This window comes from Raphanus sativus, chromosome 5 (assembly GCF_000801105.2).
Source record: "Raphanus sativus cultivar WK10039 chromosome 5, ASM80110v3, whole genome shotgun sequence".
In the NCBI taxonomy this organism is placed as follows: domain Eukaryota; kingdom Viridiplantae; phylum Streptophyta; class Magnoliopsida; order Brassicales; family Brassicaceae; genus Raphanus; species Raphanus sativus.
This window is the reverse complement of record NC_079515.1, coordinates 14,557,255-14,629,343: the sequence shown is the minus strand read 5'-3', so window position 1 is coordinate 14,629,343 and position 72,089 is coordinate 14,557,255. Positions and strand designations below refer to the sequence as shown.

At 37.6% G+C, this 72,089-nt stretch overlaps 2 protein-coding genes, 1 non-coding gene and 1 pseudogene across 3 annotated transcripts; 2 read left to right on the top strand and 2 right to left on the bottom strand.

The window, feature by feature from the left end:
• Positions 1-4,938: 4,938 nt before the first annotated feature.
• LOC108860865 (putative clathrin assembly protein At1g25240) lies at positions 4,939-6,355 on the bottom strand. The gene has a single exon (XM_018634714.2). It carries the CDS (start codon positions 6,312-6,314, stop codon positions 5,184-5,186), a length of 1,131 nt encoding a protein of 376 aa, XP_018490216.1. The 5' UTR covers positions 6,315-6,355; the 3' UTR covers positions 4,939-5,183.
• A 19,294-nt stretch (positions 6,356-25,649) lies between these two features.
• LOC108858309 (uncharacterized) lies at positions 25,650-26,471 on the top strand. Its single transcript, XM_018632260.1, has one exon. It carries the CDS (start codon positions 25,650-25,652, stop codon positions 26,469-26,471), a length of 822 nt encoding a protein of 273 aa, XP_018487762.1.
• Positions 26,472-29,690: 3,219 nt separating this feature from the next.
• Positions 29,691-29,797, bottom strand: LOC130495428 (small nucleolar RNA R71). The gene has a single exon (XR_008934697.1). It is a non-coding gene; the product is annotated as a small nucleolar RNA R71 (small nucleolar RNA).
• A 40,733-nt stretch (positions 29,798-70,530) lies between these two features.
• Positions 70,531-72,089, top strand: part of LOC108858306 (WAT1-related protein At1g25270-like) — a 3,403-nt pseudogene continuing 1,844 nt past the window's right edge.

The window sequence follows — 72,089 nt, the reverse complement described above, 5'->3', positions numbered from 1 at the left end:
AAAGAGATAAAAAGAGGGTTCAGGGGGTTCTTCTCTATGGCAACAGAGATATCCTTCTCCCTTTACAAACTAGCAAATCCAAAAGTAAAAAGCTCTAGAGTTTGTTTCTCTGTGTAAAATAACGTATTCAAATAATATAAGAAAGGAAAAAGAAGATATATGGATGTCCCAGGTGGCTCGGAGAAAAATAGGGAGATTAGAGCAAATCCCGAGATAACTTGGTTTCCTTAAAAATCTCTGCCACATGAGCATGCACTCGGTCGCTCCACTCGATCAGGAACAGTCATCAGACTGCTCTTTGTGAAAATCACTAGATTTCACTCTTTTCTGCCTCTTTTGCTCCAACTGGTCTATCTCTCATCCAATGCAACTCCAGACCTGTAATGACTCGAAAATGACTAGAAAGACTCGATAAAGACTTGAAAAATAATTGTAAAACATATATACAAGATAGTCAAAAACACCATATATCAGCTAATCCCTCAAAACCTATTTGAACTCTAAACCTAACAAGTTGTTTACTCAGAAATAGCTAAGCAAAACATCATAAAAGTTAAATAGAATTGCATAGAATAGAATAGATAGAAAGAATAGATAATGGAGTTCCAATCATAAATCTATTTGGATCTTCTCTCCAATACTAAAAATCTTAGAAAATCCCTAGCCGTAAAATAAGAATACAAGAAAAGCTCTCTATTAGGTTCAAACTCGTCAGGGGTAGTTTGGTAATTAGTTGGAATCTTAGGCTTCAAGTCGGCTGTGACCAAATTGGGCTTATGCGCGTTTACCATCAATTGATGTCACAGGGTTTGCATTGGTCGATATGAATCTCCTTGTGTCAACCTCAAACGCTGGTCGATATGGTCATCTCGGATGAAATCTCTAAAATGCTCCAAAATCACCATCTTCTCTCCAATCACTCATGAATCTGTAAATATGCTATCTAGACTCCAAAACATAGTTGGCCTTTTAAAGGAGGAGGGGATGATGTGACCCAGATTAACAGCTATGTCCCAACGAGGAGCTTAAGGTATGAACCAGCTAAGCAATTGATCATAGCTTGGCTTTATGGGCCTTATCCATGAAGTTCTAGACCGAGAGAAACTAATGGGCTTGATGCAAAACGTGGAGGCCCTATGCTCAATAAGAAATCCGTGTTTAGATTTGTCCAAGAAGGACCCAACAAGAAAATACAAGTCATGGTCGAATAATATACCTATCTGGCGGCCATTCAGAAACCGTCAACCATGCAAAAGAACACGACCAGCCGAAGAGTTCACAAGTTCCCAAATTCGGTCAATAGTCTTGGTCTTTGGTCTTTAGTCTTTGGTCAAGTCCACCATATTTATGCTATTTGTATTTCCTAGAATAAGTTTAGACTTTTGGTCTAACCCACAGCCTATTATATAAAGGCTTGCTTTGTATTGTTTCAAATCATTCAACATTTTTAATCAAAAACCTTTCTTTTAATTCTTTTTGAATCCTTTGTTCTTAATCGTACATCGTAGCTTCTAAGTTGTTGAGGGATTCATATCTTCGGGCTTAGGAGTTCGGTAGTATCAAGGTACTTTCTGCACCTCTTGTGTCACCATTCGATCCACGTTCCTTGTTCGTTTGTGCTTTCTAGCATTCGGTGCAAGGTTTATCCAATCCACCAACCTTAGAGTGATCCTTCTAATTTAGGGCGTATCAAGAGATTTGAATCTCCTAACTTTGTCTAACTTCTTTTTCAAGTTCATACAAGATTTCCCGTCTCGAGATATAGTTTCGAGGACTTTTAGGGGTTGATTCCGTCGTGACCGGTTTTAACCCCAACAGTTGCTAGAAATATTCATCATAGGATTGTGCTTATTCTTGTGTTATAGAGAAGCTAACTAGAAACCTGATCTTAGGATAATTAGGCGCAAGCGATGGCTTGGTCTTTTGACCATAAAAAATATTGAGTAATACTTTGGTTTAGAAGCTATGGAATCATTAAAAGAATATGCTTATCCTTCTCACATTCGTTAGCGCCTTTTTATCATCTGAGGAGCTGGGATTAGACTACTTTATCTCCTTTTGAACCTACGTCTTGGAATCTACAGTCATGATATGTAGGTTTACTAAAGATTTGCCACGAGATATTTTTCTCAAAAAGCTAAAAGAAATGGGTTTAAAGCCTATAATGAATGAGGATGCTTGATTGAAACCCTACCTATCATGACTGGAAATCCCAAGACATAGGTTTAAAGGGAGATAGAGTACTCTAATCCCAGCTTCTAAGATGATAAAATTGCTAAAGAATGTGAGAAGGATAAGCATATTCTTTTAATGATTCCATAGCTTCTAAATCGAAGTATTACTCAATATTTTTTATGGTTAATAAACTCTTGGAGTGTGCTTGAGCCTGGCTTGGGCTTGGGAGAATGTGGCCCCAGGGCCATTACAAGATGTTCTTTTTGGTACCATTTAATCCCAACGTTTTTTTTTCAAAAAAAAACATGCATTTCGTTTTAAAACGAAAAGTAGTTTGTTTAACAAATTTAAAAATGTCACGCATTTTATCGTCTCTTCAAAATATCTAAAAGAAAAGACGATAAGAGAGAGTGAGCGAGTCTTGGGAAATAAGTTTGTTACTTAAGTTTTCGAGATCTTTGCCAAATCCCCACTAACGAGCGCATGTTGTGCATAGTTACAGGAAGTTTCTCCTCGTTTACCTCTTTAAATACAATTAGTCTATCTTCTCATTTCGATAAGTTTTCGCACATTAAAACCAGCAAATCTCCCAACGTAAGTTCTTGAGAGTGTTTCGAAGAGTTTATAGTTCGTTAGGACATTCACGAGTGAAACATGGATCGTCTGCCATAGTTGTATTCTAGGACTCGATATTGGTACCGTCTCGTCTCATTAGGGAGCGAATATTTATAGTTAAGGAAAAAGATTGTATCTCGATTCCATGTTTGTTCTGGTTTCATTTTTCTATTCGTCCTTTGAATCGTCTATTTTCTTAACAATGCTTTTATTCATATCATTTATTTCAATTCGGTTTTTCTGCTTTACAAGTAAAAACGGTTTGTGATTGGAACTAGTTCCAGCTTTCTCTAGATAAACAAACAAACTTGACTGTGATGAGACACTGCATCGTTTGGTTATTTCAAGAACTGAACAACACTGTTTTGGTACAAATTGATCGTTCAGGTTGAACTGAAAGAAGACCTCCAAAACAGTTCACACATGAGATGGAACCGTTTCTAAAGAAGCTGGGTATGCCTCTTCGACTTAACAAAGGTTTGTAATCTTCCCCCTCTCCCTATATCTCTTATACACGAAATTTGATAGAAATCTTGATCCATAGAAAGTCGATATCTTTTGCTGATTGATTATGTAGGTACGGTAGAGTTACTATCCGACTTTGAAGTTTGTGAAGAGGGAAAGCCTCTTTCACCGGAACCTTCCCGCATTTTGGTGATTGTGAATTTGTATTTTAAAAACCATTTCCTTTTGTTCGTTTTCATAAAATTTGCTCATACGTGTTTGCATATTTTGATTACAGCTTTTGTTGGGAATCAAGTGTATGAACCTTATTTTAGTCCAATAACACAACTAATATTTATAAAAAATAATAAAAATTAAAATTAAAAACCACAATGCAAAAACAAGCAAATAAATAAGAATTTCAGAGAGTCGAGATGGTTAATCTATTTCTTTAAATCTTTAAATGCTTTGTAGTGTGACGGTTTACTAGTGTTTAGATTTTCAAGATACAAATGCAGCATTGTCTCTGTTTACCATCACAAAAAAAAAACAGAATCTATTGAACTTAATTTTGTGTTGTACATTCAAACTTAAAAATAAAAATAAATTGAAACATAACTATTCAATAGAATTGTGTTGTTGCTCGTATCAATGTGTTCGTATCTCTCACTCACAACAAGTTAGCACAAGTGCTCCTTTTATAACTTCAAAAGGATAAACACGTTATGGAGACACTAGCGTACACAATGTTTAATAGAAATAGAGGAAAATTGATTCCCTTGAATTCGATTCGAGTACGTTAGTTAGAGACTTAGAGATTATAGTCATAATGTGGCTTTGACTCAATCAAACCAACAATATACTATAATTGGATTTATATTTTATATTTAATCAAATATCAAAATATTTTATGAATAAGATATAAAATAAATAAATTAACATAAAGTTGAATTAACCTATTAAGTCTAAATTCAAATCCAAATATCCAAAGTGAAATATTTGTTACATTTTATATTTAACTATATATATAGCTTTGTAAGTTTTTCATGTTACTCATTTTAGACTTCTATTTCTCATTCAAAACAATTCCGATTTTAACAACGAATACACTAATTCATAGTGTTCGCGGTGATGATTACATCGTACCAAATTCCAGTTTTTTCAACAAATGTCTCAATCGAAAAACTTATCGGAATATGGTCCACACCACTTCATTAAAAACGAGTTCCAACATCAAGTTGGCTGCTTTCAAATTCAACTTAGTCTGCAGATGGGGAGCCCTGATGACTTTGACCTTTACCGAGAAAGTTTGGATCGCTCAGACGTTGAAACCCTCTTAAAACAAAAACAAGATTTTATTAACTTTTTATGCTTGCTTTCTGTGGTTTTGGGTTTGCACTTCGGGTGTTTTATGTCAAAGTTTTGTTTCTTTAGTGTTTGTAGAATATCAAATTGTCTCCCTGTTCTTACTAAACCATCTTAATCCTAATCATTACAAAAATGTCAATTTTGTTATTGCTTGGTCATTACAATTTTTTCTTCTTGATCCATTCTACTGTATTTAAAGCAAGTCTACTATAACTTTTTTTTTTGTCAAAAGTCTACTATAACTTAAAACACATTATTTAAACGTGTACTATGAGTTTATGACTACAACAGAGCATACTTGCTTAAGTCTGCTATGTCTTTCACGTTCCGACAAAATAATTTTAGATGTTGGGAATTTATTATGACTTTGGTACACTACATTAAAATGATCGGCTTTAAGACTGTCACAAACGATCAAGTCTGCATAAGCTCCATCTTAAGAACCTTTTTGTTGCTAAACTCTTTTTTGGAAATATTGAAGTAATATCTAACATTTATTATCATCCGCATATTCAACAAGACGGAAGAAAAGTAGAGAAGAGAAACAAGTAAAAGAAAAGAAGAACCTGATCAAGTTGCAATTAGAAGGTAATCAGATCAGGTAACGTGTGAGTCAAGCAAACTGGCTCATCGATAGCTATAAGAGGCAACAGACTGGGATCCACGTTATAGTTTCTAGGTTGATCAGTTTCTTTAATATCCTTACATATGAAACAATATTCGTCTTCAAAAACCTCCCATTGATCGGTTATGATAGTCTGAAACTTTGGTCTTTCAGCTAATATGATATTCTTTTCTTCCACTACTTCCCCCTCATGATCCTCCTCTTTCTCTTTCACTCCTTTTATGGCTTTCTCCATTGCTTCAATGTTTTCTTGCGGGATCCTGATAAACTTTGGGACTTCATGCGCGTTTGAGACCCCAAACTCTTTGCAGAACTCAAAGTAGAGAGCTAGGTCTTCTCCTTGAGATGTAGCCTTCTTTAAAATCTTGAGAGCCATCATAGCTTCCGCTTTTCCAGCAGCTGGACTTATTTTAATGAGAAGCTTCGCTATACCGCTGCAGATCCTACCATAAATGTCGAAGATCTCAATCACTACACAGTCCATGGCTTCAAGGATAAGCGTCTTCTTCATGTTGTCAGCCATTGGACGTATCTGTAGAAGCGTATGGAGAAGAGACTGAAGCTTCTCGATGCTTTCGAGCTCTTGGTTAACAGAATCTACCTGAGGTTTTCTATTCCGAGAACGGATTTGGTCGGATAAAAAGAAAGAGTACTGGTCAAGAAACGAGAAGTAAGCTCGTATCAAAGCGTTGAAGCCCCAAGTCTTGCTGGGACGTGAATGGCCGTCGGAGAAGTCCGAGAGGTCGAAAGGGAGACGACGAATCTCGTGAAGGGAGGGGACTTTGCAGCAAAGGACACCGTGGACGAGCATTAGGGCTTTCAAGGCAACTATCCAGCTTCTTGTCCGGTTGACACGTGAGGAAAGCGAGTGGACAAGAGGCTTGAGGTTTGCTGGAGAGGAGCGGATCCATTTGTAGACGCGGTGAGCATTGTGGTAATCGACAGAGGAGTCGTCGTGAGAGGTTGCGTGGATGATGGCGGAGTCAAGGTCAGGGTTACGGAAGGAGGTTGTCCGGGAGAAGCTGATGGAGAACAAGCTTTTCCGGTCTTTGAGAGCACCGGAAGCTCGTTTCCATAGCTTCATCATCACCTTCCTCCTCCTCCTTCTCCTCCTCCTCCTTTTTTCTCTTTCTCTTACACTATCAAACGTTAGCTTTGTCTCTATTTTAGATTTTATTTATTTTGCCACCCTTGCTTTTGACTGTTGTAGCGGGTTTTTCGTTTATTTTTTAATTGTAAACAAGTATAGAAATATAAGCAGGCACGTGTAATCCGCTTACACGTTTTTGCTTAGTATCTTGCACGTCGGCATTAGGACACGGTTATAATCGTTTTTTTTTTGTTTTTTTGTTATAATCTATTACTAGATTTTGATACGCTTGAGAATGAGGAAAGGATTCCCTCTGCCTAGTTGGCCTTTCAGACTTGAAGATTGGAAGTTTTTGGCTCTATATTGGATGTATTTTTTGGTTACTTTGGGATCATTGGGTCTCGTTGTAAAGGGGTATAGAGTGGGTTTTTTAGGCTGATATTAGGAGTTAACAGGCGTTGGTTGTTGCCTGTACTTGCTGGTTGTATCAAATGTTTAAAAGTGCATCAATCTAATAGATAGATGACAAAAAAAAATTACTAGATTTTGATCCACCTTTTTAAAGGACGGGTATATTTTTTTTGACAAATTTATTTTTATAATAAATATGTTTCAACATAAAATGTATATCAAGTGTCTTAATAACTTTTGTTAGAAGTTTTTTTTAGTTTTATGTTCGTTTTCATCTATACAAAATGTTATTATTGTGAAATAATAATTTTTTATTGGAAACTACATTAAAAAATTAAACTTAAAATTATTTTCAGTAAAATTAATTTGTACATTTACTTCTAAAATTATACAAAAGTCTAAATTAATTGTAATATTAATTATATTAATAATGGCTATTTTGATATATTTGTGTTTTTTTTTAAATACTTAAGCTTTTTATCTTTCTTTATCGTGTTTCATTTTAAATGATTATTTATGTTTATAAAATTAAACTTTATTTTTAATGAATTAAGTTGGTATAACTCTGATAAAATAATTTTATTATGTGGTTAATTTTGTAAACAAAAATTATATATTTTTAATAAAGATTTATAATTTTCAATAAAAAATCAATTTTTTAATGAATGCTTAAATTATATTAAAAAAATAAAAAACATAATAATCAAGTATTTAATTTTTTCACTACACAAAATATTAAGAATGGTTGAAAAGAAATGATTTGATTAGAGAATAAGTAATTTTAAAGTTTTATATTTGTGTTTCAAAAAAATATTCTATTCTAACAAATTATTTTCAAACGGTGTTCATATCCAACCAAGACCTAATAATTGAACCAACAGAAAATTTGGACTTTAATGAGATTTGTATTATGTCATTTGAAGAAAATGAAACAATGGTAAGATGAAATTTTATTATTAATATGAAAATATTATTTTCTTTTTTGGTTATTATGATAAGTTTGTATTTTTATTTATGTTTAGATCTAAAAATTAAATTTAAGATGTTAAAATAAAACTGAACACTAAAAATTGGCATATCATTATTATGTAAAAATGTAATAATAATATATTATTTAATTTACATGTATATATTCATATAACATATTTAAACAATATTATAGATGAAAAAAAGAGGTTGAACTTTGAGCTTTAAAAAAAGAGTTTGGAGTGAAGTAAATGAACTATTTTCAGTTGTCTCATTCATACCTACCCCCGAGCGCCTGTGACTTCATATATATTATTTTTATTTACCCCAAACATATGCGACAATTAAAAATTGGTCAAAACGTCATAACCAATTCGATAACTGAGTGCAAGCATTACAACACTTATGGACATCTCATGCATTAAAGCTGATTCACTCCATCATCTTACTATTTGGTTATAGCAACATAATTTTTTTTCATTGACCGGAAATGACAACCCATATGGACTGTCTATAATCTGTTTGACATCGATTTCTCCAAAGTGTTAAACATTTTCCTTTCCTTTATATTCTTTCTTCCTCCACTTTCCATTGCAAATTAACAGAGAAAGTTTGAGTGGAAAAAAAAAGCAAAACAAAACAGAGTGACCAAGAAAGTTATTTTTCAGTTATGATGTCATCGGAGATATCGGTAAACAATTACAGTTCCGGCGAAAGCAATGATCAAAACTCTATCGACGAAGACCACTCAAACTCTGATCCCGCGTCTATTTCAGAAACGTGAGCCTCCAATATTTTGCTGCGGAGCCACTCCGGATGGTGACTCAACACGCCAAGTTCAAGGAATTGTGTTTAGAGAATGGAAATCCTGAGGCTCACTATATCGAGGGCTTCATCAAATACTTCCTCGACAAAGAAAAACACACAGTTCTTCGGCATCTACACAAATCCGCCTCTGCGAACTATCCAAACGGTATGTATCTTTACGGTTTGTTAATGCGTTCACGAGGTCACTATCAGACCGGTAAAAAGTATTTGGATAAACTCCAATGGAAATTAGATATATCAACCTCTGATCATTGTTGGGAAAATATCAAGAACGCACTAATAGACATCCCGCGCCTTATAAAGAATTGTTACCATGTTAATATGGTCAACCTTAAGCCACGATGCCATCCCGATAACATGGCTGAAGTATGCGAGTATTGTTACTACTACAAAAGGCTTAACCGATTTTTCCACTTTGCAACTAATAAAGTGTAACAAAAAGGGTTGATGGTCTGTGTAATAAAATTATATCTGCTGTATGAAGGAAAAGTTGTATTTGCAATGTTTGTTTGTTTATTTCGTCGTCCAAATCAAGTATGTGTAACCAAGTTATATGTTTGTTGTTCAAGTTTATCAATGGTAATGTGAAGCCTCTGTTTTTTTCTTAATTTCTATTTGGAGCCAACTAATATTTTTTTCAAATATTTCAATAATAAGTATTTCAATATAATAAGAAAATGCAGTTAGAAATCGTTTTTTGTAACATTATTTTATATTTAGTTGCACAAAATATTTAGTAATTTTTTGATATGTTTTGGATGACTAATAATTTTCAGAAAATAATGATGACTAATACATTACACTTGTTATTTAATAATTTTTTATGAATGAGGAGAAAAAATATTTAAATTCTTTTGAAAAATTTAAATATTTTGTTGTCATAATAAAAATTTAAAGCACAGAAGTAAACTTAAAAAAAAAAAAGAAAAAATTTAATCTGACTTAAAGCCCAACATACTATTGTTTATTGCATGACCCTAATGTACATACATAATATATTCGGTCCAAGCCCAACATACTATTGCATTATTAACCGACAATCACTCACGAAATATTCTCCTTCTGTTTCAGACAACATTTCGGTCTGAAAAAAAAAGCTCAAAAATGGTGTTTGACAAACTCTCAAACCTTCGATGATTCTGTCTCTTAACTTTTTTTGGTAAAAATCACTACCTTAATTATTCATCATTCACTCCTATTACACGAATCACTCTTATTTCTGAAATTAATTTTATGGGTTGTTGATTTGTTTAGGGGCTGATGTCAAGAGGCGTCGATGTTATATGTCCGAAGAAATGAAATCCAATTCTAGACATGCAAAGATAGATCCGGGTTAAATATACCGAATTGATGGCATTTGAGTAAGAAAACGTTAAATATTGCTCGCTTTGATAATTTCCACAGATCTGTGAAGGTAAGACAATTTAAGTCATGTAATCTTTATATATATACAAAGCAGTACTAACCCCGTTTTATTGTTCGATATATTTTGTATGTTGGATTCGATGAATATTTTCATATACAGTTGAGATGGGAACGTATCTCGATTTCACGAAGAGAACTGCTACATTTATTGAACGTTCTGCTGATCAAATCAATTTTGTCTACAACAATTCAAAGGTATATAATCAAAGCTCTGATTAAGTTTTACAAAAATAATTTAATCACTCATATTAAAATTAAATAACGTTTTATTACAACAGTAAGACTATGTTTTCAGTAAATAAATATTTCGTGATGTTGTAGATTATTATTGTAAGATATGATAAAAAAAATTGGTATGTTTTTACAAATACATAGATATAATACAGTTAGGTTCAAAATACATATATACATTCGAATTATATTTTTTAATTCTAATTACAACTGTTTATGAAATATATATCTTTTTATTTTAAGCTTTGTTGTGATATGGAGTTTTTTTACACTTTACAGGAAGTTTCTGAGAACAGACGTAGGTTGTCTATCTACAAAGGCATTGTGATGTCTAGACAAAATGCTGGAATACACCCTACCATTCGTGTTTGCCTTGTAAGTGTCTGAGCTTTACATTTTCAACTCAATGGCTTTTCAATGAATCCGGCCTTATGTAAATTTATGTTTGATATCTTTAACTATCTGTAACTAACACAGTTATGTATATTGCTAACTTCAGGAATTTCGAAATGATAGGATCCAAGACGTGGAGTACATCTGAAGTCTGTAAATAATAGTATAGAGATGAGTGAATTAACAACCAAATACTCCAATACTGATACATGATAGATATAATAGATATCTTAGACACATTATTAGACAGTAAGAAATCATCTTCGATAGACTTTACATATATTCATTTTTATATTGTTATTACAGTATATAGAAGCCAGAGAAAACAACTTTGGAGCCGAGTACCAAACCGTGATAAAATGAGACAGTAACTCTTATATATCAGATAATATATTACTACTCAAAAGTTATCCTGCGTTAAGAATGTAACGGAACTGTTAGTACTGCGTTAGGAATATAACTGATTCTGGTTAGGTAGTGAAATGGGAAATGCATGATGTTTGACAATTACTATTAATTGATAATTTCGTTAACTCTGCTAGAAGTCTAAAATATATATTGTAATCTGTTTTGGTTTATTCAAAATGAACTTTTCCTAAAGTTGTTATTGTTTGAGCATAATCACACGCGCGTATGGTGTGAAATAAAACAAAATTTCTGAAAATAAACAAAGCATGGTACTGAATTTATAACAGAATCAGAGATTTTGAAAAATCTCTTTGAATACCACATTTCTTGTCTGTTTCTGAGGCTTACCATTCTCGTCTAGAATCAAAATCTTCAAACCTTTTTCGGAGAAAACATAGGGCGTGGCAAATAAATACCAACATGTGACAGAGACTGTCCCTGACTTTTATTAATCGTGATAGTAAAGACCACATAAATAGGAAGCTGCCTTCTCCTCATCCTAAATGGTAACTTATTTTCTGATGGAGCAATGGATAGACCAGGAATTATAACAACTTCCCCAACTCTCTTTCCTGTAATAATTCTTGCTTTCACACATAATTCATACATATCTATAATCTGCAATCTAGTTCCATTCATCAGTCCTCCAACATTATCAATGTTCCTCAGCAACATGACATGGCATCCAATTTTCAACCTAAGAGGATGATTTGGTAGGCCTGATACCTTTATACTGTTTAGAAAATCTGGTGTGAGAGCCTGATCACTAACGGAACGTGTATCAGATGGGTCGATGCTGTCAGAGCTCAAATATGTTCTCTCTTCACCTGCGATTTTTTTAAAAAAATGTTAATCGTTTATAAATAGGAATAATAAGATATGCTATAAAATATTACTAACCCTCTAGCTTATCCAACATATACTGGTTTATATTGTTCACATCCTCATTTGTTGGGCAAAGAATAGCTCTCTTTTGAAAAAAATTAGGATCCTTCTGCTGCTGTAGAGCTGTTGTATCTCCATATATTTCATGGCTGATTGATTCTATGGGATTGTTGGCATCCATAATAAGAAATTCATCCGGGATAGTGATTAGTGCATCACCATCATTAGGCTCACCAGAAACTCCATCTCCAACTCGAAAATACACTTCGAAAATGATTCTAAGTTTCTTCAACTCTTCCAGAGTCATATTAGTCGACAGCAACCTCATGTTCTTTGTTAATCTGAGCACTATGCAATGTTTCCACAAATAGGAGTAATTTAGAGAATTCAACACAATCTCAGCCCTCGAGCCACCATTTATAACAAGCACAACTTGCCTAAAATCTCCACCTAATACAACAACTTTCCCAACAAATGGCTTCTTTTCTTTAATCCTCATAATGTCTGCTAAGCTCCTATCGAGTGACTCAAAACAGTGCTTGCTCATCATCGGTGCTTCATCCCAAATAATCATAGGGTCTTCTTTAACCAAATTAGCAGCATCAGTCCCTGGTGGCAAATTACAAAAAGAGTACTCATCTGGATTGATTGGTATACCGAATCTAGAATGTGCAGTCCTTCCTCTTTGTAAAAGAAGGGAAACAATACCACTTGAGGCAACATTCAACGCAATCTCACTTCTAGATCTAATAGCAGCAGATAATAATCTCCACAAAAATGTCTTCCCGGTACTACTAAATCCATAAACAAAGAAAAGTCTGCCTCTTTTCTCTATAACAGCATCAATAATCTCCTTGTAAATCTTCCTTTGCTCATCTGTCATTTTCAAAACGTCCCTATCATGCTCTTCTCTTAAATTCTCACGGTTGTAACTCAGCTCATCAGTAATCAAAACATTTTGTAAATCAGCAGCATCGCGGAAGGGCTTTGGCATCTTATCCCAATTTGATAGAGAAGTTCTATTACTCTTCAAATTTTTTTCAATCTCCAATAGGGCTCCTTCTTTTTTGTCAACATCGGTTAAACTTAGTTCTGTAGATAAACGATGTATGTTAAATTTTGAGTTATGTAAATCATCAAGGCATGTAATATCCAATAAAACATAAAGCAGAAGATATATCTATTACCTGGTCTGTTCAACCGTATTCTCTGCATATACTGAATGTCGTCTGAAAGGAACTCCCATGTATTTTCCCAAACTTTTTCTGGCATTGATAAAGTCATGGACATGAGCATAACAACAAATACATGTCGTAGACAGGCTGCAGAACTCGTGTAGCTTGACCTGATTATGTCATCGATGTATTCCTGGTCATCTTCTAATAGGCCACGAGCAAAACAACATTCTTTGAACGAAGGATAAAGCACATCATTGAAAGTCCTTATATCTTCAAAAATGGTTGGTCCACGGACAATATTCAGTAGAACACGTAGATAATACGCTTCCTCAAACTTCTTGGGTGCATAATTAATCCTTCCAAGGCAGAAACCTCTTTTTCTTTCTTGTAATTTTCTTTCCTTTTTGTTCCAAATAAACATTGTAGGAATTTCATATAAAGTTAGCTTTCTAGCAACCTCACTAACCTTGTTCAACTCAAACCATGCCATGATATAGGTATTCTGAATCAGCATCTGACTTGTTACTTCCTCAAATGTGTCATCGTCCTTAAAAACTATAGTCTGCTTTCCTGGCAAATGAAACTGTGTTTTCTCAACAGGCACTGACCTTTAATGAATAGGAAACTTAAGAGTTCTCTATGCAGATTCACAGGAAGATTCATATCTGAAAAAAAACACACAAAAAACAATATAGTCTTAGTCTTGACAAAATGTTAATAATAAAATCACACGAATTTTAAAATCAGATATATAAAAAATATATACCTGCCATCAAAAAATCTTTAATTTCATTTTTTTCTTGGTTTTCATCTTTGTTCAACTCAATTTGCTCAGATGATCCTCCTTCTTTTGGCGGTTCAACAGTAACAGTAATCCGATCATGTCCCTTGTTGATATACTTGAATAAGTATTTGATAGGTCCCGACTGATTACACCACTCCACATTAATATGAGCCCTGAACATAAGAGAAAGAGTTCTGTTATATGGTATAACATATCTATTGTCGCACTTGAAACCTTTCTTCTCATCAAAATGACCATCGGAAAGCCCTCTTTATTAACAGTAGTGTTAGTTGCAAAAGCCTTTGGAAATAGCTTAGTACATCTTCCATTCTCCATACATGGTGATTTCGAGTTGACAACACCACAAGGGCCATGAATCATCATGTCCTTAACCACTTCATAGGCTCAGGGTCTTCTGTTCTGTCTGGAATCTCGACTGAAATGATCTGGTCAATATGGTTGGTTGTGGTAATTTTAGAACCTGGGAGCATGAATAACAATATATGAGCGTGCGGCAACACACATTTCTGGAACTCAACAGTATACATCGCTGCACAAAGTAAAAAAGGCAGTCAAATATATATTTGATCAAAAGGTAATTAGTTGGATAGATCATTCGGCATTTACAATAAAAACTTACATGCCACTGTTTTGCCCAACAGCTCGTTATCTACCAAAACGGTCATAAGTGATTCCAACTTCATCTTGAAAACTCTTGAAACTATTTCGGGCGTATCCTCTGCATTCAAATTTCGCTTCTCTAGATATCTCGTAATCTCCGGCCATTTAGGATTGCACGTAAACGTGATGAACAACGAAGGGAAACCATAATGTTTACAAATAGCCATGGTGTCTAGATAGTTATTCTTCATGTATCTCGGTGAACCAGTGAAAGATGCAGGCAAAATAAATCGTGAACCTTGATCATTCATATTAACTTTTCCGTCGTTCTCAGACTGTTTAATCGAGTCGTAACTGTCATACCTCAAACATTTCTGATTCAGCTTCAAGAAACAGATACGGTTAGTCTCGATAGTTGTGAATGCATCAACCAAAAATTGCTGAAATAATCTCCTTGAGTTCAGAAGTGTTTGGCACTCTCCATCTCTTTCAAATAGACGGAAATCAAACCATTGCCTCATACTTATATCTTTTCTCTTCAGTTTGTCAGCAGCAGGAGAATCTTTTTTTATTCCAAGTCTGAATCCATCTTCACCATAGGGAAAAATAAGGGGATACTGAAGTGCAAGATAGGAAGGATGTATCTCACTTATTCTTTTTAACCAGAAGGTTTTTTTTTTCCTGTAAAACAATGTCACGCCTATCCATCTCCAAATTAAAATCCAGGAATTAAAGCCGCCACCTCAGACGCGATTGGAGTATCATAAGTCCTTATATCTTTCTCGATTACTCACAATCCTCATATGGAAATTTTTGTTAGGTTCCATGCTTAATCTTTCCCGTGCCTGCCGAAACTGCTTAACATAAGGATTTACATCGTCAAGCACTTTTATAATATCATCAATAATCTGCTTTCTCAACTCCTGCTTCTTAGTTTTATCTGCTTCTGTCTTGTATTTGCTGAATAAAAGGAAAAAAATTATGATAAACACCACGCCATTGGCACAAAAGTTTTAGCTGTTATAATATTGCTATATTTAATACCTCATAACAGCGTCTCTATCATCAACCTCGGAGTCACCAAAATCTGGTTTCATACTGCCCATTAAATGGTAATTTTCCCCTTGCAGTGTAAAAGTTTTCGGACCAACACCATTAGGAATAGAGCGATCAACTTTTCCACCAAAAGAAGTGAAATAGAAGAGCATGTTCAATGATCTCAAGTTGTTCTCGTAGTAACGACTTTTAGCAACCTTCCCATAAAGCAGTTTTTTGATGATTAAAGGGCTCTCCCTTAACATGGGCAGTGTGACTTGTCCACAACAGATCGAAAAAGCTGGATCCTTCTTTGTTCTAGTATTTCGGTCTAAACGTTCACCGTACCACATTTTGGCCTTACAGAACTTGCATTGAAAAGTAGGATTACCCTCGTCAACATATGCTGTAAAACATTGAGTGGAAATATTTAAATTCCAAATCTATAGGTTTTAGTCTTAAAAAATGTACAAAACTGGTAAAGTGAATAAGTTACCAATCTTTTTCAGAGATGTCGGAACCATTTTATTTTTTTTGCTCTCTGCAGAAAATAATTGCCGCACTTTAATCTTGTTAATCACACTTCAAATGTCAAACTTGGGTGAATCCACATCTCTAAATATATATGGTGAATGAGATGAAAGAACAGAATATATATCACTTTCTTCACTGCTTAAATCATATTCCTGAGCATATTGACCTTCTAATGCGTCTGTCACAGTATTTGGTTGTTAATTCACCACCACTTTATAAAACATCTCACATCATGTTCATTTGATAAAAATTTAAAATGGTTTACCTGAGTTCAAAATGTCTGCAATATTCGGCACTGAATATTGTACTGTATCTTTACCGATACTGCCAACTAAAACATAAAAGAAGCAACAAATTTAAGTATCTATATTGGATAAAACAGCCACAACCATAAATTTTTTTTGAAATTGTTTACTACACTTACTACCATCAAGTTTCTTTCTTTTAGGTGACGGAACATACTTCTGCTTTGTATGTTTATCTGTAACAATTAAAGTAGATGTGTCAAAATATAATTGTCAAAAAACAAAAATTATGTAATCACTTATATACTAAATACTATAGTTCTCTTACTTTTACAGCTTGACCTACTGCTAGAAGATACAAATGGAGATAGCGAGACATGGTCAAAACTTGGAGGAGATATATATGACACAGGCGAATGCGGGCTTTTAAACGTTCCATTAGGTATATTTGTTACATCCTTAAGATCCTGCCAAAAATAGATTTCAGAGGTATAGACTGATTGCTCGGTGGTGTTCGAATTATTGAGTTAAGGGTGGAAGGCATATCTTGAGTCTCGTTTGGTGTAATTCCTACGCTCGGTAACTGATTATTAGCTGCATCGATATTAATTGAACAAAATAAGTGGCACGGATTCCTTGGTTGAGAACTCAGATCACGTGGAAAATTCTGTGTGTCGTCTTTCTTAGAAGGTTCATAGAAACTGAAATGGTTTCTCTGATGAAGCTGAAAAAAGTCGCAAAGAAACTTATTTAGATATGAATAAGATTGTTCTTGTTTTACTTGTTTAGATCATAACATTGTAGAAAAGACATATAATACCAATTTATTAAAAAATTATCGTAAAAATCTAAACTAACAGATCGGCCAATATATTTTACTTGATATAATATTATTTATATTTTTAAATGATATATATTGTTAAAATACATGGTCCCGTGTTTATATATCAGATGTATATATAGCGCCATAATATCTCAAACACATTGTATTGAGTTTTTAGAATATTAATATTAAGAATGGTAATTGATTGGATCAATATGAGGGAATAATATGGTAACAAGCCCATTTCCACGGCCTGCGTGTGTGTTCGGTAAGCAACTATATTTTTCTGTAAATCATATTTTCTGATATTTGAATTGCGATAATATTTGGATTCATATATTCTTTCTACTGATTTTTCTTAACCTTATCAAGTAATAAAGCTTTTTATTATTAGATTAGAAAAAAATAACTGAATGATAATCGAAAGAAAACATCAAGAAACAAAAAAAAAAATCATTTGTGTTTGTTAACACTTATTATAAAAGTCTGATAATAAAATAAACTCTTTAGCATCACGACATCTCCACTTCGTCCTTATTGATGATTTACTTATTCTTCTTTAATTTCAGATCTTCATTGCTCATCTTTTCAACTTTGACACTTTTCATAGGACGCTTCTTTGATGTGGAGGTGGTGTCTTTGAGGTCTCCCAGCTCATCTTGTGATTGCTTTGAAGGAGTTATCACCAATCCAGAGCTCTCATCAGTGTAAGTTAATAGAGATCCCTATATAATAGACCAGATCAGCATTAAAAAAAACAAAGAAAACACTGCACAATTACAATCCGATTTAAGTTACCTCAGAAACAGAATGTGCTGATGCACCCATATCCGAAATAGCTTCTGACTGGGAATCAACCATCAAAGTGTTGTACACTGACCACACCTTTAGAACCTTGTAGATTTTAACTCCATTACTGATGTTTTCTTTTACGACAGCAACACCAAACTTGAATGTTTTACCAACAATATCGAGTACATTGAGGCAACATCTCAGGATCCTCGAGCTAAAATAAACAATATATATAGTTGATATTTGTTAGGATTTTCATATCAAAAAATAAACACACACAATCCAGTCAAGAAGCACCAATTTGGTTTCAGCTGTATCATCTTTAACCTTCAGATGCAGCTTAAACCTACAATAAAATTTCCTTCAGCCTTTTTATAAAAAAGATTACCAAAAAAGGTTTATATGAATTAGATTAATATAAAATTACTTTGGTTCAGCATTAATGACATTTTTGTTGCACTTTTCACACCAGAATAATGGTTTGGTAATGACCGATGATGAAGTGTTGCTTGGTGGATTGATAACTTTATATTTCATGTGCTGACACAATTCACAGCCAAAATAATACCAAGCATAGTCGGTATCAACAGCATTAATTGTAGCTACAACCTTGTATTTTCCAATCTTGGAACAAACCAGAAACATCAATTAAAAAACTAATATAAATAAAGAAAAATGCATCGTTATAATTATTATGTATATTAGACAAATGTAAACCTGTGTTGTTTTCAAAAGCTCAGATTCAGTTATATCCTCGCTATGATTCTAAGTGTCCAATTTGTTTTGACTGTTAGAAACGGCAAGCTGCTTTCCATCTTCAGAAAATTCAACCATATTCACTGAATCACTTTGAAGTTTGAACCTAATATAAGACATTACAATTATAAGCATTGATTATTAAAATAACAACATTATTAAAATATATAAAAAGTAATGAAATATACACTTCTTTTAGCTCATCAGATTCCTTGATGTTGGGATCAAAAACCAATTGGGCTGAAACAAAAGCATTAGACTTTTGTATATTACCTAAATAATAAAAAAATGATTAACACAATTCTCAAGTCCATATATATATATATATTATGTAAAGATATCATAGTTAGTATTATACCCTAAATGCCCCGATTTTTGCAAATCTGATCAAACACACTACCACACCAAATTGTGCCTGCTCTCTATGAGTATCCATAACTTCAGCAAACTTCCCTCACAAGGAACATGCTACTCGTTGGTCACTATAATAAAAATACATATCAAATATAAAATTAATATTAGAGATCGAAATAAATAGATAATTCATGATAGTTTAAAAGATGATTAATAAAAATATACTTGATGTCTCTTAAGCTGAAATCAATTTGTTTTTCTCTCCTTTCCACCACAATTGAGAGTTTGAAGCTCTGAGACATCTATGGCCTGTCCAAGAATGTCTTCAAAAATAAAATCTAAATTAGAATAACTATCAATGAAACTGAAAAAAACAGAATATACAGAAGAAATTATTTACCTATCAAAAAATCTGAAACCATTTTACCAGAGAGAACATAATCGAATGATGCTAATGCAAGGAACATGTCATCGTTTTCGAAGTCGGAAGACTTGATGACTTTTTGGTTGATGAAAGTAATCTTGTGCATATTGTCTGTTGGTCGGAATTTTTTTCCAGCTGGACTAACTTGGAAGTTCTCAACAGTCATCCAGTTACCTTCCGTGCATTCCTTACCCAAAGACTTAATGTAGTTATTCTTGCACGTTGCTTGTATTTTCAATCCCTGCAAGAGAATATAGATCGTATTGAGTTTTAATCCGAAGTATGATAGAGCACGGATCCAAAATGACGCTTTACTAACAGAAACAGTATAAATAAGAATGATCATATACCTTTTTGTCTACAAAGATGATTTCCAGACTTTCACCAAACCCGCTAAATGATGGTTTCCATGTGTGCAGGAATTTAACATGGATCAACCAAGTCCACTTCCACGGCCTGACCTCATATAGGTAAACACATTTATTTTTGTATGACATTTTAACTATCTAGGTAAACACATTTATTTTTGTATGACATTTTAACTATCACTCGCAATGCTGGAAAGAATGTGATTGATAATAGAGGCAGAATATAGTATATATAATATCGGTGGAAGTATAAAATAGCATATTCTTTATTTGAAATAGAATCGGTTATTTATTGTTTAGCGAGTATCAAGTTAGTTTAATATTTGAAATCAACAGAATTTAGAATCTTCATATTCGATATCTGGCTAGAAAAAGGTTTCAACTATATATTTGTTTTTCTGTTGTAGTTGATAATGAAAGTTAGGTTGACTGAAGATCTTAGTATGTTCATATCTACAGATTTTATATTTTTCTAAATCTCGCTTAAAATAAATGAAACTATATACAGTTTTTCTGTGGGCTTATTCTCAACAAACTAATATATTATCTCCTTTTTTTAAAAAAGCCAGTTAGATTATAGAAGATTTTGTATGCCAGGAAAGTATCATATTATTTTTTCCAAGTTTGACATTCGAATTTTTTAAAATAATTGTAGAAATTAGACCTATCATAACTGACGAAACAAACTTACAAATTTTCAAATGTAGTTTTGATTATATTCTTTTTAGATTTAAAAATATAAATCTACCATACTTGGGAATATTAACAGATCTAAAAAATTCGAGTATTGTTTATTTGTCAATCACATATGGATAATGGTTTGGATAGTTTCATTTTATAAAAGTAATCAAATATTTGGAATTATACTGATGCTGTTTAACATGTGTTATTCTACAGTTACGATGCATAGCCATATTTCTGCAAAATCGGATAAACAAACATGCCTAAGTGACACAAAAATATATGTTTACATTAGAGAAGAGAATATTCAGGTATATATATAGAATTATAACTTGATTAGGTATGGAACTGATTCTGGATAGTTAGGGAATTTGGTTTTGCATGTTATTCGCCTGATGAAATTATTTGTGTTCATATTATTATAACATTTTATCTTTAGAAGTCATAGTCGATTATATAAAATTAAAAAAACAGCAATTTTATTAAAACTCATAGAATTTTGAAAAACACAACTGAATAAAGATGAAGGAAAAAAAAACCAAGTACGAAAACGCATTTATGAAGATTATAAAGGAAAAAAATAAAACAACGCATTTCTGATAACAGTCTTCAGCCACTTGTACCCTCTGCACTCTCACCATTTGTGCATTGCTTATTTCTTGAAGCAGTAGAATTCTGGTGGAGATACTTGGTTCTTTTCCAAATAACATCACTAAGAGTCCAAACTTTGCTTGCTTTGAAATTGTTGGGTACAGACGAATTTATATTATCATCCAATGAAATGCCAAATCCATAAGTTTTACCAACTATATCCACTAACTGAGATGGTAAATCATCGCCAAATCCTACCTGTATATATTAGTGTGAGTCAGGAAATATTACCATCTCTACAAATAATTAAAAAAAGTAATATATCTGTAAAACAAATATATACCTCCATCAATCCAGCATTCACGATTTTTGCAACTAGGGTCTTGACAATAGCTGTTACGACCGAGTCTAGAAGGGTAAATCTGGCAATATTCTGCAAATTATAAAGAAATACAAATTAACTTACACATTTTTATAAATTTCAAATAAAATATGACATCATAAATTATATGTTTACAAATATTACCTTGTGTCGACGTTGGTAATTTTGTGTTGGCAATATTCACAATACCATTTAGGAACATCCACTTCTTCAAAAACAACACTTCGTTTGAAAAATTTATTGTGGCAGACCATACAAGCACGAAAATACCAACCAGATATGGTGTCAATAGCATAAATAGAGAAAATCACTCTGCACACCCTAAAATAAAACAAAACAGAATATAAATCTTTATAGATAAGCTTAATGGGTATCTCTTGTGTGCAACAGTTTATTGGTTTTTATATCAGAATTCAATATTAATCATACCTTATCACAACGTTTCATTTCTTGGATGGTTAAGAATGGATCCGCGACCATCTATGGCGCGTTTCCTGGATGAAAATTTTATCTTCGTAAAGTTGTTTCAAACCAACTGAATTATCAACACCAGGAAACCTAAATGTATGAAAAATGGATAAATCAGAGATGTTATTAAAAAAAATAAAAGCACACATAAAAACCGATGATCTCACTTTTGTTTAAGCGATCGTGTTTCTGGGATATCTGGGTTTACAAACAACAGGGAAGAATTGTATGCATTGGTTAAATAAATCTCTCCTGAAACACATATAAAACAGATACAAAAATTTAATCTAATATATAACAAATGAATACTAAACGATAAAAACATTAGACGATGGTAACAAACCCTGGTATTTGCAGATTCTAGCAAATCTAATTAAACAAAACATCTCCAATTTTCAGTCGTTTGCCATCTTGTGAAAAATCTGCAGCCAACTTCCCCGTAATCAAGCAATGAAGACGGTTGTCACTGAGAATATCATCAAACATTTTTAGTTACAATTAAAAAAAACAAAAGAATAACACAACTAAATATTGTTAAATTTAAACTCACTTGATGTCCCGTAAAGTAAATTCCAATTTGGCAACTTCTTTTCTTAGGCATGTCGAGATACCCGAACCGCCAAAATCAAATTTACATCTGAAATGCATAAAACGAAATGAATTATAGTGTTACTTAAAGTTTTTAAACTAAAATAATATACAACAACAAAGAAAGAATGGCAATTTACCAATAAGATAACATGGATCACGTGAACCATTAACAATGTTGGCAAAATCTTAGAGATCAAGGAACATGTTGCGGCAGGCGAGATTACAATCAGTTATTGAAGTCTGACTCACGAAATCCATTTGTAAAGATCGTTGGTGTGACGGGAAAGACCAGTCGCTGATCGTAATATAAAGTTAGTTATCACTTTCCATTCACCAGCAACACATTGCCTCTCGAAACGTTTCAATAAATTCTGGCTACAAGCGGCATGAATCTTGACACCCTAATAAATCTAAAAAACAACACTTCAGTTCATTTTCAAAATAAATATTTGAAACGATAGGAACACTAATTATCTTACATTATCGTCTGTCAAAACCATCTAAAGAGAGGCATCATACTGGTGACTGAAAGATATCCATGTATGCAGCACTTTCACTCTGACACTCCAGGAAGTTTTGAAAGGTTTAACTTCACGAGAGCTGCTGATTTTTAGTTGGATATCCATAAGAATGGATATATTAGAATGTAGCTGCGATTGTATAACTGAAATATATGTTAAGAATAATATATTTTATAAAATAAAATCTAATTCGATGTGCAAATAATTATCTATGTATGTTACTGATGAATTAAATAAACTAAATATATGTACCTAGGAATATTCCTAGGGATAACCATCATCAGTATATTTCTGTTATGTTGTATCAAAATCATATGGTTTTCGTTATGATAGGTTTGTTGTTGGATTTAGGCCATTATTTTAAAAAAAATATATAATTTAACCCAGTACGATTTTGTTTCTAAATAATTATTTTCACATACCAGATTATAAAAAAAATGATTTTCGTTATTGATAGGAAATAATTGCGATATCTGCACTGCTAATATTTTGTTAATAACATTTGTATGCAGGGTCCAATTCATGATGGAGGGGACTGTTTTAGCCAATTGTTTTGAATAGTGTCAGTGGAATGAAACCTTATATATATGAATAGTTATTATATAGATAGTCTATTATCAAGATATGTAAAAGATTAAATTTAATTATGGGCAGGTGAAGAAAGAAGTTAAAAAAGGCTCGGATGTGTTATGTATATAGCATCTGCACTTTGTAATCTGGGTCGACCGTGGATATTGTTGGTACAATCTCGGTTTGAACAACAATTAAGCAAGGATCTGATTTATGTGTGTTCGTGATAAATTACGCAAAATATGGGTACCGTTTTTTCTTTTATTTTTTTAAGAAAAATACACTTTAATAAAAAGCTTAGATTAAAACATAATGCAGTGGCATTCCCTTTTAACTACTTTCAAAAACCAAGGGTACCTCAAAAAGGGGTCTTGTGTTTTAATAGTATAGACTAGGATAACATTCGCGCTTGCGGGGAGTGGGGGTGAGTTTTGAAAAGTTGAATAAAATAAACTGGTTTTGACAAATATAATGGTCGTTGTGCTATATATGTATACATATAGCATTTTAGATTGTTTATATAATCATATATAAATTGACGTAATTTATTTTTTAATTTAATGTATTGGCCGATTTTGTTGGATATGTTGAAGTCATAAAAAAGTATTTTTTATTTTTTTTAACAAAGTGATTGATGAAAAAGATTTATAAATATCAATAATATATTTGAAAATATGATGTCTTGCATATTTCCATTGTTTTATCTTCATATTCGCATGCATTTTGATCATTTAGAATATGATTTAGGCATGCTTAGGCTGCATTTTGCACGCATGAGTCCTTATCAGGTATTGAAGTACCACATGGAGCATTTGGGATGCATTGGGAACTCAAAAGAGGCAAAAGGAGTGATTTAGAGACGACCAAGGCCACATCGACCTCAGTGCAGCGACCCTGGCCACCCGCTGTGAATCACCACATGGAGCGACCTCGGCGCAGCGAGGGGACCAGCTCGCTCGTCTCATCCGCAGCGGTCACCCGGAGCGACCCCTCCTGGTCGCTCCGAACCCGTTTCATCTCGAAGTTAAACATTTCTCAGGGGCATTTTAGTCATTTGTATGCACGTTTTTCTGTTCTAAAACCTAAGTTTAAGTATAGTGTAAGCCACCAGAGGCTGATCTATCTTTTGTTACTTGGTAAACATCAAAACTATTGAAGATCAATCTCTTTTTGGATCATTGATCCTTGTTCTTATTTTATTTCTTATTGATTCCTGTTATTTCTTCTCTGTTTATGATCAATCTGAAACACAATATGGGTTTAAGAATGATCATGAACCTTAGTGAGTAATCCACCATTGAATTCATGGGTTAGAAAGATTTAGGGTGATTAAGTTAGTTATAGGATGTTTTAGTATAAATCAAACCTTATTCCTTGCCTAGGAGAGTATTCATAATGCATCTATTGAGTTGGCCTCTCAAAAGTTTATCTTTAGACATCTCCCACCCACAAGGTGTTCGATGATATGTCTGAGTCAATTCTCCTAAGCTCTTAACACACTTTACCAAAGACATTTATTGTTAAGGGTGTTAAGATAGCCAATAGACTTGTTGTTAATGATTGCTTTTATATTATTCAGCCAAAGACATTTGATATCTGAAATATGTTAGCAAATGAGCATTCATCTAGACATAGAGTTTGTTTAGGATTGTGTCTAAGCTTAAGGTTGATTAGTTTGATTGATTGTTGCCATCCTTAGTTCGAAGCTTGATCACCCAAGGTCTAAATTCCTATACCCATGAGTTCTCCTTTCTCATAAAAGAAAGTTCTTTGATTTACTGTTTATATTGTTTAATTATTGCACTCCTAGTTCTAGAAATCATAAATTCATCGATTGCACTTAGATTAAGGAAGTACTTGCATTCTTGGTGCTTTGAATCCCTTGGAATTGGTTCGACATTTCACTCATATTACAACATTTGTTTTAGGAGCTTTGAAACTCTTAGCATCAAATTGGCGCCGTTGCCGGGGATTTGAAAAATTGATCCCTTTAGTTTGCAATGGGATCCCTTTAGTTTCAAACTAGAGGACCCATGATGCTTCACACTGCCTTGTGCTCTTGGACCTATGGTTTTTGAGAGATGTCTCTGCGATTTGGGAGCTAGTGTCAGCTTGATGCCTTTGTCAGTTGCAAAGAAGCTTGGTTTCACTCAGTATAAGAAATGTAGACTCTCATTGGTGTTGGCTGATCGTTCAGTGAAGTACCATGTTGGCATCTTGGAAGACCTTCCTCTTATGGTCGGAAACTGTGAAATCCCTACAGATTTTGTGGTACTTGAGATGGGTGAAGAAGCTCAAGATCCCTTAATCCTTGGGAGACCTTTCTTAGCTACAGCTGGAGCTATTGTGAATGTGAAAGAAGGCAAGATTGATCTCCACTTGGGTAAAAGGCACATTCTCCACTTTGACATCAAGGAGGTTATGAAGAAACCAACTGTGCAAGGGCAAATCTTCTACATTGAACAGATGGATGCTCTGGCTGATGAACTCCTTGAAGAGCTATCTCTAGAAGATCCTCTACAGCATGCTTTGACAGTGGAGAAGGAGGCTGAAGTGATTGAGAACCTGGAGAGTACTGCCTATGGGATGATGCTGGATTCACACAAGGGGTTTGAGAGTAAGGATCAGTACGAAGAGCTGCCACAAGTGGTCCATCAAGTAGCTTCAGTGACTCAACAAGAGAACACCCAGCAAGATGACTGGAGCGAGCTTAAGGCACCTAAAGTGGAGCTCAAACCAATCCCCCATGGTGTAAGGTATGCATTCCTTGGCCCTAATGAGACCTATCCTGTCATTGTGAGTAGTGAACTTACTGAACCTGAGCTTGCTGAACTTTTGAAAACACTTAAAAGGTTTAGAAAAGCAATAGGTCACTCGCTTGATGATTGAGCAATGTATGCATTAGTTTGCATCATTTGCACTTTTAGGAGAGTCTAGAGCATATAGGTTGCATTCATTTGCATTGGGAGCAATGATTTAAAATGCCTTGTAGAGAGCACTGTCTAGCCTCGTTTAGTTCATGCGCTTCTCTTGAAAACCTTGTAAGCTTCGTGCCTTGAAAACTCTCCCTGAAACTCAATCTCTTAAGCCAACTACAACCTTGAATGAACTGAATGAACTTAATTTCTTGCTCATGGTTCCTTGTGTGCTAAGTCATGGATATACACACTAGAGTTGTCACGCCTTTTATGCCGATCTTTTTGACAATCTCTAGTGGCAGTCCACTCCCTAAAACCCCCTCCTCCTTTTAAGCCTTCATTGATTGTTGAGTGAGGTCTTTTTCGAAAAGTCTTACATGTGCATAATCTTGAGAGTATTGGGAACGACAATGCTCAGTCTTCATTCTTGCTAGATTGGATACACCATTATCTAGCTATAGGTGGGGGGGGGGGTGAGTGTTGTGAAGTTTGACTTGGGAATTTGAAAATTGAAAGAAAATGATTGAACTCTTGTGCTTAATTGTCTCATTGGGAATTGTATAAAACCTCTAGCTCGAGTTGTGAAAGTCTTGGCCCCCCAAAAATAAAAAAAAATAATAAAACAACAAAGTAAAAAAAAAAAAGAAATAAAGAAATGGGGCTAGCAAAGTGTGAATGAGCTAAGAGGTTGCGTTTTAAAAGTTTAAATATTTCCCTTGATTGAAGAGTTTGTGGATATGTTCTTGAGATTTTTGGGTGAGAGATGTGAGTGGGGTGTACCTTTGGGAATAATTGTGTCACTTGTATGTTTGAAAAAGGGTAGAGCAATGAAGATTGAGCATTGTATGCATTAGTTGATCCATTTCTTAGATATATTATGTGCAATGTCAAGGCTACTTGTTTTGAGAATGAACCACCTTGAAGATAATGAGTTTTGAGCCCCTTGATCACTAGAACAAAAAGCCTTCCCTTACCCAAATGACTTAGACCAATTGACCATTTGCATAGAGCTCTCTTGTTGTATTGCTTAATGAATGTGAGAGTTGGCTGAACTGAATGTGTGAATGAATAATGTTGAGTTAAGATAGGCCTAGGGAAGCTAGAGGATAATAAAAGAGAGTGTGCTTGTGCTTAATTCTTATGTTGAAGCGAGTGCTTGTGTGTTTCTCTTGGCTATGAGCTCCCACTTTCAAACCTCTTCCCCTATGAGTCCTAGAAAGTTCACTTGAGGACAAGTAAAGGAAAAGTTTGGGGGAGTTGATGTCTTGCATATTTCCATTGTTTTATCTTCATATTCGCATGCATTTTGATCATTTAGAATAGGATTTAGGCATGCTTAGGCTGCATTTTGCACGCATGAGTCCTTATCAGGTATTGGAGTACCACCTGGAGCATTTGGGATGCATTGGGAACTCAAAAGAGGCAAAAGGAGTGATTTAGAGACGACCAAGGCCACAGCGACCTCAGTGTAGCGACCCTGGCCACCCGCTGTGAATCACCACATGGAGCGACCTGGGCGCAGCGAGGGGACCAGCTTGCTCGTCTCATCCGCAGCGGTCACTCGGAGCGACCCCTCCTAGTCGCTCCGAACCCGTTTCATCTCGAAGTTAAACATTTCTCAGGGGCATTTTAGTCATTTGTATGCACGTTTTTCTGTTCTAAAACCTAAGTTTAAGTATTGTGTAAGCCACCAGAGGCTAATCTATCTTTTGTTACTTGGTAAACATCAAAACTATTGAAGATCAATCTCTTTTTGGATCATTGATCATTGTTCTTATTTTATTTCTTATTGATTCCTGTTATTTTTTCTCTGTTTATGATCAATCTGAACCTCAATATGGGTTTAAGAATGATCATGAACCTTAGTGAGTAATCCACCATTGAATTCATGGGTTACGAAAATTTAGGGTGATTAAGTTAGTTCTAGGATGTTTTAGTATAAATCAAACCTTATTCCTTGCCTAGGAGAGTATTCATAATGCACCTATTGAGTTGGCCTCTCAAAAGTTGATCTTTAGACATCTCCCACCCACAAGGTGTTCGATGATATGTCTGAGTCAATTCTCCTAAGCTCTTAACACACTTTACCATAGACATTTGTTGTTAAGGGTGTTAAGATAGCCAATAGACTTGTTGTTAATGATTGCTTTTATATTATTCAGCCAAAGACATTTGATGTCTGAAATATGTTAGCAAATGAGCATTCATCTAGACATAGAGTTTGTTTAGGATTGTCTCTAAGCTTAAGGTTGATTAGTTTGATTGATTGTTGCCATCCTTAGTTCGAAGCTTGATCACCCAAGGTCTAAATTTCTATACCCATGAGTTCTCCTTTCTCATAAAAGAAAGTTCTTTAATTTACTGTTTTTATTGTTTAATTATTGCACTCCTAGTTCTAGAAATCATAAATTCATCGATTGCACTTAGATTAAGGAAGTACTTGCATTCTTGGTGCTTTAAATCCCTTGGAATTGGTTCGACATTTCACTCATATTACAACATTTGTTTTAGGAGCTTTGAAACTCCTAGCATCAAATTGGCGCCGTTGCCAAATTCCGAGTTGATTTAAACATTGTGATTTAGTCACTTGCTTGAGACTAAGTCATTTTTCTTTTTCTGTTTACTGATTCTACATTTTCATCCCTCTTTTAATTCCAGGTGTATGAACTTGAGGAGCAAGGGCACATCAGACCTAGTTCCACTTGTACCTGACATCAGAGCACTTGAAAGGGGTATATCCAGACAGAGAAGAGCTCAGCAGGACATTGATATGGATCCACCTGCAAACGGTCAAGGGGTTAACCCTCAGCACCCTCCGCGACCTGCTCGACCGATTGGTACCTATGACCGTCCCAACATCAATGGTCATAGGCTTGGCATCAGAGCCCCAGCTGTGGAGGCTAACAACTTTGAGGTCAAACCAGGACTCCTCAACGTGATCGAGAACAACAAGTATCATGGCTTGGCTGTAGAATACCCATTTGATCACTTGGACAAGTTTGACAGCTACTGTGGTTTGTCAAAGACCAATGGTGTGTCCGAAGATTCTTTCAAACTCAAGCTATTCCCTTTCTCTCTGGGAGATAAGGCACGTCAGTGGGAGAATTCTCTACCTAGCGACTCCATCACCACCTGGGATGACTGCAAGAGAGCATTCTTGGAGAAGTTCTTCTCTACTTCAAGAACTGCTAAGCTAAGAAACGAGATATCCAGTTTCCAGCAGAAGAACTTGGAAGGCTTCAGTGAAGCTTGGGAGAGATTCAAGGGCTACCAAGCTCAGTGTCCACACCATGGTTTCTCCAAAGAGAGCTTGCTGAGCACCTTCTACAGGGGTGCACTTCCTAAGTACAGATCCAGATTGGACACTGCAAGTAATGGGTTCTTCTTGGGGAGAACTGAAGCAGATGCAGAGGAGCTGGTTGACAACATGGTGAAGAGTGACGCAGTCTACAGTGGAGACCATGACAGACGAGATAGAACTGATGATAAGCAGACGAGGAAAGAGTTAAAGGCTTTGCAGGATAAGATCGACATTCTGATTGCTGATAAGGCTACACAAGAGCAGCTGAACTTCGTTGGTAACCCAGCCCAAGAAGCACCTCCTGGTGCTAATGAAGTTGATGGTTTGGAAGGTCAAGAAGAACTGTGTTTCATCAACAACAATGGTAGTTGGTACAAGAAGGAGCCAAATTTTCAGTACAACAACTACCAACAGCGATCTTACCCAAACAACCAGCAGAATGGTTACCAGCCTAGGAACAACCAGCAAGGCAACTCTCAGCCTCAGCAGAATCCTCGTCCTGGTTTTCCCAACAAAGGAAACCAATCTTCTCAGCAGCAAGCTCATCCTTCTAGTTCTGCTCCTCAGGCCAGCAGCACATATATTCTACTGAAACAATTCTTGGAGTCTCAAACTAGAAGTGAAAAGCATGTTGGCTATGAGCTCAAGAATCTCCACAACAAGATTGATGGTAGCTACAATGACTCAACAACAAGTTCAAGGACTTGGAGAACCAGTTTGCTTCCTTGACTACTCACCAAAACCGCCAGCAGGGTTCTCTACCTGGAAAACCTGAGCAGAACCCCAAAGAAACAATGAAGGTTGTTACTCTTAGGAGTGGCAAACAGTTGCCTCCTCCAACTCTCACCAAGGATGCTGAGAAACAAGGTGAGGGGGTAGCCATCAACATTGATGATGAGGTTGTGATTGTGAATGAGAAGATCAATGGTGAAATCTTAGAGAAGATTGTGGAAGCCAAAGGCAAAGGAAAGGTGGGAGAAGAGAAGCAAACAGTGAAAGATGGACAAGCTGCGGCTCCAGCAACTGAGAATCCTTTTGTTCCCCCTCCTTATGAGCCCAAACTTCCATTCCCTGGAAGGTTCAAGAAGCAGCTGCTGGAGAAGTACAAAGCCTTGTTTGAGAAGCAGATGAGTGAAGTTCAGATCACAATGGCCATCATTGATGCTTTCATGTTGGTTCCTCAATACAGCAAGTTCCTCAAAGATGCTGTAGCTGCAAAGAAGAAAGAGATGCAGGGTATGATGATTCTCACTCATGAGTACAATGCCATCATCCAGAGGCTTGATGTTCCAAAGAAACTAGAGGACCCAGGATGCTTCACACTGCCTTGTGCTCTTGGACCTATGGTTTTTGAGAGATGTCTCTGCGATTTGGGAGCTAGTGTCAGTTTGATGCCTTTGTCAGTTGCAAAGAAGCTTGGTTGCACTCAGTATAAGAAGTGTAGACTCTCATTGGTGTTGGCTGATCGTTCAGTGAAGTACCCTATTGGCATCTTGGAAGACCTTCCTCTTATGGTCGGAAACTGTGAAATCCCTACAGATTTTGTGGTACTTGAGATGGGTGAAGAAGCTCAAGATCCCTTAATCCTTGGGAGACATTTCTTAGCTACAGCTGGAGTTATTGTGAATGTGAAAGAAGGCAAGATTGATCTCCACTTGGGTAAAAGGCACATTCTCCACTTTGACATCAAGGAGGTTATGAAGAAGCCAACTGTGCAAGGGCAAATCTTCTACATTGAACAGATGGATGCTCTGGCTGATGAACTCCTTGAAGAGCTATCTCTAAAAGATCCTCTACAGCATGCTTTGACAGTGGAGAAGGAGGCTGAAGTGATTGAGAACCTGGAGAGTACTGCCTATGGGATGATGCTGGATTCACACAAGGGGTTTGAGAGTAAGGATCAGTACGAAGAGCTGCCACAAGTGGTCCATCAAGTAGCTTCAGTGACTCAACAAGAGAACACCCAGCAAGATGACTGGAGCGAGCTTAAGGCACCTAAGGTGGAGCTCAAACCACTCCCCCATGGTGTAAGGTATGCATTCCTTGGCCCTAATGAGACCTATCCTGTCATTGTGAGTAGTGAACTTACTGAATCTGAGCTTGCTGAACTTTTGAAAACACTTAAAAGGTTTAGAAAAGCAATAGGTTACTCACTTGATGATATTAAAGGGATTTCACCCACTTTGTGCATGCACATGATACATCTTGAGGATGAATCAATGACTTCTATCGAGCATCAAAGAAGGTTAAATCCTAACCTGAAGGATGTTGTAAAGAAGGAGATTCTTAAACTCTTAGATGCTGGTGTGATTTACCCTATTTTAGATTCTAAATGGGTATCTCCTGTGCATGTGGTTCCAAAGAAGGGTGGGATCACTGTGGTGAAAAATGATAAGGATGAATTAATACCCACAAGAACCATCACAGGACATAGAATGTGCATTGATACCGAAATCTGAACTCTGCATCTAGAAAAGATCACTTTCCATTGCCATTTATTGATCAGATGCTTGAGAGGCTTGCAAATCATTCATTCTATTGTTTTCTTGACGGGTATTCAGGGTTCTTCCAAATACCCATACATCCCAATGATCAAGAGAAAACGACATTCACATGCCCCTATGGTACCTTTGCTTATCGAAGGATGCCATTTGGGTTGTGCAGTGCTCCAGCCACCTTTCAAAGGTTCATGATGTCGATTTTCTCTGATCTTATTGAGGATGTTGTGGAGGTGTTTATGGATGACTTCTCTGTCTACGGATCTTTGTTTTCTGCTTGTTTGTCTAATTTGTGCAGGGTCCTACAGAGATGTGAAGACACCAACCTTGTGCTCAACTGGGAGAAGTGTCACTTCATGGTTAAGGAAGGGATTGTTCTTGGATACAAGATATCAGAGAAGGGAATTGAGGTAGACAAAGCAAAGATTGATGTGATGGTCAGTTTGGCTCCCCCGAAGACAGTGAAAGACATCAGGAGCTTCTTGGGGCATGCTGGTTTCTATAGAAGGTTCATTTAGGACTTCTCCAAGATCGCCAGACCACTCACTAGACTCTTATGCAAGGAAGAGATCTTTCTCTTTGGTAAGGAATGTCTAGAAGCTTTCAAGAAGTTGAAGAATGAGCTTGTAAATGCTCCCATTGTCCAGCCACCAGATTGGAGTCTACCCTTTGAGATCATGTGTGATGCTAGTGACTATGCTGTGGGAGCTGTCTTGGGCCAGAAGAAAGATGGCAAGACTCATGTAATCTACTATGCGAGCCAAACCTTGAATGATGCTCAGATGAAGTATGCCACAACTGAGAAGGAGATGATAGCCATTGTATTTGCATTTGAGAAGTTCAGAAGCTACTTGGTGGGGTCTAAAGTAATTGTCTACACAGATCATGCAGCTTTGAGACACCTTTTGGCCAAGAAAGATGCAAAACCCAGGCTTTTGAGATGGATCCTTTTGCTCCAAGAGTTTGATTTGGAGATTAGAGATAAGCCAGGAGTTGAGAATGGTGTAGCTGATCACTTGTCTAGACTAAAAATAGAATGTGGCGTTCCTATCGATGAGGGACTTCCAGAAGAGCAGATCATGGCTATTGGAGCAGTGATGGCAGCTTGTGAGACTGGTTGAAAGCTTGAAGAGGTTAAAGCTACTGAAGAGAAGGAACCTTGGTATGCTGATTTGGTGAACTACTTAGCCACAGGAAAAGAACCTTTGAATCTTGTGGGCTATGCCAAGAAGAAGTTCTTCAAAGATGTGAAGAGATACTATTGGGACGAGCCTTACCTCTACATTCTCTGCAAAGATCAGCTCTACAGAAGAGTGGTTGCCAATGAAGAAGTTGAAGGGATCCTTACACACTGTCATGGATCGTCTTATGGAGGTCACTTTGCCACCTTCAAGACTGTTGCAAAAGTGCTACAAGCAGGATTCTGGTGGCCACACATGTTCAAGGATACACAAAATTTTGTTTTGAGGTGTGATTCATGCCAAAGAAGAGGAAACATTACCAAGAGGAATGAGATGCCTCAGAATCCTATCCTTAAAGTTGAAGTGTTTGACGTGTGGGGTATTGACTTTATGGGACCATTCCCATCATCTCATGGCAACAAATACATCCTTGTGGCTGTTGATTATGTTTCAAAATGGGTGGAAGCCATAGCAAGTCCCACCAATGATGCTAAGGTGGTAACCAAGATGTTCAAGAGTGTCATCTTTCCAAGGTTTGGAGTCCCAAGGGTTGTGATCAGTGATGGAGGCTCTCACTTCATCAACAAACTGATTGAAGGACTTCTCAAGAAGAAGGGTGTGAAGCATAAGGTAGCAACTCCTTACCATCCTCAGACAAGTGGTCAGGTTGAGGTTTCTAACAGAGAGATCAAGTCCATTTTGGAGAAGATTGTGGGGATTACAAGGAATGATTGGTCTACTAAACTTGATGATGCACTTTGGACTTATAGGACAGCTTACAAGACACCTTTGGGAACCACACCTTTCAACCTTGTGTATGGGAAGTCTTGTCATCTGCCAGTGGAGCTTGAGTACAAGGCACTATGGGCAGTGAAGTTGCTGAACTTTGACATCAAGAGTGCCAAGGAGAAGAGACTTTTTCAGCTCCATGAACTTGATGAGATAAGGATGGATGCTTTTGAGAATTCAAGGATCTACAAGGAAAAGACCAAGGCTTTCCATGATAAGAGCATTCTGAAAAGAGAGTTCAAGGAAGGAGACCAAGTTCTTCTTTACAACTCTAGGCTGAAGTTGTTTCCTTGAAAGCTCAAGTCAAGGTGGTCCGGTCCATTCAAGGTCAAGGAGATCAGACCTTATTGGGCTATTGTTTTGTGGGGTACTGATGGAAGAGACTTCACAGTCAACGGGCAAAGAGTTAAGCTCTACATGGCTACATCACCAAAGGAAGTTGGAGTCTCAACTCCACTTTCTGATCCCACCCCAGCCTAACCCCGAAGGAGTTAAAGTCAAGCTAGAGACTTAAAACAAGCTCACTTGGGAGGAAGTCTCATGCCTATCATTGCACATATTGCATTTCTATTCCTATTTTCAATAATTTTTATCATGTTTTCATCTAAAAAAAAAAAAAAAAAATCGTGAACAGTGTTGCAGGTGCAGAGCGACCCAGGAGCAGCGGGTAGCACAGGCCGCTCCCATCCGGAGCGACCGGACCACAGCGGCTCGAGTAGCTCGCTCGTTTTTTTTGTCGCACCCGGAGCGGCCCTCCTCAGCGGGTCTACCCAGTCGCTCCGCATCCCGGTTGAGGTAAGTGTTCTAATTTTAATCCCGGTTCACTCTAATTGAACCGATCCTACCCACCCTAACCGAACCAACCCGACCCTAGACCTACCCAACTCTCCCCCACGACATCTTCTTCCTCACTCTCATCCCTCCCCCAACTCACAAACTCTCTCAACCTCTCACCACTCCAAACCCCATATCTCACTCAAATCTTCACCAAATCACCTCATTCTTTCACTCAAATCCAAGCTTTCGCCCCTGTAGTCTACTTCCCTACACCTATTCACCTTTTCCATCCATCCAAAGCAAGGTATTGTGTTCTTGCAACCAATTTCGTAAGTCCATGAACCCTAGATTTTCAAAATCAAATTTTTGGCTTTTTCTTGCTTGATTATGGTGAAATAGACTAGGGAAAGCTTATATATTAAGTTGGGTTGTTGATTCCATGGTGAAACTGAGTTGAAATTGAACTTTTGCAAATTAAGGTTCATGGATTTGGGGATTTTCGAATTTGTGATTCTTGCTTCATTCAACTTACTCCTCTCCAAGTTTGTCTTGTGTTCAGGTACAATGACTAAGACAACCAAGACATCAAGGGAGATTAAGGAGCAAGCCGCTCGAGGGAAAGCACCCACATCTGGCTCCGGAATACAGTTGACACAGAGGTAAGCAGCGGCAGCTGAAAAGAAAAAGTTGGCAGAGGAGAAGAGAGCGGGAAAGAGTGTGGCAGTTCCTGAGATTGCAGAAAGCGATTCTGAAAGTGCAGACGAGCCTGCTCCACCAAAGAAGGCCAAAAAGTCTCAGGGAAAAGAAGATGCGGTCGAAAGGGACATGGAAAAGAAGCCAACTGTTGAGCAACTCTATCACCATCTGAAGAATGAGATAACTTGGCTGCCAACGAGGTTTGCAGATGTTCAGTTGCTGAGACAGCTGGGTCTTGAAGCTGATATCGAGGCAATGATGGCTCACTTGAAGATGCCCAAGCTTCACACCATGGCTTATCCTCTCTACAAAGATGTCTCATGCCAGTTCCTCTCCTCCCTCTTCATCACTGTTCACAAAACTAAGCACGCAAAGGAAGGATGGGGAAAAATCGCCTTCACAGTGCACGGGAGAAGTTACACCATGAGCTTCAAGGAAATAGAGCGAGTGATGGGTTTTCCAGATTTGCAGTACTCTTTTCCTGAAAAGACCAACGACCTCCCCCAGAAGCTTTGGAAACTGATCAGTGGAAAAGAACGCGCTACTGGAAAAGACAAGAACTCTCATATCAGGCATCTCTCAGTGCGTTATCTACACAGGCTACTGGTCCATATCTTCTACCCATGAAAGGAAGTTGGCACCATCACTGATGAAGACATGTACCTCTTCTTCCCAGCCATTAAGCCCTATGCCACACACACGCAGCTCCCTTTCTCCATGGAGCTCTACTCAGAGGTTAGATGGGTCAGGTTCTTTGTGGGACGTCTTCGGTGATGTTAGGAGTTTTGAGCTCCTAAGTGAAATGATAGTATAGTGGTAGTAAGTTGTCGAACCAATTCTGAGGTTCAAATGCAGAGAGAATGCAAGTATTTGCCTAATCTAAGTGCAGCCAGTGATTTGATGATTTCTAAACTAATGATTTAAGCTAAAGCAAAGCAATAAAATGATACTTTTAAACTATTGGAAATGAGAACTCATGGGTATAGGGATTTCAGACATTGGGTGATCAAGTTTCGAACTAAGGATGACAAATGAATTAATCAAACTATTAACCTTAAGCCTAGACACAATTCTAAGCAAGCTCTATGTCTAGATGAATGCTCATTTGCTAACATGCCTCAAACATCAAATGTCTTTGGTTGAATAACATGCAAGCAATCATTACTAACAAGTCTATTAGCTATCTTAGCATCTTTAACAACAAATCTCTTTGGCAAAGTACACTAAAAGCCTAGGAGAGTTGACTCAGGCATTTCATCAAACACCTGTCGGGTGAGAAATGCCTAGAGATCACCCTTTGAGTGGCCTACTCAAATGATGCATTAAGATCACTCTACTATGCAAGGAACAAGTATGATCTAAACCTAAAACATCCTAGAACTAGCCTAATCACCCTTAATCACCCTAACCCATGAATCCAAAAGGTGATTACTCACTAATCTCCATGATTCCTCTTAAACCCATGGTGGATTTCAGATGAATCATATAGAGAACTAGAAAAGAAAATCACAAGAACACAAGAACAATCAAATCAAAAGAGAACTTTCTTGAGAGAGTTTTGTGTATTCAATAGAAAAAAGATAGATTGCCAAATGGTGGCTACATAGTACTTAAATATTAGGTTTTCCAAGTGCAAAAACGTGCACAACAATTGCAAAAAGGTCCTTGAAAAATAATAAAATCGTGCAGCAAATAACGTGGAGCGACCCCAGAGAATCGCTCCAGCACGTCGCTCTGGCTTCGGGAGCGACCTCGGGTGGTCGCTCCGAGGGGTCGCTCTGACCTTGTTTCTTCGTGTCTCCGAGTGATGAGAACGCGAGCGACTTGGAGTTATCGCTCTGGGAAGGTCGCTCTGAGAGGTGGGGCACAGCGACTCCGTAGGATCGCTCCGGTAAGGTCGCTACAGTGCTTTGCTCGTCCAATGATCACCTTTTTCACCTCTTTTGAGCTCCAAACACATCCAAATGTCTCCAATAACTTCACTTGGCACTCCAGTACCTAATAGAGACTTATGCATGCAAAATGCAACCTAAACATGTCTAAATCCTATTCTATATGATGAAAATGCATATGAATGAATAGCTAAAACAATGCAAATATGCAAGATATCAACTCCCCCACACTAGTCCTTTACTTGTCCACAAGTAAACTTTCAAGAACCAAGGAGAAGAGGTGTGAAAATGGGGACTCACAATCAAAAGAAACTCTTCTTAGTTCTCAACCTAACAACCTTGCATAATCATACCAAATAGCAAGAGCAAAGATTTTATCCATCTCTAACTTCTCTAGGCCTATCTCAGCTCCTTCGATCTCTACACTCATTAATCATGCATCTACAAACCACAAATCCACATCTCTCTAACATTTATGAAGCAAACTCAATAGACATCTCACAAATGGTCAACTGGTCCAAGTCATTTGGTTTGGTAAGACAAAGGCTTTAATGCAAGTGAAATCAGAGGTTCAAAATGATCTTTTAAGGTGGTTTACTCTCGAAACAAAGTAGCTTTGACATTACACATAATATATCTAAGAAAGGGATCAACTCATGCATACAATGCTCAATCTCCATTGTTCTACCCTTTCCCAAACACACAAGATATTCAATTATTCCTCAATGTCAAACCCAACTCATATCTCTCACCAAAAGATCCCAAGAACATTTTTTTTCACATCAGACTCTTTCTTTTTGAAATCAATAAGGGATTTTCACAATTTTAAAGCAAATCTGAGCTCCTAACAACTTTGCTAGCCCCCTTTTTATTCTCTTTTAAATATTTTTTTTTTTTATATATATTTTTTTTTATATATTTGGGGGCCACGACTTTTCACAATAAGAGCTAGATACTTCTTCACTTATCCCAAAAAAACTAATCATTTAAGCACAAAGAGTCAAACCTTTCATATTCCCAAATCACACAACACTCACCCCCTTCCTATAGCTAGACAATAGAGTGACTAATCTAGCAAGAATGGAGACTAAGCATTGTCGTTCCCAATACTCTCAACATTATGCACATGTAAAGCTTTCCAAAGAGGCCTCACTCAACAAATAATGATGGTTTAAAAATGAGGTATGAGTTTTGGGAGTGGAGTAGCACTTGAGTTTGTCAAAAAGATTGGTAAAACAGATGGGACAACTCAAGTGTGTATATCCATGACTTAGTACACAAGGGACCATATGCAAGAGACATTAAAACAGGAGCTTGCTTCAAAGAGAGAGTATCAACAGTCAAATGAGTTTCAAGAGGAGCATTCAAGGCGCGAAGTTTACAAGCTTTCCAAAGGGTGCTCAAGCTACTTGTCATGATTACAAAGGTCAACTAATTCAGTACTTAGCATGAGCTCTTTACAAGGTTGAAATCCCCCTAATGCATGAATGCAAACTATATGCTTCTAGACTCAATCCTAAAAATGCAAATGATGCAACTAAATGATTCTTTTTGTGTTTTTCAAATTTTTTTATTTTTTTGGATTTTTCTATGCAAATAAGAATGTAATATGCAATGCATGAGACTCAAAATCATGAAAACAAACATGATCAAATACTTGGTACCTCCCCCACACTTAAATCACACAGTCTCTGTGTGAGTGAGGTACCCAACGGAAATGTAAAATGCAAAGAAAAACTGGGAGAAAGGAGGTTTCCAGTTACCTGAGACGGGAGCGAGGTGGAAGGGTCGCTGCGGCAGGTCGCTCCTAGCTGGAGCGACCTCATGACATCGCTGCGGAGACCTCGCTCCACGGTCAGTTTCGCTCCGGAGGACACGAGCGACTTCTAGGGGTCGCTGTGGGCAAGTCGCTCCCAGCTGGAGCGACTTCTCTTCCTCGCTCCATGACCTCGCCCTGATGTCCGATTTTCTGCTCTACACCTGCACACAACTTCATTTTCCCATTGTTTTATGCAGTATGATGAAATGTAAATACTAATGCAATATATACAAGGATACTCATGGGACTTCCTCCCAAGTGAGCTTGTTTTAAGTCTCTAGCTTGACTTTGCCTCCTTTGGATCAGGCTGGACTAGGTGCAGAAAGTGGAGTTGACACCCCATCTTCCTCAGGTGGTAGCTCATCAAAGTGATCATCAGCAGGAGGAGGATTCATCTCTTCAATGGTGAAGGCTTGTCCAAATACAGTGGGGTTCCTCATCTTCTCCTTGATGTCAAAGTGGAGGATGTTCTCCTTGCCCAAATGGAGGTCAATCTTCCCTTCCTTCACATTCACAATAGCTCCTGCTGTAGCTAAGAATGGTCTTCCAAGAATCAATGGGTCTTGAGCCTCCTCACCCATTTCAAGCACCACAAAATCTGTAGGTATCTCATACCTTCCAATCTTCACAGGGAGGTTCTCTAGGATGCCCACAGGGTACTTCACTGAACGATCAGCCAACACCAGAGAGAGTCTACACTTCTTGTAGTGAGTGAAGCCAAGCTTCTTTGACACAGACAAAGGCATCAAGCTGACACTAGCTCCTAAATCGCAGAGACACTTCTCAAACACCATAGGTCCAAGAGCACAAGGTAGTGTGAAGCATCCTGGATCCTCTAGCTTCTCTGGAGCATCTAGCCTCTGAATGATGACATTGCACTCATGACTCAGAACCATCATGCCCTCCATCTCCTTCTTCTTAGCAGCTACAACATCTTTCAGGAGTTTGCTGTATTGAGGAATCAGCATGAAAGCATCAATGATGGGCGTTGTAACCTGAGCTTCACTCATCTGCTTCTCAAACAAAGCCTTGTACTTCTGTAGCAGCTGCTTCTTGAATCTACCAGGCAATGGAAGCTTTAGTTCATAGAGTGGGGGAACAGGAGAGCTCTCACTTGCTGGAGCAGCAGATTCACCATATTTTGTTGTTTTCTTCTCTTCTCCAACCTTTCCTTTACCCTTGGCTTTCACAATCTTCTCCAAGATCTCAGCATCTGTCTTCTCATCAACAATGACCACTTCATCATCTAGGTTGATGGCCACCTCCTCACCTTGTTTCTCAGCATCCTTGGTGAGGGTTACAGGAGTCAACTGCTTACCACTCCTAAGTGTGACAGCTTTTGCTTCCTTGGGGTTTTGATCTGACTTTCCAGGTAGAGATCCTTGCTGGCGGTTCTTGTGGGAGCTCATGGAAGCAAACTGATTCTCCAAATTCTTGACAGAAGAAGCAAGGTGGAGAATTTGTTGTTGAGCTCATTGTAGCTCCCATCAATCTTGGAGTGAAGGTTCTTCAGCTCATAGCCCACATGCTTCTCACTTCTAGTCTGAGACTCCAAGATCTGTTTCAGTAAGGCATCAGTGCTGCTCTGTTGAGGGGCAGAGGAGCTAGGAGAGGAGTTTTGCTGAGGCTGATAGTTGCTCTACTGGTTGTTTCGAGGCTGATAACCACTCTGCTGGTTGTTTGAATAGGGCTTCTGTTGGTAGTTGTTGTACTGAAAGTTGGGTTCCTTCTTGTACCAGCTACCATTACTGTTGATGAAGCACAATTCTTCTTGCCCTTCCAAACCCTCAACCTCATTGACAGTAGGAGGTATCTCCTGGCTGGGGTTGCCAACAAAGTTCACCTGCGCTTGTGTGGCCTTATCAGAATTGAGTTTGTCAATCTTCTCCTGAACAGCCTTTATCTCATTCCTTGTTTGATTGTCATCACCTCTGCTGCTCCTGTCATGGTCTCCACTGTAGACTGCATCACTCTTAACCATGTTGTCAACCAGAGCCTCTGCCTCTTCCTCAGTTCTCCCCAAAAAGAACCCATTGCTAGCTGTATCCAGTCTGGCTCTGTACTTAGGAAGAGCACCTCTGTAGAATGTGCTCAGCAAGCTCCCCGGCAACGGCGCCAATTTGATGTTAGGAGTTTTGAGCTCCTAAGTGAAATGATAGTATAGTGGTAGTAAGTTGTCGAACCAATTCTGAGGGATTCAAATGCAGAGAGAATGCAAGTATTTGCCTAATCTAAGTGCAGCCAGTGATTTGATGATTTCTAAACTAATGATTTAAGCTAAAGCAAAGCAATAAAATGATACTTTTAAACTATTGGAAATGAGAACTCATGGGTATAGGGATTTCAGACATTGGGTGATCAAGTTTCGAACTAAGGATGACAAATGAATCAATCAAACTATTAACCTTAAGCCTAGACACAATTCTAAGCAAGCTCTATGTCTAGATGAATGCTCATTTGCTAACATGCCTCAAACATCAAATGTCTTTGGTTGAATAACATGCAAGCAATCATTACTAACAAGTCTATTAGCTATCTTAGCATCTTTAACAACAAATCTCTTTGGCAAAGTACACTAAAAGCCTAGGAGAGTTGACTCAGGCATTTCATCAAACACCTGTCGGGTGAAAAATGCCTAGAGATCACCCTTTGAGTGGCCTACTCAAATGATGCATTAAGATCACTCTACTATGCAAGGAACAAGTATGATCTAAACCTAAAACATCCTAGAACTAGCCTAATCACCCTTAATCACCCTAACCCATGAATCCAAAAGGTGATTACTCACTAATCTCCATGATTCCTCTTAAACCCATGGTGGATTTCAGATGAATCATATAGAGAACTAGAAAAGAAAATCACAAGAACACAAGAACAATCAAATCAAAAGAGAACTTTCTTGAGAGAGTTTTGTGTATTCAATAGAAAAAAGATAGATTGCCAAATGGTGGCTACATAGTACTTAAACATTAGGTTTTCCAAGTGCAAAAACGTGCACAACAATTGCAAAAAGGTCCTTGAAAAATAATAAAATCGTGCAGCAAATAACGTGGAGCGACCCCAGAGAATCGCTCCAGCACGTCGCTCTGGCTTCGGGAGCGACCTCGGGTGGTCGCTCCGAGGGGTCGCTCTGACCTTGTTTCTTCGTGTCTCCGAGTGATGAGAACGCGAGCGACTTGGAGTTATCGCTCTGGGAAGGTCGCTCTGAGAGGTGGGGCACAGCGACTCCGTAGGGTCGCTCCGGTAAGGTCGCTCCAGTGCTTTGCTCGTCCAATGATCACCTTTTTCACCTCTTTTGAGCTCCAAACACATCCAAATGTCTCCAATAACTTCACTTGGCACTCCAGTACCTAATAGAGACTTATGCATGCAAAATGCAACCTAAACATGTCTAAATCCTATTCTATATGATGAAAATGCATATGAATGAATAGCTAAAACAATGCAAATATGCAAGATATCATTCGGCACTACATAGATTGGGCTTGGACCACCGGTGACTCCTCACCAAAGATTGGGATTGGAGGATTGATCACACCATTGATTGAGTTCAAGGGTATCTCGTTGGGAAATGACGCGACAGCACTGATCTTCTTGGATGCTCCTTACTTGAGGCAAGCCACTTACTTTAGTGGGAGATACAAGGGTAACTACGTCTACCACTACAAGATCGCGGGCAAAAAGGCTGAGGTGGTCCTCCCAAACAGAGAGCTGACAAGCCTAGCTGGGCTCTGCGGTATCAGCTTCAACATTCCTACGGGTGCTTTCCTTGGTGAGCATGGGTCCCTTGACCCCATCGGTCCTTGCATGGAAGTAGAAGAGAATATTGGAAGAGCTATGCCAGAAGCTGATACAGTGGAAGATGAGGATGTTGAGCCCATCTATGGGCAGCTTCGCTACACATTCACACCATATTCCGGAACCCTTCCCCCTGGTGCCCTTCGCGACGCCCACGATCACATCAGTAAGCTCTAGAGATGGAACAAGGCTCAGGATAGGACGATTGAAAAGCTCAAGAAAAAGTGCAAGGAAATGAGCAAGACTGCGAAGCGGAAAGCGAAGTCAACATCCAAGATCTTGAGAAAGATAGCTGATGTCTTGACTAGGGGAGGTATAGCGGGATGTATCAGAGCAGACTTTGAGTTCCCAGACGACCCAGTACCCCAGCCTCCACCAAACCGCTCAGCCCTTAGCTTCCCTCTCACTGAAAGGCAGCAACAGCGTCGCTGGAGAAACCCACCCATCCTCCCATCTTCCTCGGGCAACAAATCGCCCTCCTTTGCTGATTCTGAGGAGGAGATCGAGATCGAGGAGATGTCCAGCCAGCCACGATTCGAGTCGCACAGCACCATGCCAGGCGGCTACTACACCACGTTCCCACCTGACACCGATGAGTACAAGGCGTCTGCCTCTACTCGCTACCCATAGGAGGTACTCCGTAACCTTCTCTTGTATATACTAGCTTTTCTTTGTTTATTAGGATTTATTTTCGGTATCTCTCTCAACTTAACAACACAGAGACTGTGTGACTTAAGTTTGGGGGAGGTACCAAGTATTTAACCATGTTTGCTTTGATGGTCTTGCATTGAGTCTTGCATTTCGCATACCTATTTGCATAGAAAAGCCAAAAAAAAATGCCTTGTAGAGAGCATTGTAACCTATTAGTTTCGGTAAGTAATGAAGATTGAGCATTGTATGCATTAGTTGGTCCCTTTCTTAGATATATTATGTGCAATGTCAAGGCTACTTATTTTGAGAGTGAACCACCTTGAAGATAATGAGTTTTGAGCCCCTTGATCACTAGAACAAAAAGCCTTCCCTTACCCAAATGACTTAGACCAATTGACCATTTGCATAGAGCTCACTTGTTGTATTGCTTAATGAATGTGAGAGTTGGCTGAACTGAATGTGTGAATGAATAATGTTGAGTTAAGATAGGCCTAGAGAAGCTAGAGGATAATAAAAGAGAGTGTGCTTGTGTTGAATTCTTATGTTGAAGCGAGTGCCTGTGTGTTTCTCTTGGCTATGAGCTCCCACTTTCAAACCTCTTCCCCTATGAGTCCTAGAAAGTTCACTTGAGGACAAGTAAAGGACAAGTTTGGGGGAGTTGATGTCTTGCATATTTTCATTGTTTTATCTTCATATTTGCATGCATTTTGATCATTTAGAATAGGATTTAGGCATGCTTAGGCTGCATTTTGCACGCATGAGTCCTTATCAGGTATTGGAGTACCACATGGAGCATTTGGGATGCATTGGGAACTCAAAAGAGGCAAAAGGAGTGATTTAGAGACGACCAAGGCCACAGCGACCTCAGTGCAGCGACCCTGGCCACCCGCTGTGAATCACCACATGGAGCGACCTCGGTGCAGCGAGGGGACCAGCTCGCTCGTCTCATCCGCAGCGGTCACCCGGAGCGACCCCTCCTGGTCGCTCCGAACCCGTTTCATCTTGAAGTTAAACATTTCTCAGGGGCATTTTAGTCATTTGTATGCACGTTTTTCTGTTCTAAAACTTAAGTTTAAGTATTGTGTAAGCACCAGAGGCTAATCTATCTTTTGTTACTTGGTAAACATCAAAACTATTGAAGATCAATCTCTTTTTGGATCATTGATCCTTGTTCTTATTTTATTTCTTATTGATTCCTGTAATTTCTTCTCTGTTTATGATCAATCTGAAACTCAATATGGGTTTAAGAATGATCATGAACCTTAGTGAGTAATCCACCATTGAATTCATGGGTTAGGAAGATTTAGGGTGATTAAGTTAGTTCTAGGATGTTTTAGTATAAATCAAACCTTATTCCTTGCCTAGGAGAGTATTCATAATGCATCTATTGAGTTGGCCTCTCAAAAGTTGATCTTTAGACATCTCCCACCCACAAGGTGTTCGATGATATGTCTGAGTCAACTCTCCTAAGCTCTTAACACACTTTACCAAAGACATTTGTTGTTAAGGGTGTTAAGATAGCCAATAGACTTGTTGTTAATGATTGCTTTATATTATTCAGCCAAAGACATTTGATGTCTGAAATATGTTAGCAAATGAGCATTCATCTAGACATAGAGTTTGTTTAGGATTGTGTCTAAGCTTAAGGTTGATTAGTTTGATTGATTGTTGCCATCCTTAGTTCGAAGCTTGATTACCCAAGGTCTAAATTTCTATACCCATGAGTTCTCCTTTCTCATAAAAGAAAGTTCTTTGATTTACTGTTTTTATTGTTTAATTATTGCACTCCTAGTTCTAGAAATCATAAATTCATCGATTGCACTTAGATTAAGGAAGTACTTGCATTCTTGGTGCTTTGAATCCTTTGGAATGGTTCGACATTTCACTCATATTACAACATTTGTTTTAGGAGCTTTGAAACTCCTAGCATCAAAATATAGCATATACATTATAATTAGTGATATGTATCTCCTTAATAATTTTAAATCTTAAACATTTTCTAAATCTCAGGCCAAAACAAAAAATGAAATGAGAATAAACTTAAAAATCAATATTTATATCAAGCAATAACCAAAATGAAACAAATAAAGAAAAAAATATTGAAGATAGATATGATTGGCGCATAAACATAAACATCTCATAACCATAATTAACTTTTAAATTACTAAATTATGATATAAAACCGAGCTGACATAGTTTCACTATAACCAAATAGTAAGTCTGAGACTTTTCGGTCTAAACGTTAGGTTCTTATGTGAGAAGTGATTTTTTGACCTAAAATATTTTAAAAATTAGATCAGCCCATTAGTCAACAAATTATGTAATTAACAAAAAAAAATTAAAAATTGTTGGAAGGCCAAAAATATTAACTCGATCGAGAATATAAATTTTATTTTTCAATAAGATATTTTAAAATAATTTTCATATAAATTCACCCTGACAAAATCTTATCATAGTTTCTTTATATATGATAAGCAAATTCCGAATCATAAACCCATTGGACCTATAAGACCAAATCCAGAGATGTCCCTAAAACACCAACTTTGTTTTGAATAATGGGTTTCTAATTTGGTTGATCACAGGGATTTATGGAAAGACAAAATATTTAGACAGTCGTGACTTAATCAGGTAAATCAAACAGAACAAACCCATTTCATTTTCAAATTTGACAAATTCGTTGTCGTTTAAAGTACAAAGGAAAAGCGTTGTTATTTATTTTTCACAAGATACAACCAGATACGGCATTATTTAGAATATTTAACATGTTTACCCGAGTTTAACACCTAGAACCTTCTCCATGTTGGCAAGCACGGCCTGGTTAGGAACAGCTTTCCCTTTTTCATATTTTTGAACAACCTGTGTCCGCTCGTTGATCTGTGTCGCTAGATCCGCTTGTGACATCTTCTTCTCCAACCGAGCTTTCTGTAAGCCTTACCTCCGCTTTCACACTATCCATCGCCACCGGTTCCGTCTCTTCCTCCAATTTCTTCGTGTTGATCACCGGCACCGCCGTAGACTTCTCCTTCTTGGAATCGAAACCAATTTACAACGTACGTTCTGCGTAAAGAGAACCAACAGTTAACTTATATGTTATTTATTAAATACATATTGTCTGTTGTGGATAATCTTTAAGTTTACGTGGATTCTAACACTACAAGAAAACAAGTCGTTTCTGACTACGGAATCAGTCGGTATTCAGTCAGTAATCGGTCTTACTGACTGATTTACGACTGATTCAGTCGTCGTAAAACACCTCGTCGCTAAATAAATTAGTCGTAAATCAGTCAGTATTTAGCGACTGTTTTTCTACTATTTGAGACAATCGTAAACTCAGTCACTATTTAGCAGGTGATATAGGACTGACTTACGACCTTTTAGTGACTATATTACGACGTTTTAGTGACTGAATTTAACGACTGACTTGCACGACTGCATTTCACGACTGAATATAACGACTGATATACCGACGCCGTTAAAGACTATCTCTCGTAGTAGGAAAACAGTAGGTATATTTCTGCTACCGAATACTGACTGATTAGTGACTATGTTGCTTAAATCTTACGACTGATTTCATGACTGATATGCGAGTTTCTTACCATATTTTTGACTGTCATATTCATTATTTTGGTGTTTTGTTTTTCTTATTGTTCATGATTTGTTATTTAAATCTGCTAATAATAATACTAAAAACGATTTTGAAATCATAAAAGGTTCAAACATCCAAAGACTTCCAAGTTTTCATAAAAAAAAAAGAACTCCTAGATTTCCAAGTTTTGAAGTTCAAACATCCAAAAGAACTCCAACACTTGAGGAGTTTACAAGTTTCACACATCCAAAATAAAGTTTAAAGTGCATAATAAAAAGTCATAAGGAAAAGGCAAGACCTAAACATGATTGGGATCAAATGAAGATGTTTCTTTGGAGATGAAGTCCAAGAATCTCTGGTCTGTGGTGGTCAAGTACTTCCAAACCATTGAGAGCTCCTCGATTGTAGCCTGCTGAGTAGCTATAACTCTGGAACGCTCTTCCTCTCTCATTTCCGCAGCAGCTTGGGCACGCTCTTTGTAAGACCCAAACCTGGATCCCATGATCCAACCAGTCCGCGGCCTTACCTAAACATCTAAGTGCAATTAAGCCGGTTAAGGTCCAATCCTTACTTAGTCATTTTTCAAACATTTGAGGTTCATGCAATAATAAAAACAATGCGGAAGCTTAAGGCAAACAATCATATTATATATGTGTCAAATGTGAACCATACAAAGTATTCAAATCATTCAGTTGCACAATAGGCTATGATAAATCCAAATGTATACAACATGAACTACATCACACATCCCACACGGCCAAGGTCTTCATGGCTCCTTAGCCTTACCACGATCCCTGTCAGGACCTGAAATCAAAACCCACAACACAAATGCATAAGAATCCTGACCGATATCCTAGCAATATACAACCTAAGCATGGTTTGGACACTTAGTCCATTTCTGGCCGATTTGTGACCCATTGATTTACTCATCCAAAAACAAATTAAAACACATGATAAATCATGATAATTCATGATTAAGAGAATGGTCCAAGCGGATTTCTCAGAACCGGCCTTGATCATATTGATCTTGGCCGTGAACAACCTAACCGGTCTCATGGTACCATCTCGAAATCAATCATATAAAATTATTCTATCACTTTGATAATTCATTATAAATCCCCACTAAGAGATATCAAACGCCAAATCCCAATAACTCCCACTGGAAGCATGAGATCAGACCATACATGCCCAACCAAGGCCATGGAGAGATTACACTGATCTAGCCAAGCCTTGGTGGCGTGTGCATGAGTTTAAACCCATAAATAACTTCAGAATATAGTGGAGAAGAGATATATTGACAGAGAAAGAACAATAGATGCAACCATCCACTCATGGATCAAACGGCCAAATCACCCGGATGGATGATTCATGGCGGTTTGTACTTGGTTTGCATCCAGTACCTTAGGTGTGTGTTCGGAAGCCCCCACACTCTTCTCTGCAGCCTTCTCCTTTCCTCTGGTTTCCATTTCCATCAAGTCTTCACTTGCCCACGGCTTAGAACCCACCGGAATCCCCTTGCCTTCACACGGACTGCCTTTGCGGTCACACTTCTCTTTTCTCTCTTTGATTCTGTAGAGATTTGGGCAGAGTTTCCCCTTCTGTTTCTGATGATTTATGTCGACAGAGGAGAGGTTTATTTATAGGGAAGGGGCTTGGCAACCGTCCGGACGATGTGATTGGTCATTTGGCCAACGGACACCTTTTCGCCCAAACCGCTCCAAAACCGTCCAACCGCTTGTGAACTGCTCCTCTCTTCGTTTGGGCTGATCGATCTCAAGCCCAAATGCTTGCACAAACACTTAGCTCACTTGCCACAGCTCCCTTGACCCACCGGACGTCCATGACCATCATCTGGTCCATGATCACCACTCATGGTCCGCAAAGACCGGCCAAGACTCCATCACTTAGTTCAGCTGAGTTGAGCTGAGTACTAGTTGCCTGAGCTGAGTGAGCTACTCCTCCAGCTCCAGTGAGCTGCCCATGACTGTGTGAGCTTCCTACCAGCTCCACCTAGCTGATTGAGCTGCCACCGGACCATATCCAGCTTCCGGATCACTCATCCAGCTATCTTTCCCTTCTTTCCTTCTTATTCTGGTCAAGTCTCAGCTTCCTGATACACTTAACCCTTAGTTTGGACCATGATACGCTTGCCTTTAGATCTTTATAACCTGGCCAGCTCATCTCTCCGCACCATGGCCCGTCCGGATGCCTTAGTTAGAACTAGGGACATGACAAGTCTCCCCCACTTGGAAGGAACTCGTCCCCGAGTTCATGCTGGATGATTCTCCAACCACATATTGACTATACCACTCAGGATACTCAGCTTTCATTCTTGCTTCTGTTTCCCAAGTGATAATGTCCTTACCATTGAATTCCCATACAATCTTTAGCATAGGAACTGTCTTCTTTCTCATTGCCTTTTCCATTCGATCAATGATTCGAACCGGCCTTGTTTCTAAGGTGAGGTTCTTACCAAGGTCTTTTGGAATTTCTGGCAAAACAATGTCTTGATCCGTTAGGCACTTCCTTAGTTGAGACACATGAAATACATTATGGTAAGCATCCATTTCAGATGGCAAATCCAGTTTGTAAGCCACTGCCCCAACTCTTTCAAGTATCCTGAAGGGACCTAAGAACCTTGGGTCTAGTTTCCTTCTTCCAGAAACTCTTGCCCTACCTTTGAAGGTAATCATCTTGAGATAGATTAGATCACCAACCTCAAACTCAAGATGTTTCCTTCTCTTGTCCGCATAGCTCTTTTGGCGGTCTTGAGCTTCCTTCATCTTCTCCTTGACTAGTTTGATCTTTCCTGTGGTTTCCTCCACAATCTCAGGACCTATTATGCTGCGCTCCCCCACTTGGGTCCAGCATAAAGGTGTCCTGCAAGGCCGCCCATACAATGCTTCATAAGGAGACATACCTATGCTGGTGTGAAAGCTGTTGTTGTATGCAAACTCCACCAGTGGTAAATGTTTCTCCCATGAGTCACCCCAATCTAGAACACATGCCCTTAGCATATCTTCCAATGTCTGGATGGTCCTTTCTGACTGACCATCCGTTTGGGGATGATAGGATGTGCTCATGTTCACTCTTGTTCCTAGAGCCTTTTGAAAAGCCCTCCAGAAGTAAGAAGTGAATCTAGGGTCTCTGTCTGAGACTATACTGGCCGGCACTCCATGCAGCTTCACAATTTGATCCATATAGATCTTCACAATCTCCTCCACTCCATCACCTTTCTTTATGGGCAAGAAGTGTGCAGATTTGGTCAGGCGATCAACAATCACCCATACTGCATCCTTCTTGTTTCTGGTTGTGGGAAACCCAGTCACAAAGTCCATTGTGATGTGATCCCACTTCCACTCTGGTATGGGAAGGTTTTGTAGTAAACCACTTGGAACTTGATGTTCAGCCTTGACTAATTGACAAGTAGGACACTTGGCCACCCACTCAGCAATGTCAGCCTTCATCCTGATCCAATGGTAATACCTTTTGATGTCTTTGTACATCTTATTTAGGCCCGGGTGCACTGAGAACTTAGACTTATGAGCCTGACTCATAATCTCTTCCTTTAGTCCCCGGTCACCAGGAACACTAACCCGCCCATGTACCAAAATGGTACCATTACTTGTGACTTGATACTCAGTCTTGTCATTCTTTGCAACTTTTTGCAAATTCTCATCCAAGCCTTGTGCTTGTTGAATTCTGGTAAGCAGATCAGCCTGGTTCACAGCCTCTAAACCCAAAGGCTCATCCTCACTTGCCATGGTGTCTAGATGTAGTGACCGAACCATCCCTTCCAGGATCTCTGCTTCTTTCTCAGCTGATACCTCAGCCCTACGCCTGCTTAAAGCATCTGCCACTAGATTGGCCTTGCCTGGGTGGTAGGCAATGTCTAAATCATAGTCGGCCACAAACTCCATCCACCGCCTTTGTCTCAAATTCAACTCAGGTTGAGTGAAAATGTACTTCAGGCTCTTGTGGTCAGTGAGAATCTGAACCTTGGCACCATACAAGTATGATCTCCATATCTTTAAGGCAAATACCACTGCGGCCATCTCCAGGTCGTGTGTTGGGTAGTTGCCCTCATGCTTCCTGAGTTGCCTTGAGGCATATGCTATGACCTTCCCGTTCTGTGTGAGCACACAGCCTAATCCAGTAATGGAAGCATCCGTGTACACCACATATGGTTGGTCTTCCTCAGGTAACACCAAAACTGGTGCACTGGTCAGCATGTTCTTCAAGGCTTCAAAGCTCTTTTCACAAGCTTCTGACCAGATGAATTTGACATCCTTTCCAGTAAGTTGTGTCATAGGTTGTGCCACACTTGCAAACCCTTTGACATACTTCCTGTAGTATCCGGCCAAACCCAAGAAGCTTCTTACTTCTGTAGCATTCTTTGGTCTTGGCCACTCTTGTATGCACTTGATCTTCTCCGGATCAACAGACACTCCTTCCTCAGACACCACATGTCCTAGGAAGCCAATGCTCTTCTGCCAAAAGCTACACTTGCTTAGCTTGGCAAACAATTGTTGCTCTCTCAGCCTTTCCAACACCAACCTGAGATGCTTCTCATGGTCTTCCCGGGTCTTAGAGTAAACTAGTATATCATCAATGAAGATGATTACAAATTCATCTAAGTACTCTCTGAAAATTCCATTCATCATCTTCATGAAGGCTGCTGGTGCATTAGTCAATCCGAATGGCATAACCACAAACTCATAGTGGCCATACCTAGTCCGGAAGGCTGTCTTCTTTACATCTCCTGATGCAATGGGGATTTGATGATAACCAGATGCCAAATCAATCTTGGAGAACCATTTGGCTCCTTTCAGTTGATCTAGCAACTCATCAATCCGGGGCAATGGGTACTTATTCTTTATAGTCACCCTATTCAACCCTCTATAATCAATGCACAACCTGAAGCTACCATCCTTCTTTTTGACAAAGAGGACTGGTGCACCCCAGGGTGATACACTTGGGCGTATGAACCCCTTTTCTAGCAACTCTTCAAGTTGTTTCTTTAGCTCAGCCATCTCAGCTGGAGCCATGCGGTATGGGCTCTTTGACATTGGGGCCGTCCCTGGTTCCAGTTCTATTATGAATGGGTCTGACCTATCAGGGGGAATGCCCTGTAGTGACCTAAACACATCATCAAACTCACTGACCAGCGGTATCCCGTCCGGGCCACCATCCCCTACGACCTCCTTAGTGGTGATTGTGGCTATATAAGCCTCACAACCTTGTTCCAGCATCCTTGCCGCTCGGACTGCTGATAACACTAAGCATCCAGAGGCCGGATTAATACCTTGGTACTTGATCGGGGGTCCACACCCACTCTCAAACTGCACCCTTCCTCGATGACAGTCTAAGGTGGCCCGATTCTTGCCAAGCCAGTCCATACCTAGGATCACCTCGTGATTCTTAAGGCGGACCACAATCAGATCCACCGGCATTGCCTTACTATGGATCATTACTGGAATGTCTTTGACTAGACCTAGTGGGTGCATCATTTGCCCACCGGCTGCACTCACCAAGCCAAGATCATCCCTAGTTCCCATTTGGAACATACCTTTTCCAATCATATCTGGACTCACAAAACTATGTGTAGCTCCAGTATCAAATAATACATGTGTTTCCACACCACCAATACATAAGGTCCCTACATAAGACCTTATCTAAGTATCTAGTCCATCCTAGATTCCATACCATGCCATTCTAATAAATTTAAAAATTTAAACAGAATGGGTTTAGAGTTATACCAGTGATCGCCTTGAAGGGTCCGGACTCATCCACATCCCTTGAAAGCTCATAGACTCGAGGTGCTGAAGTTTGGCCTTGTTTGGGGTCTGGCCGGTTCTGCTCACCACGACCCTTACCTTGTCCAGTTTGCAACTGGGGACAGTCCACACGGAAATGCCCTTTCTTGCCACACTGATGACAAGTCCTGGCCTCACTGGTCGAGCCTTGTCCACGGTTCCTATCCGGACCTGGACAATCCCGAGCTGAGTGATCCATCTTGCCACAACGGGTGCAAGCTCCCATTGCCTTCCAGCACTCTCCACCATGGTGTTTCCCACACTTGGGACACTCTGGCCTACCACTTGAGGTTTTACCCCCTTCAGCCGCATCCCTCTTTCTCTTCTTGTCACCACCCTGACCAGAGGACACCACCACACTCTTCAGCTTGTGCTTGTTCTCCTCAGCCAGATTGGTTTCCAGCATTGCCATCCTTTCCACCAGCTCAGAGACTGTGTTGAAGGTGCGGACTGAGCAATAAGTCTTAAGTTCAGGCCTTAAGCCCCTTATGAACCTGCGGACCTGAACCTTCTCATCCTCAAGTTCCTTACCCACATACCTCCTGAGCCGGTTGAACTCTTCCTCATACTCCCTTACTGACCGTTTACCCTGAACCAAGTCCAGGAACTTTGCCTCCAAACGATCCCATGCCTCAGCTGGAAAGTATTTGTGGTTGAACTCAACCTCAAAGTCAGAGAACTTCACAATGGAACCATTGGTACGCTTGTCCAGGGACAGCCACCAGTTGTGTGCATCTCCCTCCAGGAAGTGCACTGCTATGTCTCTTTGGTACTCCTCAGGGCACCTTGTGGATTTGAAGTTTCTGACCAGACGGTCCCTCCACTCATCTGCCTCCATGGGATCAGCACTTCCAGCAAAGTGTTTGGTTCCCAAACGAGAGATGTGCTCAAGCACCTTCAGGTAATCAACCTTCTTAGTTGTTCCCACTGGTGGATCCAACTCAATCACCTCAGCAAGAGGCGCCACATATCCACCAGTCACTCCAGTTACAGGAGCTATCACTGGTGCTTGAGTAGTCTGACCCACAGATGAATTCACCACTGGGGTGAACACTTGGGTCATCGCCAGCATCTGACTCCCCATCAACTTGATTGCATCGAGTATCTCCTTCATGGTTGGTTCAGCCATTGGTTCATCCGGTCCAATCCTCCCATCCCTCTGGATGTTTGGATCAACTCGGTGACCAGTCTCTGAGGACTCAGCTTCACCTTCCACATCATTCCTCTGCTGTCCACCAGCTGCTCCCAGTTGACCTCTGGCTGCATTCACTGGTTGTCCCGTCTCGTCCATCTGTCTGTCCTCTCCACCCAACTGAAACTCAGCCTGATTAACTTGGGTTTCAGTCAGAATGACCTCACTGGTATGTCCAGCAGGTGGAACTGACAGCAACACTTGTGGATTGGGTTCTGAGGCATCTCCAGCTCCGGACGCCCCTGTCCCATCCTTGTTCTTCCGAGACTTCTTCCTTGTTCCCTTAGGTGAACAAAGACAAACACAAGGCAAAGGTTAGATTAACATCTTTTAGTTGCAAACCTCAAGCAATTCTAATGTTAACCAATACCAAGACCTGCCATGAGACCCAGCCGGATGTGTGATGACCTGCCCTAACCCAACAGCCTAGAATCAAGCATGCTCTGATACCAACTTGTAAGACCCAAACCTGGATCCCATGATCCAACCAGTCCGCGGCCTTACCTAAACATCTAAGTGCAATTAAGCCGGTTAAGGTCCAATCCTTACTTAGTCATTTTTCAAACATTTGAGGTTCATGCAATAATAAAAACAATGCGGAAGCTTAAGGCAAACAATCATATTATATATGTGTCAAATGTGAACCATACAAAGTATTCAAATCATTCAGTTGCACAATAGGCTATGATAAATCCAAATGTATACAACATGAACTACATCACACATCCCACACGGCCAAGGTCTTCATGGCTCCTTAGCCTTACCACGATCCCTGTCAGGACCTGAAATCAAAACCCACAACACAATGCATAAGAATCCTGACCGATATCCTAGCAATATACAACCTAAGCATGGTTTGGACACTTAGTCCATTTCTGGCCGATTTGTGACCCATTGATTTACTCATCCAAAAACAAATTAAAACACATGATAAATCATGATAATTCATGATTAAGAGAATGGTCCAAGCGGATTTCCCAGAACCGGCCTTGATCATATTGATCTTGGCCGTGAACAACCTAACCGGTCTCATGGTACCATCTCGAAATCAATCATATAAAATTATTCTATCACTTTGATAATTCATTATAAATCCCCACTAAGAGATATCAAACGCCAAATCCCAATAACTCCCACTGGAAGCATGAGATCAGACCATACATGCCCAACCAAGGCCATGGAGAGATTACACTGATCTAGCCAAGCCTTGGTGGCGTGTGCATGAGTTTAAACCCATAAATAACTTCAGAATATAGTGGAGAAGAGATATATTGACAGAGAAAGAACAATAGATGCAACCATCCACTCATGGATCAAACGGCCAAATCACCCGGATGGATGATTCATGGCGGTTTGTACTTGGTTTGCATCCAGTACCTTAGGTGTGTGTTCGGAAGCCCCCACACTCTTCTCTGCAGCCTTCTCCTTTCCTCTGGTTTCCATTTCCATCAAGTCTTCACTTGCCCACGGCTTAGAACCCACCGGAATCCCCTTGCCTTCACACGGACTGCCTTTGCGGTCACACTTCTCTTTTCTCTCTTTGATTCTGTAGAGATTTGGGCAGAGTTTCCCCTTCTGTTTCTGATGATTTATGTCGACAGAGGAGAGGTTTATTTATAGGGAAGGGGCTTGGCAACCGTCCGGACGATGTGATTGGTCATTTGGCCAACGGACACCTTTTCGCCCAAACCGCTCCAAAACCGTAACTGCTCCTCTCTTCGTTTGGGCTGATCGATCTCAAGCCCAAATGCTTGCACAAACACTTAGCTCACTTGCCACAGCTCCCTTGACCCACCGGACGTCCATGACCATCATCTGGTCCATGATCACCACTCATGGTCCGCAAAGACCGGCCAAGACTCCATCACTTAGTTCAGCTGAGTTGAGCTGAGTACTAGTTGCCTGAGCTGAGTGAGCTACTCCTCCAGCTCCAGTGAGCTGCCCATGACTGTGTGAGCTTCCTACCAGCTCCACCTAGCTGATTGAGCTGCCACCGGACCATATCCAGCTTCCGGATCACTCATCCAGCTATCTTTCCCTTCTTCCCTTCTTATTCTGGTCAAGTCTCAGCTTCCTGATACACTTAACCCTTAGTTTGGACCATGATACGCTTGCCTTTAGATCTTTATAACCTGGCCAGCTCATCTCTCCGCACCATGGCCCGTCCGGATGCCTTAGTTAGAACTAGGGACATGACACTCTTCCTCTCTCTTTGCTTCAGCAGCAGCAGCTTGGGCACGCTCTTCCTCAGCCTTTGCAAGAAGAGCAGCTTGTTCTTTTATTTGGCGTTGAGCTTCTTGAAGTTGCTGTTGCATTTGAATGAAAGTGGACAAGCTGCTTGAGTCATATGGCACTTCATTAAGCTGGTTCTTCAAGCTTCCAAGGCCATATATTTTCCCCCTGTCATTAAGTGGCCTACAAAAAGAAAATGTATAGTTAGAGTCTATCAATAACAAGCAAAAACAACCAAAAACATAATACAAAACTTTGACAGTAAGAAATCCAACCTGAATAAACAGCTCGTTCTCCTCTTCTATTGATAGTGGTGGATGCTGCTCGGTCTTGCTCGGATCAGTCTCAAGGGTTGCCAACTTAGCTTCTTTCTTCTTCTTGAAAGCCTCAGCAACTTGTTCAGCTTTGAAATCACTAAAGGTTCCATCTGATTTTGTATGAGCTCTGATGAAAACTTCAGCAAAGCTCACTGGTCTTCCCAATTCAATAACCTGAAGTGGAATGGAAGAAAAGATCAGTATAAAATGTTAAAAAAAAAAAACAAGCAGTAGGGAATCACCATATCTTGGTGGATCTGCATATAAGACTTCTGGCCAGAGTTATGCGTGTGAACATTAAGTCCTTGACGGTCAGACCTTCTAGCTGCTGATGTGTCTGACTCTTTGCAACCGCAGCGTCAGTGTCCCAATAGTCAGTCATTTGTTTCCAGAGTGTGTCATGTATCCAAGTAGGTTGCTCCCAAGAAGTCCTTACATCGCTGATCATGCCTTTCATTCGCAATAGACAAATGGCCTCGAAATGTTCTTGAACAACACCAGTCAATGATGGATCACATTTGTGAGTTTCTATAAATGAACATAGAAGAAACCAGTAAGCCAGAGAAGAGATTCAAAGACAGAGAAGAGACATGAACATCAAACACCAAAGAATAAAAAAAACAGACTATCAATAATTATAAAAACTCAAACACTTAACTTAATAATTATAAAAGCTCAAAGACAGAGAAGAGACAGAGAAAGCTTACAGCAAATTTCAGAAAGTAACCTTCTTGTCTGTATCTAGGCACACGAGTCCAGCTGTAGAAAGACTTATTAAACTTAATTTTTAAAATCTTGGTGATCTTTCGAGTAAACTTCTACTTGTCATAACCAAACCTACAAACATATAATTATCATAAAATACAAAATTTTAAATTATTACCAAACATATATTAGAGAAACTGAGGACAAGCGATGCACATAACAGATTGTAGCTAAATTTCTGCAATTCTTAATTCCTTAAATCATTAACAATTGCAGCTAAACACAGAAAATACTATTTTAGAAAGGAAGAGGAAATACCATGTGGTTCCAGTCTCAAGGTTGGGAGAGAGGACAGTAATGTTCTTTGGTCGATTTGGCTGGTTTAGAAGGGAGTTCAAAATATCCATATTGTTAGAGGCGAGATTAGGTTGAACCGGAGCCTCTACATCAGACATATCCTCCTCCTCTTCTGGAATATGAGAGTTTTGTGCTTCAGAACTGAGAGGCGATTGAGATGCTGGAACTGGAGCCGCTTGACTTGGAGGAAGTAGGTTCATGCGTTCAGTTTACTGAGTTTGTCGCTGTTGAGGTTGAGATGTCGCAGCAGCTGGAGTGAGAGGTGACGGAGCTGATCGAGCAGGTGGGAGGTTTGTTGTCGGAAACAGGCTTCTCGGAGGAGGATAATCACGAACAGACGGGAGAGGATTGTTATTAGGGAGAACGCGTGGGATGGACGAAGATGGATCCCTCGGTACGAAGTCGTACTGAGTTGGTAAAGCAGACGGCCGTTGTGTAACCCAAGAGGTGTTCGGTTTGACGGTATTTCACTTCCTCTTTCCACCCATTGTCGGAGACAGAAGCCGGAGAGATAGAGATCGAGAACGGTGGGAGAGATTGAAATCGGTGGCCGTCGAGGTTGAGAGTTAGAGATTAGAGGCTAGGGTTTCGCGAAATCTGTAGAGAGTTAATTGAGAGAGAGAGATTAATTAGAGTAATGGTTGTTAATAATCAAAAGAAAAGCCAAAAAAATTGGGTTTTCGCGGTTGGGCTTTGGTTTACGGGGGCTTTATGTCCAAAAAACAAAATTTTCATTTGGATTTTCGCGGTTTGTTAGTTCTTGGAGGCAAGTTTTTAAAATGAAAATTAAATTGAATTCAGTCGCTAATCAGTCTGAATTCAGTCACCAAATTTTAAAATGAAAATTAAATTAAAATTCAACATCAAATTATAACCGAATATAGTCGTTCAATTTGAAATGAAATTTCATACCCCAAATTTGAAATGAAATTTCATATCCTGAACCCCTATATCGAAACCCTAAACCTTAAACTCATACCCTAAATAACATAACAACATAGTAACCGAAGTTTAGAACGTCATATTACAAGATAATATTATACATATGAGTACTTAATTAAGCAAATTAATACGATTCATCATCATCTCCATCTTCATCATCATCCGCAGATGATAAATTACATCGGAATTCATCATTAGGTTCTGCATCTGCCACGTCATAATCAATATTGATCGGTTCTCCAGAAGCATGTACCAAATGCTCGACTTCTAGGTCTTCAACTGTGGTCATCAAAACATCATCATCGTTTTCTTGTTGCAAAGTCACCGGATCATTGTCTTCATATTCTCCAAAATGATTCTCCTCGGATTCACTTTTAGAACATTGAGCCAAGACTGCTTCGGTTTCCTTACATATGGATATGAAATATAACAAACTTGATCTGCTTGAGATGCTGTTAAACAAAAACAAATATAGTTAATAAAAAATAAATATAAAAATAATAAGTATATATATATATATATAAGTACCTAGAATAAATGGATCATATTTGTAGTATTTTCTCGATGAGAGAACATCCACGATTCCGCCATTTCTCCGCCGTGTGCCTCTACCAATAACAGGGTCATACCACTTACACTTAAAAAGTGTGATTTTCAAATCGACTATCCCCTCGTACTTGATTTGTATGATATTTGTTAAGATCCCGTAGTACTGAGATTCATCAGCTGCATTTGTATAATTCTCTCCTTTAGTATTCCATAGTTGCAAGTCTTTCGTCCCTCACCATGCGTTTGGGTATGAAAAAGAAAACCTCGAGTGAAATAAATTGGCCAGGTTTTGGCTTTATTCACGGGTCCTTGTATAATGTCTTTAACCCAAGCAGGGAAAGGATGTGTTTCGCTCTAGTGAGTAACCTGCAGATATATATACACAAGATTAACACTATGTACAATACCTGAATTAAGTATTATAATAGTATACTGAGACGTACATAATCTTTCACCCATATATGATATTCATCAGCTCTCTTCGCGGAGAGTTCTTTTTCGGAAAGGTCTGGATATTTTACAGAAAGAAAATCTTCGAACATGCTATATTAGAGCAACAAAATCAAAATATGAGAAGGTATGCATTTGTTAGATTAGTGTGAGAAACATAGGGTATGGAATCAAATTATATATACCTCTCAAATGGCTGAAAATAATCACAATTTCGCAAAACATAAGCATGTGTGCATAGATAATCTTTCTCGGTAAGCCAAATTTCTTGCATTTCTCCGTTTGGACGACCTACCTGAGTAAATATATCCGGTACTCCTTCGGCATGATATACAGGGACTTCACCTACTTCAAATCTTGTAAACCTACCATAGGACAAGAGATCTACATTTTAGAAGAAAACATGTAAATACACATGAAAAGGTGAACATGTAACTGATTATAACATTTACCTCGATTTCGTTTGTATATTGTCAGCAAAGTAGTGTTCTGAGAAATAAGCAATCTCAGTATTGATATATGCTTCAACTATCGAACCTGCTGCATGGCTTTTGTTCTTTGCATTCGCTTTCAACTTCTTAAAATTTCTTTCAAAAAGAGATACATCCACCTATATTGCACGGGACCTCCTAGTTCAGCTTCATAGGGGAGATGTATAGTCAAGTGCTCCATCACGTCAAAAAACGAGGGTGGAAAGATCTTTTCCAAATTGCAGAGTATCAAAACAATATTTTGTTTTAAGTTTTTTTAAGCGATTTTTTGCAAAGTTCTCGAGCAAAGGTCACGGAAAAAATAAACCAATCCCTGCAATATATATTCAAATTTAAAATCATTAATTATCCAATTTATAAACACACTTAAAATTGTAATATATCATAAATTTATAATTAATTAATTTGTATCTGATAAAGCACGATGGACGTTCTCGTCTAGGAGTTCTGCACATATAAATGGAAGTAGCCTCTCCATAAACACTTGGAAGTCATGACTCTTCATGCCTGAAAACTTGCGCTTCTGTATATCAACACAGTTAGCTAAGTCAGAAGCATAACCGTCTGGAAATTTTACCCCTACTATCACACATTCCAATAAACTTTTTTTTGCGTTCTCCTCCAGTGTGTAGGGAGGAAAAGGAGCTTCACCATCACTATCAACATGTAAGTGTTGCCGATAACAGAAAAGTTTTATATCCAATCTTGATTTGATTGTGTCTTTCGACTTTCCCTTCACACTCATAAGAGTATTCATGATGTTGTCGAAAAAATTCTCCTGAATATGCATAACATCAAGATTATGTCGAAGATTAAGATTCCTCCAGTTCGGCAGCTCCCAGAATATACTTTCTTTGTGCTAGTTATGGTTCTTCCCATATCCAGGTTTCTTCTTATCGTGACCATTTCCACCACACTCAGACGTTTTTGGTGGATTGACACCTTTTAACCGCTCAGAATAAACTTGCTCACCACTCAAAGATTCAGGTGGAAATTCATTCATAGCATGTTTTCCCTTCAAGAAGTCCTTTTTGTTCTTCCTCAATGGATGGCCACGAGGAAGAAATCTTCGATGACAATCAAACCAACATGTCTTCCTTCCATTCGGAAGATAAAAATCCTTTGTATCTTCCATACAAATTTGACAAGACAACCTACCATGAGTCGTCCATCCTGAAAGCATCCCATATGCTGGAAAGTCGCTTATCGTCCAAAGAAGAACAGCTTTAAGATTAAAATTTTGATTCAAAGAGACATCGTATGCTCCAACTCCAGTAGACCACAGCTCTTTTAACTCCGAAATTAGAGGTTTGAGGAAGATATCTAGACTAGCTCGTGGGTGATTTGGCCCAGAATTCAAAATTGTGAGAAACAAGTACTCTGGATTCATGCACATACCAGGAGGTAGATTATATGGAGTCAAGATCACTGGCCACAACGAGTGATTACTAGACATCCTAAATGGATTGAATCCATCTGTACATAAGCCAAGATAAACATTACGGGGTTCCTCTGCAAACCGGGGATGTTGATCTTGAAAGTTTTTCCACTCAGCTGCATCTGATGGATGAGACATTTCACCCTCCTTTGCTTGGTTCTCTGCATGCCATCTCATTGTTGCTGCTGTCTTCTTGCTCTGATAAAGTCTCTTCAATCTGTCAGCAATAGGTAGATACCACATACGACTATATGGCACTTTGGTTCTACGTCGTTCGTTTCTAGGCTTCCATCTTGGTGCATCACAAAACTGACACTTATCCCACTTTTCATCCTCTTTCCAGAAGATCATACAATTGTTAACACACACATCAATTGTATAGTACGGGAGACCTAAATTGTGCATCAACTTTTCTGTCTCGTAATGTGAACCGGTTGATTGATTTCCAGCTGGTAAATAGTCTGTCAACATTTCACATACCGAATCTACAGCACTTTTCACTTAAATTATAATCCGCCTTATTTTGCATGATCCTGGAAGCCAATGATAATTACGAGTGACCTTCTTGGCAACCATCATATAAAGAATTTTCCGCTCCTTCTAACAAGTCGTAGAATTTCTTCGAGTGATTGCATTCCGATCTACTGGATTTTCATAACTATTACCATGTTGATATTTATCGAAACTCACATTATCTCGAAATGCATCATTCACCATTTCCACATATCTATCTTCTACTGCATTACCAATTTGATCTTCACTACCACTTAAATGCATCGAATCAGCATTACTTGTTCCTAGAGCCATATCGAGTTCTTCTCCATGCTTGTACCACACATAATAGTCGAGCATAAACCCTTTACTATATATATGTTTCCAAATTTTTTGCCCCGGAAGAAATTTCTCATTTTTGCAAAAACTGCAAGGACAAAAGAATTTACCATTATTACATTGTGCTAGAGGCTGACTGTTTGCAAATATCATGAATTGCTCTACCCCCGTTATGAACTCTTCGAGAAGTTCCCCGTTTCTTCATTGATCCTCTTGTACATCCAATCTCGAAAATTAGTGTAGTTGTAATTACCTCCCATTATGCCACTGAACGATTTGTTTTATTTTTTCTGATTTTTTTCTTTCTTTCACGGATGACACGAAGAAAAAATGACTCAGTTGTGTGTATATATAGAATTTTTTCTGACTGTTTCCCTACTGATTTACGACTGAATTTAGTGACTAATTTACTTGGTCGTAAAAAGTTGTTACACCTAACATAGTAACGACATTCACGTGTTTATACTGGTTTTTGACGACAGACATGGGACTGTTTCACCTAATATATATCAGTCGCTAAACAGTCACTAAATTTATCGACTAATTACCGACCGATTCTTACCGACTACATATTAGTCCGTAGTCAGTCGCTAAGTAGCGACTCCTTGGCTACTGAACTGTATAGTTATTATTTGGCGACTGATTCCCTACTGCTTCTTTTTGGTCCTAGCATAGTCTCTAATCAGTCGTTAATCGGTCAGTAAATTTAGTGACTACGTAATCAGTCAGTAAAATCAGTCGCCAAAAACGTGTTTTCTTGTAGTGTAAGCTAAAGGAAAGTCGAGTTAGTTTAGGTGATAAGGACTCCGGTTTGGAGTTATCTAAATAATTTATTCTAAGTGTGTTTATGTTTATCACATCTCTATATAAAAACTAAAATTAATCAAAATTATTTTAATTTTCACAATCTCATTTTTCCGGTTTGATAGACAAACAAATTATTCTACTATGGTTCTTTTGTTCTTTATTGTTTTAGAAATTTAATACAGAAATTTAAATTTTTTGTTTTTTTCTTTTAATAATTTTAAAATATGATTTCAAGTTTTTCTTTAAAAGATTAATTTAATCTAAAACTATTTTTTGTACTCTTAGATCCTAGTAAACTACAAAAGACGTCTATTATACCCTAAAATTGAGTAGACTCCGTTATACATCTACTATACCCTAAACCACAAACTCTAAACCTTAAATGTGTACTTAATAACCAAAAACTCTCAATTAATCACTGTACCAAATACCAAAATTTGTAAAATATAACATACTCAGCAATGATATGTAAATTTAGGTCAATAAAAATTCTAATCTAAAATTTAACCCTAAGAAACTAGTCCTACTAAACATTATGTGTTAGAACTTTTTGTTGCTAAACCATAAGAATTTTCCAACACATGATTACAAAATCAATATATATTCTTTTCAATTGTTCAATTATATAAATTTTAATTTAGATATTTCATATTAATCCTTATATTGATGATTAATTGAAAAATCACAAAATTATTTTTATATATTTTAAAAACTACATTATTAGATCAAATTACAATGTAGACTACAGAATAAGTATACATAGTAGACTTCCTACGTGGTCTACATATATGTAAACTTCTTTTGTAAAAATTTTACAACAGAATATATGTTTTGAAGTATTTGATAATAAACATTCTTTTATTATTAAAAGAATTATAAAAAATTATCTTCGTGAATTAGGTAAGTAAAACGTGATTTGCAAGGATTAATTTTGGTCCATTATTAGTTTAGATTTTGTGGAGTGAAAATATCTTTTAATATTATTTAACATTTTGACTCATTTTAATAAATTTTCTAAATCATAGAAACAAAGATTTTCACAAACGGTTTGTAAATATAAGGAAGAAAAACCGAGAAACTCATAAATTTAACAAAAAATATGAACCAAAACATGTAATCATTTTTTTATGTTATGAATCTGTTTTGATGTGGTAGATTTGACAAAATTGTTGTAGAGAAGTATGAAATTGAATTATTGATTGGTTGAATTTGATTATGTTGGAAATACCAAACCTTGAAATTAATGTCATTGAAACATGTACACAATTGGGATATGAAGTATATAATTCAAGGTTGTATAGATGTGGTTTTTTGATTCCGTAGACAAAACTAAATCGATAAGTAATTGTAAAGAAATCACGGTATAGGTGATTTGAAAGGTAACTTAATTTTTCGATTGTTTAGTAATAATTATGTTAAATGTGGCTTGATAAATATAGTGGCATTAAGTTGTAATATTGTAAGTGAATTAAATGTTATTTCAAAAGCATATTTCAGGTTAAATAGTATAGATAGATTTTAATATCTAACTAGATTGAAGCGCGGGTTTATTTTTGAAATTAAATAAATACTTTTATATGAATTTCTATATAATATAGCATATAAGTCTAGACAAATATCCGAAATCGAGGAACCGAATCCTGCCAAACCGAAATATCAAAACCAAAATTGAAACAAATTTCATAAATAATCCTATATTTTTTAAGTAAAAACCCGAATCGGATCCAAATCAAGAACCGAAAGAGTACCCAAAATTGTAAAATACAAATTATAAACCTATTAATATTAATTATTTCTATATAACCAAATATCTTAAAGTGTTATTTATAAACCAAACTACCCAAAAACTAAATTACTTGAATATATTTTTATCTAAAATATTTAAATTTATCCAAATTATCTGATATTTTTATCTGAACAATCCGAATTACCTGTTATTTAAACTAATCCCCCACTCTTCCAACTTATAAGATGTTTTTACTTATAGTATATGAAATTACTGGGAAACCAAACCGGAACCGAATTGGACCCATTTTTTTAATACTACCTAGTTTCTAATTTTACTACCTGAACTGAACCGAAAACCAAAATAACGAAACTGAAATTTGTAAATATCTTAATTGCTAAATGTAATGGTTCCTAAATATCCAGAACTAAAAAACCAAAAAAAAAATACCTGAACGTAAATGAATGCTAAGACATAATTGTTTATCTACATCTAAATGGTACCAAGAAAGCATTCTATTTGTACAAATTTTTTATCTCCTTTTAGCGGGGTACATATATAATTTATAAAAAAAAATAAGATATAAGCAATGTCTTCATATTTAACCCAAACTCGCAGTCAAATTGATAAACCCGATGATCCATATATAGTCTGGTTCAGATTTAATAAAAACTGCTAACTAATTTTTTTTTTAGAAAAAAAAACTAAAAATCCATCTTTAACCTGTAGCTTGATGCTGATCGACCTAGTAAAAACCCAAAATATCTGGCAGTATTTCTAAGAAAACGATTTAATTTTTAATAATACATTAAAACTGAAGAAAATGGTTTATCAAGTTGTTGATTTGCTTAACTTTTAGCCAATGCTTGAATTTGGTATTAAAAATTAGTCAAACTTTTCCTTTTTATGACGGACAAAATATAAATTCAAATAAAATATTTTAAATCTGTATTTACAATTTTTCAATAAAACATGAATTTGTATATTATTTTGTATTTTTCAATAGTTAAAGATATTATTTTCGTGTATAATAATATTATTTTTATAGATTAGCATTTGCAAAACTATACAGTAACTTGCATATTTATTATGTAGTCTTTGATTTTATTGTTTGCTGTAAAAATATTTTTAGTATGTGGCCATACACTTATTCAACGTATATAATAAAGATTGGTAGGCTCTTACTACTGAATTCAATAAATATCCTAAATGAGTAGTCAACCTGATTTTATATTTTGAAATCGTAATTAAACCAAATCTGCCAATTTTGTTTAGATTTTTAGTGTATATATGGTAGGCGATTTTGTAGGTAAAGGAAAAAAATTTAATGATCATTTTGCCATTAATATGGGCCATTATTAATAATTTTGTATAGTTAAAGATAAATAAAGTAAGATTAAAATTTAATTAACTTATGAATAGGTCCAACAACTTTTCATAAGTAGATTTTTTAGGAATGCTTCTGTTTTAATAGTATAGATATCTGACAATAATTCTCCGGCAGCGAAAGCAATCGAAAATGTAAAAAAGAAAGAACGGTTGTTACACTTTTAAAATGATCAGAAGTTATGTTTATTATTCCATTGACTAAGAGCATTATTATTGATGTCCTTTAGCAAAGTCATAAGAGGTAGGGGACCACAGAATTGATAAAACCAAGAGAAAAAATCTCTTAGTTAAGGATAAATTAATTTAGTTTTTGTACTGTTCAGACAAAAAAAAAACCTAAAAAAATGAAATTTAGGGATGACATTTCTTGACCACCGGTAATGATGGCCTAATGGATAATTTATCATTAATATAGATTAGTATGAATAGATTGTTATTCGGTCTTAGAATATGTATGTACACATGTGCTCTTATTTTTGGATATTACCACTTGTACTCCAAGTAAACCACTGGATCTAATCTAATGATCTATCATCTACTATAAAAAGGGTTGTGCAACTTACATGAAAGATATTGGACAAAAAACGGAAGGAGAATGGCACAAAAAAAAATTTCAAATCTGGATCTTTACCAAAATTTTCAAAATAACAGAGTTTGTGTCTGGTAAGACACCTAACAAAAACACGGAGAGCATGCTTAGCACGTGTCAGCACCAACCAAAAAATGATGCTAACTACATTTATATATTTATTAGATTTACAACTTATGTAAAAGAAAAATAATAGCACTTACTATGTGTTTTTTTTTTGCTAATAGCACTTACTATGTTTTACAATGTCACTTTGGCGAAAGTAGTAAAACGCATTACCATTAGCATACGAATATTCGCGGCACGATTGTACATGTTCATATATTGTTTTCTTTTTCTCAAATAAAAGAGAAATAAATACGCTTTTACCAAAGAAACAAAGATGCTTTTGCAATGCCCTTCAGATCTCTTGGAGGTCCATTGATTAACACGATAATAAATAGTTTCTTCTATCGACAAATTTCTTCTATTTCTATCTGAAGATGCAGATTCGAGAGATTTTCTGTATCAGTTCGTGAAGTACTACAGGAGATAGTACAGGCGTGTGTCATGAAGATGGGTTTGGGCTGAGTTCGTGTTTCGTGATGAGCGTGGGCTTGCTGAGTTCAGAAAAGGAAAGAAGATATGTGCTTGAAGACATATGGACGTTTTCCATAAAGCAAAAAAAAGTTTACTTGAAGATGAAGTTTTCCATTAAGGTAAATGGAAAGTTACTTTATGTGTATTGGAAAGACTTGGAGAGCAAGTGGAAGACTTGGAGATTAAGTTAAAGACGTGGAGGGCAAGTTCTGGTCTGCTATATAAGGAGGGACGTGCCTTATGAGAAAGCCAGACCTCACATAATAGAGAGAGGGGTTTCATTGTATATTGGTGTATCTGTTTGGTGTCGAAGCAGTGTCTGTAGTAGTTGTCGATGGAGTCTGATGTTGACTTAGTTTGGTGGCGTTGGTGTTGGCACTTTGTGTGGTGGAGTTAGTCATCGTGTGTGGAGCTCGTGGGTAGCTTCGTGTGTGCTTGGGTGATCAAGCTTAGTGTCATTGGTGTGCATTAGGTGCTGACGTACTTGGTGAAGTAATTCCGAGAAGTGGAAGATCGAAGCCTAGACTCAGGGGGAGTTTAGCAAAGGAGGTTTCATTGAAGAGGTCTGTGAAGATTGCAGCTGTAGAAGACAGTGTGCTCTGGCGTGTCCGGATGGGATCCGTTGTATTCCTAATCTTTGTAGATTGCTCCTTAGAAAAGAGTGGTAGACACTCGTGTGTGTTGTACCATATAGCATTGTAGGTTTCTCCTTGTTCTAAGTCAATGAAATCTGGACGAGGTCCCGGGGATGTAGGAAACGAACCCCGTTAACAAACTTTGTGTTTATTTTACTTTCTGCACTAGTTTTTGTCGCTCTCACTACATTAACAATTGGTATCAGAGCGGGTCACCTAAGTTACTGGTGTGATCTGGGAGAGTCAGGACAGAAACTTGTTCAGGAAGTAGAACAAAGTTTGATTGAAGATTGACGAAGATGGCGTGATGGGATTTCTTCATAGATTTGGAACGTGCTGATCTTCGAGTTGGTTTTTGACCATGATGTGACTCATAGGGGGAGATTGAAGACGTGGCTTTCAAGCTAGTTATGATGAGTGCACATGCACTGTCAAAAAGGGGGAGATTGAAGATGCAGATTCGAGAGATTTTCTGTATCAGTTCGTGAAGTACTACAGGAGATAGTACAGGCGTGTGTCATGAAGATGGGCTTGGGCTGAGTTCGTGTTTCGTGATGAGCGTGGGCTTGCTGAGCTCAGAAAAGGAAAGAAGATATGTGCTTGAAGACATATGGACGTTTTCCATAAAGCAAAAAGGAGTTTACTTGAAGATGAAGTTTTCCATTAAGGTAAATGGAAAGTTACCTTATGTGTATTGGAAAGACTTGGAGAGCAAGTGGAAGACTTGGAGATTAAGTTAAAGACGTGGAGAGCAAGTTCTGGTCTGCTATATAAGGAGGGACGTGCCTTATGAGAAAGCCAGACCTCACATAATAGAGAGAGGGGTTTCATTGTATATTGGTGTATCTGTTTGGTGTCGAAGCAGTGTCTGTAGTAGTTGTCGATGGAGTCTGATGTTGACTTAGTTTGGTGGCGTTGGTGTTGGCGCTTTGTGTGGTGGAGTTAGCCATCGTGTGTGGAGTTCGTGGGTAGCTTCGTGTGTGCTTGGGTGATCAAGCTTAGTGTCATTGGTGTGCGTTAGGTGCTGACGTACTTGGTGAAGTACTTCCGAGAAGTGGAAGATCGAAGCCTAGACTCAGGGGGAGTTTAGCAAAGAAGGTTTCATTGAAGAGGTCTGTGAAGATTGCAGCTGTAGAAGACAGTGTGCTCTGGCGTGTCCGGATGGGATCCGTTGTATTCCTAATCTTTGTAGATTGCTCCTTAGAAAAGAGTGGTAGACACTCGTGTGTGTTGTACCATATAGCAATTGTAGATTGCTCCTTGTTCTAAGTCAATGAAATTTGGACGAGGTCCCGGGGATGTAGGAAACGAACCCCGTTAACAAATTTTGTGTCTATTTTACTTTTTGCACTAGTTTTTGTCGCTCTCACTACATTAACATTACTCCCTCTGTTTTTTAAAGATGTATGTTTTAGGAATTTTTTTGTTTCAAAAAGATGTATTTTTCATATTTTCAGTGTAATTTTTGTCAACTAATTATGAATAATTGTGAATCTCAAAAACATTAATTGTATTTCTTGAAATATTATTGGTTTAGAAATATAAGAAATATAAAATAACAAAAAACTATGCACTAATAAGTAAATTTTAATATGTTTTATTAAAAAGTGTGAAAATCTCAAAACATGTATTATTTAAAAACAGAGAGAGTATTTTTGTTTTGTTTTTGCATAACCGCTTCAATAGCATAATATATTTTCCCCTTTCCTCATGTATTTGCATTGTGAAGATAATCTATCTTTTCACACTCAATAAGCCTTTAAGGTTTTACCCTTAACAATTTTGCTACTTCTTTTCTGGTGCAACAACTTTGCTACTTAGTTCACCAGTTTCCATAAACAAGCACTTGAATTTCACATCTTCTTATATTACTTAATTTTCATGGTCTCTAAAACCGAAGTGGAGCACAATGAAAATGGTATAGTGGTATTTCAAAGACGAAGATAACTTGGCAGATAAATAAAGCTGATCAAGGGATTAGGAGCACCGGCTTGTTAATGGTTTGAGTGGGTATCAAAGTAAAATATAGAAATTTTGGGAGTGAATTGGAGAAATGTTGGAAGAAGTGAAGGCTGTAATTGCCATGCTGCTGGTCCAGTTTATTTTCGCAGGAATGTTTATTTTGTTTAAGATAACGGCCCAGGATGGTACAAATCTCAGAATCCTAGTGGCTTATCGTCTCTCCTTCGCTACCCTTTTCATGTTTCCCCTTGCCTTCATCTTCCAAAGGTTAAACCATTTTTTGTGTGCATTATGTTAGTCGTATATAATCTTATCTATGCTGTGCATAAGCCATATTAAACCACTTGTTAGGACAAGTGAAGAAAAGAAAGTACATGTTCGAATGAACATGTTGGAATCCGGCATCCAAAATATATTAATTAATTACTCAGATGTTAGTTTTTTTTTGTTAAATTAGTTACTCAGATGTTATTGTAATTAGACGGTTTATTTTGGATTCCATGTGATCAGGAAGAAGCGGCCAGAATTTACATGGAGACTGGTCTTACTAGCATTTCTTTCGGGGTTGCTTGGGTATTCAGAACTCTAACTTGTCACTTGGTGATCATAAAATATAATTTATATACATGATATTTAGTGGTTTATGTACTTCTTTTTTGACTGCTTTACAGAGCGGCTATACCAAATATTCTCTATTTGCCGGGCCTGGTTCGTACATCAGCTACATTTTCGACTGCAGCCAGTATCCTTAGTCCGGTGATCACTTTGGTATTGTCATTGGCTTTTAGGTAAGGGACACTGAAAGCTCTCTATATCACACCTTCGTAGAAAGTGTATGATGTATTCACTTGGTGGCCCAAATTATATATTAGTCTATATCCCCTAGACTATATTTGAGAAGTGATTTTGCCACATGTCATCTCTACAATCATTTTCAGAAAAATAATATGACATGGCTATTAAAATTGATGACATGGCTTATAGATTAATATGACATGGACAATTAAATTTAATGTTAATTTATATTTTTTGTAAACTTTTTAAAATATGGTAACAACTCATATATTACATTTATTGTCGATTTACATTTTGGAAATTTTTTTAGAATATGGTAATAACACATAAATCATCATTAAAATAAATATATTCAACTATGACATCTAAAATTTCGAAATATCATTTAATTATTTATTTTATAATTATAAAATTTTCAAAAAAAATAAACATTTTTTACAAAATTGTAAAATTAAATCGTAAATCATTAGTTTCTTATATATATCTACAAATTTTATAAGTATTGTTTAATTTTAATTTTTGAAAATTATGCAATTTTTACATATTTATTTAATATATTTAATTAAAATAAATAAATAGAAAAATCTATCTGAGATTAGAATTTTAAATATGTACATGCATATTCTTAAATATAATTTAAAATAAACAAAATATTTTTATCTTTATGTTTAGTTAAATCAAATTTATACTAAAATATTGATAAGAAAATTTACAATATTAATAAAAAATTTAATATAATTTATGGCTATTAAAATTGATGACATGGCTTATAGATTAATATGACATGGACAATTAAATT

Bases quoted from the DNA above. Each gene is read 5' to 3' on its own strand.
- LOC108860865 (XM_018634714.2), bottom strand. From the start codon at position 6,314: ATGATGAAGCTATGGAAACGAGCTTCCGGTGCTCTCAAAGACCGGAAA.
- LOC108858309 (XM_018632260.1), top strand. From the start codon at position 25,650: ATGGTTTTTGAGAGATGTCTCTGCGATTTGGGAGCTAGTGTCAGCTTG.